Source organism: Coregonus clupeaformis, chromosome 7 (assembly GCF_020615455.1).
Source record: "Coregonus clupeaformis isolate EN_2021a chromosome 7, ASM2061545v1, whole genome shotgun sequence".
In the NCBI taxonomy this organism is placed as follows: domain Eukaryota; kingdom Metazoa; phylum Chordata; class Actinopteri; order Salmoniformes; family Salmonidae; genus Coregonus; species Coregonus clupeaformis.
In genome coordinates, this window is record NC_059198.1 from 45,642,275 (window position 1) to 45,714,363 (window position 72,089).

Sequence of the window (72,089 nt, forward strand, 5' to 3'; positions counted from 1 at the left end):
TAATTTAGCTCATTTGGTAGGCTCGTGTCACTGGGCAGCTCGCGGCTGTGCTTCCATTTGTAGTCTGTAATAGTTTGCAAGCCCTGCCACATCCAGTGTCGGAGCCATTGAGGTTGGACTGTGTTGTGGGGGTTTGGAAGGGATTTTGGGGATGGGGGAGGGTCTATTAGAAGTTAGTAGGGCTCTTTTTAATTTTCTCAGAAGTACTGAGTTAGGTAGGAGGATTTAGAGATGTTGTAAACCGTGATTGACCACACACTTCAGCACAGTAGGTGGCGGCATGCACCTTTAACGTTAGTTTGCGGACCGCAATTATATCACAGAAGAAGAAGCACAAGAAGAAGCAGATGCAGAAGAAGAAAAATAAAACGAAAAAGAAAAAGAAGAAGAAAGAGGAGGAGGAGGAGAAGGAGAGTGGCCGTGACCGGTCTAACGCTCCAGTACAGTAGGGGATAGTGTATGCGCCTCGCCAATACAAATGTGAAGAAGAAGAAGAAGCAGTTCAGTCCAGTCCAGGTTCGGGATGGTACTCATAAAGGAATAGTGAGTATATTATGCACGCAAATTCTATTTATAGCATTGCTTCCATCCCGACTCTTAATCATTACCACAATATATACAAATATGTGTTATTTAATGCATAGAATACATTACATTGCTAATGCAAGGAGGAATGTGAAGCAGTGATTTGGTTAGAGGTAACGTTAGCGGCTGGCTAGCTACTACCGTTAGTAGCTAACGTTAGCCACCCAGCTTCAGCTATAGCTAAGCAATGTCAATTTTTGTGTTCGATAATACTGGCTGTCTATTAGACTAACTAATGTAACTCGCAATTTTGGGACATAAATAGCTAGTTATATCACTACAATATAGCACTCCTTGAGCCGATGACAGGTTTCAGAAATGTTGAATGGTATGTGATAGCTAGCTAACGTTACTTAGTGTAGAGATATAGCAAACGTTAGCTAGCCACTGTCTCTAGCTAGCTAACGATAGCGGCTCTGCCGATTGCCAATTTCGAACCTCTCCTTGGTTGAGTTAGCTGGCTTGTTCGTAGCTAGCGGCATGCTAACGTGTGGGGTGTTTAATCTACCATAGCACGAGCTGATGTTACCATACTGCGGTCCATAGCCGAGTTTACTCAACATATCGTGGAGTTGAGTAAACTCTGCTAATGTTACCACAATAACTGCTTAGCCAATTGTATTGACATGTATGTCCCCTTTTTCTTTATCCTCCATCTTTTGGTAGCCAAGTGCTGTTGCCCTGTTCCGTTGAAGAGGTAAGAGCATGGTTTCAATATTTCGTTTAGCCATACACTGAACAAAAATATAAACGCAACTTGTGAAGTGTTGGGCCCATGTTTCATGAGCTGAAATAAAATATCCCAAAATGTTTCCATAGGCACAAAAAGTTTTTTCTCTCGCACATTTTGTGCACACATTTGTTTACATCCCTGTTAGTGAGCATTTCCACTTTGCCAAGATAATCCACCCACCTGACAGGTGTGGCATATCAATATAATATAATAATAATATGCCATTTAGCAGACGCTTTTATCCAAAGCGACTTACAGTCATGCGTGCATAAATTTTTTTTTTTTGTGTATGGGTGGTCCCGGGGATCGAACCCACTACCTTGGCGTTACAAGCGCCGTGCTCTACCAGCTGAGCTACAGAGGACCACATCAAGAAGCTGATTAAACAGTGTGATCATTACACAGGTGCACCTTGTGCTGGGGACAATAAAAATCCACTAAAATATGCAGTTTTGTCATACAACACAATGCCACAGATGTCTCAAGTTTTGATGGAGCATGCATTTGGCATGCTCTACCATAAGCCGCCTCCTATGTCATTTTAGAGAATTTGGCAGTGCATCCAACCGGCCTTACAACCACAGACCACGTGTAACCACGCCAGCCCAGGTCATTTTACATTTTAGTCATTTAGCAGACACTCTTATCCAGAGCGAGTTACAGTTAAGTGAGTGCATACATTTTCATATTGGCCCCTTGTGGGAATCGAACCCACAACCCTGGCGTTGCAAACGCCATGCTCTACCAACTGAGCTACACAGGACCTCCACATCCGGCTTCTTCACCTGCGGGATTGTCTGAGACCAGCCACCCGGATAGCTGATGAAACTGTGGGTTTGCACAACCAAAGAATGTATGCACAAACTGTCAGAAACTGTCTCAGTTTGCAAGCTCATTTGCATGCTCGTCGTCCTAGCCAGGGTCTTGACCTGACTGCAGTTTGGTTTTGTAACAGACTTCAGTGGGCAAATGCTCACATTCGATGGCCACTGGTACGCTGGAGAAGTGTGCTCTTCATGGATGAATCCTGGTTTCAACTGTACCGGGCAGATGGCATTGTGTGGACGAGTGGTTTACTAATGTCAACGTTGTGAACAGAGTGCCCCGTGGTGGTGGGGTTATGGTTACACAATTGCATTTTATTGATGGCAATTTGAATGCACAGATACCGTGAGGAGATCCTGAGGCCCATTGTCATGCCATTCATCCACCGCCATCACCTAATGTTTCAGCATGATAATGCACGGCCCAATGTCGCAAGGATCTATACACAATTCCTGGAAGCTGAAAATGTTCCAGTTCTTCAATGGCCTGCATACTCACCAGACATGTCACCCTTTGAGCATGTTTGGGATGCTCTGGATCGACGTGTACGACAGCGTGTTCCAGTTCCCGCCAATATCCAGTAACTTCGCACAGCCATTGAAGAGGAGTGGGACAACATTCCACAGGCCACAAACAGCCTGAAACTCTATGGGCTTTATTTTAACAAACCTAATGCAATGGTAAATCTAAGCGCTGGCGGTAGAGCTATAGGTTTGGGGGGGTGTGTCAGAAATATTTTTGCTATTTTCACCACCACAGTTATAGGCACAGTTGCTGGCAGTGGCGCGAAATGGCTGGGTTTTGATGACTAAACCAGTTTTGGGTGTGTTGAGGCTTGCCCCTCACTCGCCAATCAGAACGTGCTTCATTGCTAAATATGTGGTTGTTTCAAGTTGTATGTTTACGGTCTTTTATGTATTGCGTTGTCATCAACTCCAATTCGAATGTTAGTTTGTTGTAGCCTAGTTTGTTAAATAGCCTGCCCCATATTTGCAAAATATGTTGAACATGTTTGCAGTCCACATTGTTCTAATTGCATTGCTTTAATATGGACATACATTGTTAAGGCTATAGCATTTGCACTGATATAGGGGCTAGGCCTACTGTGAATTGCAGTCTGGACATGGACATGCCAAATGTAGTCAATAAGCAAGATTAAATTCACTAGGCTATTGATAAGGCCTAAAAATACTGTGTAATTCGAATCAAATTCGAATAAACTAAACGACAACGTGTTTTAAATAGGATATGTCTAAATAAATTTACAGGCACCGTAATTGCTCCCTGTGGGGGTATAATTCAGACAAGGCATCTTAGACTATGGAGGATTTTATGCACATCCAAACTTTTCACAGTAGCAGGATAAAGATCCAATATAAAGAGAAAGGGGAAATGTCCACTCACCGTTGTACTACTCGCAAATGTAATGTTTTATAAACATAATGGAACCATCTTACAGATCATATTTGCACTTTTCCACAAATAGCAGACGAAATTGCATCGCATTCAAGCCATGTAGCAGCCTACTTTATCAACAGAAACCCATGAATGGTGAATATTCGTAATACGTTTGATTGGTTTTTGTTTAATTTGATAAAAAAACAATCTGCTTTTTAAACGCAACAACAATATCAGAAGCATGATATCAGAAATCACTTATCTTATTCCATGGCATGTGTGCACACGTTGGCCTAAATGTCTTTATGCATTACATTCTCACGTCTATATACAAACTAGGCTCCTTTCAATTGTATCATTGCCTATGGGCGAGGCAGATTCTCAAAAAATCAGCTGTTGATATGGCCTTATAGGAGGTTTGAATAGTTCGGAGGAGCGCGCATGTCTTTGGTAATCGGACGAGGGGCCCTCTTTGAAAATGGGGATGGGATAGCCTACTCAAACAAGCGAAATGAAGTATGCATGTATGTGAATTTTCAATAATGAAAAAGCATGAGGGCAAAAAACTCATATTTTAAAGCACGCTCAGTAAAACTAATTTATTCATAGGCTAGTTGGCTAATGGCCAGGATAAAAAGACATCTATATGATGCTGCTAAACCAGCCTTGATTAAGGGGAGGTTAGGCTATGCTTGGTTCTTAATCAAATTAAACGAAATGGGGGGGGAAACCAATAGTTTGTTTCTAAATACGACATTCACAAGCATAAAATCCACTTTAATAATGGAACACTAGTCACTTTAATAATGTTTACATACTTCTTTACTCATCTCATATGTGTATATAATGTATTCTATTGTATTTAGTCAATGCCACTCCGACATTGCTCGTCCTAATATTTATATATTTCTTAATTCCATTCTTTTATTCTTGTGTATTGTTGTGAATTGTTAGATACTACTGCACTGTTGGAGCTAGGAACACAAGCATTTCGCTACACCCGCAATAACATCTGCTAAATATGTGTATGTGACCAATACATTTGATTTGATTCTGATCTCTCTTCAATGGGCACTCACTGTGCGTCATGGCTGGATAGGCTGAGCTTCTGCTCTCAAAATCCATGCCATCATCAACTGCATTAATGCTAAGACCGGCTTTCTGTGAGTCTTAAAACTTCCCATTAGCGCTGCATGAAATTGTCACTTGCTTGTGTTTAAGGACACACCTCAAATATTGCCACCCCTCGCATGACAGCGCAAGTGAGGTGATGTTAGACAGGTAAATGCCAGTGGTGCATTTAGGGCTGAAAAATGCTTGTGTGCCAGTTTTTACATGACGAAATTGCTAACTAATGTGCATTTGGCAGCCAAAAATAGAGCCCTAAGCGAAGGAGATGTGTCATGTGCGCTGCATGAGGCAAATGGTGGATATCAACAGATGCATATCTGGATTCCCAGTCATGTGAAATCCATAGATTAGGGCCTAATTAATTTATTTCAGTTAACTGATCTCCTTATATGAACTGTAACTCAGTAAAATCTTTGAAATTGTTGCATTTTATATTTTTGTTCAGTGTATTTCAGCATCTTCCATTGCTTTTTATAATGGAATTGTAAAGGCAACATCTACCACATCGAATACCAACTTCCATGCCGGGTCTTTTATTTCTTATGCTGTGAACTGATTAAGCTGGTGGGAGGCTGGCTACATTAGCTACACATACATACAGTGGGGAAAAAAAGTATTTAGTCAGTCACCAATTGTGCAAGTTCTCCCACTTAAAAAGATGAGAGAGGCCTGTAATTTTCATCATAGGTACACGTCAACTATGACAGACAAAATGAGGTAAAAAAATCCAGAAAATCACATTGTAGGATTTTTAATGAATTTATTTGCAAATTATGGTGGAAAATAAGTATTTGGTCAATAATAAAAGTTTCTCAATACTTTGTTATACCCTTTGTTGGCAATGACACAGGTCAAACGTTTTCTGTAAGTCTTCACAAGGTTTTCACACACTGTTGCTGGTATTTTGGCCCATTCCTCCATGCAGATCTCCTCTAGAGCAGTGATGTTTTAGGGCTGTCGCTGGGCAACACGGACTTTCAACTCCCTCCAAAGATTTTCTATGGGGTTGAGATCTGGAGACTGGCTAGGCCACTCCAGGACCTTGAAATGCTTCTTACGAAGCCACTCCTTCGTTGCCGGGTGGTGTGTTTGGGATCATTGTCATGCTGAAAGACCCAGCCACGTTTCATCTTCAATGCCCTTGCTGATGGAAGGAGGTTTTCACTCAAAATCTCACGATACATGGCCCCATTCATTCTTTCCTTTACACAGATCAGTTGTCCTGGTCCCTTTGCAGAAAAACAGCCCCAAAGCATGATGTTTCCACCCCCATGCGTCACAGTAGGTATGGTGTTCTTTGGATGCAACTCAGCATTCTTTGTCCTCCAAACACGACGAGTTGAGTTTTTACCAAAAAGTTCTATTTTGGTTTCATCTGACCATATTACATTCTCCCAATCCTCTTCTGGATCATCCAAATGCACTCTAGCAAACTTCAGACGGGCCTGGACATGTACTGGCTTAAGCAGGGGGACACGTCTGGCACTGCAGGATTTGAGTCCCTGGCGGCGTAGTGTGTTACTGATGGTAGGCTTTGTTACTTTGGTCCCAGCTCTCTGCAGGTCATTCACTAGGTCCCCCCGTGTGGTTCTGGGATTTTTGCTCACCGTTCTTGTGATCATTTTGACCCCACGGGGTGAGATCTTGCGTGGAGCCCCAGATCAAGGGAGATTATCAGTGGTCTTGTATGTCTTCCATTTCCTAATAATTGCTCCCACAGTTGATTTCTTCAAACCAAGCTGCTTACCTATTGCAGATTCAGTCTTCCCAGCCTGGTGCAGGTCTACAATTTTGTTTCTGGTGTCCTTTGACAGCTCTTTGGTCTTGGCTATAGTGGAGTTTGGAGTGTGACTGTTTGAGGTTGTGGACAGGTGTCTTTTATACTGATAACAAGTTCAAACAGGTGCCATTAATACAGGTAACGAGTGGAGGACAGAGGAGCCTCTTAAAGAAGAAGTTACAGGTCTGTGAGAGACAGAAATCTTGCTTGTTTGTAGGTGACCAAATACTTATTTTCCACCATAATTTGCAAATAAATTCATTAAAAATCCTACAATGTGATTTTCTGGGAAAAAAATTCTCAATTTGTCTGTCATAGTTGACGTGTACCTATGATGAAAATGACAGGCCTCTCTCATCTTTTTAAGTGGGAGAACTTGCACAATTGGTGGCTGACTAAATACTTTTTTTCCCCACTGTACATATGTTATATCTTCACTCATTTATAGTACCAGGTCGGCCAGCTGTTCTCTGTTGCTGAGGCTAGCAAGAATAACACTGGAGGAGGAGAGGGTATTGAAGTGCTTCGAAATGAACCATATGAAAAGGATGGAGAGAAAGGCCAGTACACGCACAAGATCTACCACATACACAGGTGAGTACATCTGGAAAAATACATCTGGTGGATCTGGCCTACACATTTGTCGTCCTTTTTTTATTTTACATGCTATGAGCCTACTTCACTATTAGCCTACATCAAAGTGTAAATAATGCTGCGAGATGCGTTCTGCTAGGGAGGTAAATACTACTCAACAGGTAGGGATTTAACACTTTTTTTTGGAAGTGTAGCAATCTGTATTAACATTTTCCTATTAGGTAAGCAAGAAAACATTAGGCTAACCTATGCATTTTTACAATCAGAGCAACAAAAATGGAGTGAAACAGTTCAGTTTTGGCATTGTACAACGATCATTTTGGATAATCTAAGCTAGCAGCGTCATTTACAAAATACATTTGTTTAGAAGTAGTTGACGTTATAGACTAGTGAATAGGGTTATTAGATACGTCTTGGAATTGGAAATGTAACATTTCAAGATGAATTAGGTTTCAATACACTTGTTGAATGGTTGTAAAGCGTACATGTGAACGTTTTCGAATAAATGTTTAAACTTGCCCACTCCCATCTCTAGCCAACATTTCACATATTGGAAGTGGAAAGTGCACATGATGAGAGTATAGTTAAGGGATATATCATTTTAAAGTGGTAACCACTTCAAACAAACTCTTAGACAGAGCCCCACCGACACTATTTATTGGAAATGACCAAGCTCTGGGATCATGGGGCACCTTCACCACTACGTGAATTCACTGTAATTTATTCAGCTTTTCTTCGCTATCGTGGTAGGCCAACACAACAAAGCACCACATGACTCTAAATGTACTTTGCCAATTCCATTTAAAATATATAGATCACAATTTCCACTGCATCATGCACATTATATACAGGTAACTGCCCAAATAAGGGAAACGCCAACATAGAGTCTTTATAGGGCATTTTGCCACCACCAGCCACCAAAGCAGATTCAATGCCCCTTGGCATAGATTCTACAAGTGTCTGGAACTCGATTGGAGGGATGCAACACCATTCCTCCAGGAGAAATTCCATCATTTTGTGTTTTGTTGGTGGTGGAAAACTGTCGCAGGCTAAGTGTTCAATTGGGTTAGGATCTGGTGACTGAGACACACACACACACACAGCCTTTAAACCCCCTATGCTCCTTTGAGACCCCTCTTTCAAAGTCACGGAGATCTCTTCTAGCCATGGTTGCCAAAATAATGGGCAACTGGGCATTTTTATACGTGACCCTAATCATGATGGGATGTTAATTGCTTAATTGACTCAGGAACCACACTGTGTGGAAGCACCTGCTTTCAATATACTTTTGTATCCCTCATTTACTCAAGTGTTTCCTTTATTTTGGCAGTTACCTTTATATCAATTGGCTTAACAATTCTATCCAACCACGTCAAGTGCCGGGCATTTGTTTACATTTTATTTAAAAAACGGTGGTCTCTACCAAGCGCCGGGTTAAAAAAGTGTAATTACACATTCACACATTTTGCCTGTCTGCTGATGGAATTTTACAGCACCTCTACCTCACACTGAATGATTGATCTCTGAATGTCAAAATGCAAATCTGTAATCAGAGAGAACTGATCAGTTCCCCCCTTTTGTAACATTTGCAGTGTATTGGACACAACCTATTATGAGTAGCTGTTTTTGTCAACTTGTAGACCTAGAAAACCACATCATAAAAGTGTGAGCTGGACTTTCCACACCTCAAACGGTGATAAACGCTGGTCCCCAATACATGCTTCGCAGTTCAAGTAAATGTTTATCCCAATACAGAACAAACAATCGTCACTGGAAAATGGCTTCAGTCAGATCAGAGGGTAGTTGAGTATGTAGAACTTTACTTTTACTATTAGCTACCATTCTATTTTTTTTGATTTCCTGATTGTTGATTCCTTCCACCTGTGTTGAAAGTATAAGAACCCTACTGGGAGGAAATGTTATGTTGAAACAATAACTCATAACTTTATGTTGTATGAATGAATCCATTCCATCCTCTCTCCCTTACAGCAAGGTACCCAGTTTCATCCAGATGTTTGCTCCAGAGGGAGCCCTGGTCTTCCACGAGAAAGCTTGGAATGCCTACCCCTATTGTCGCACCAGTGAGTGTTCAGGACTGTGTGTCTGTGAGGGGTTTGATTGAGTTTCCAGCTCAAGTTATCGCTTGAATAATATTTATAGCATCTAGTTTTCCGTGATTCTGTGGTCACCATTTTTTCTTGAAAAATTGCAGTCATCTGTAGGGTTGGGCAATGTCAACCTTTGTCCTGTCGTGATTATGTACCCATAAAACATTGTGACATAGGATGGTATCGTAATCCAAAGAATTTGTGAAAAACTATTAAAAACTGCTGTAAAAAAGTTGGGCTATAGCGTGAAATCGTATGCTACAACTGGACGAATCATGACTAAACATAATGTTTTTGAAAGCCTGGGCAGAGGCTAAGTGCAGGCAGATATGTTCTAATATTCCTTATGGTGGAGGAGCTTCAGCATGGAACATGTGTTGGAGTCCTGCACTGGTCAGTGTTTTGGAGCCGCACCTGTTCCATGCCTGCCGGCCATATCAATTCCGAGCTCCGCCCGATACCAGACATCAGGACAGATGTTTCTTCGCAACCTGACCCATAGAATTGTTCCGAGAGCTGATCTGTTACCCACCATATAACATACATTTGTTTAATTGTTTTTATGACTCCAGAGTAATAGGCATTATTATAATAATAATTATTAGGCTATTACTATTCTTCTTTCTTGCATTAATTAACTTCTCTGCCTGTCTATTCAACATTTGGATAAAAGGAAACCATGCCATGAATTTAAGAACGATATCTTTTCACAGTGTGATGCATCACTCAAATTGCTTTGAGAAAAATTGCCTTCTAATTAGCCGCCTTACCTAATGAAAGCCTATAACCGACATAACAAAACAAAATGCCTACCCTTACATTCAATATTGTTTAGATAATCAAATAGTTTAGGCTTAATTAAAACTTGAATAAACTATTCCCTGACTCAAATATAGTCTGCGAAAATAGGCTACATTTATTTAGTAGGCTACTCAAACTTTTAACAGCTGAACTGGTTTACACGTTATATGGTCTGCATATGGTCTATTGAACGAAAGCCTGAATTAATGTAATAATTTAACTTAATTATCGAAAGCAAACCTACCTGCTTGCACTTTGTGCAGGCGGTGTCCATCTACCGCGTTGTTGTGCTTCCAAACTGGGGATTTCACTCGCGCAGCACCTGTTTCCACAATGGTGTTGTAGCCTATATTCCCTTATCATAACCTTTCTTTTTATTTCTCTGATTAGGCCTATGTTAGGAATTTTCACATGAGCTAGTCTATCCAGGGAAAGTTAACTTGGCAGCGTGTCGTATTCTCACGTGGGGAGAGGGACCATTAGCTCTCCACGTGGACAAAATAGAAAGTTTTGGCACCACATAAATAAGGGACAGTTCCCAGCTCCATACACACTCAATGCGTGCGTGGCTGGTAGCCTAATGTCTGCCTTGCCGCTCACAGAAAGGAATTCGAAACACAACAAGCTCCTGGGTTTTTAAAAAGTGCATTAGAATAAGGCTGTAACGTAACATAGTGAAGGGTTCTGAATACTTTCCAAATGCACTTGTTTTTCAATCAATGAATAGGCTAAAATGCATTATTTCGCAATTGAATTTCTTTAATTTTGGGGGAGAATTGGCTGGTGCCAATTTTATTTATCGCCTTTGAAAATGTACCGGCTTACGGAAACCCTTGTAGCTATAGATGGTTGGCTACATAATTAAACAATCCATAGTAAGCTAGTGTTTTGAGGGTGGACTGACTGTATTATTTGGCCTTAAAATACTGGTTTCACGCGCAACTTTTTATCCAAGCTGGGAGAGAGCGCTAGTACGGCTCATGTCATGCAGGTTCAGGTAGGCTAGAAAGGACAGTTGTATATTTAAAAAAAAATATATTGGTTAGTATGCTGTTGTATCGCAAATGTAGTTTACAATCTGCAATGTTTGAATTTCCAACTTTAATTATTGATCAATTAATGACATTATTGCCAGCAGTCTAAATGGCAGCCTTGCGACACTGTATAGCTTTGTGAAATGTTAGGCTAAATAAACATGAGAAAGTGACGACCAAATAGGGTCTAGCAATAAACATTTGTCCACTTGCTAAAGCAAAACTATAGGCTACATGCCCTGGCACCACAAAAACCCTATCATCGATTCGATAGGCAGCCGCATAGACATGTTGCAATTTCAGCACCATGCCCGGAGATCGGTAGCCTATACTTTGTGAGTGGCTGTCTAGTTGACACATTCAATTTTTTGTATTTATGGGGGAGGGGAGAACTCCGACCTTGCGGGGGCTCCAGAGAAACTGGGTTCCGCCACTGCATTTTAGGACAAAATGTTAAGGGATTGGGGACTTGCAGAAAACTGCGGAATTTGGAAAGTGCATCACAGTTTTTTACTCTGTGGAAAACCAAACATTCTAAATATTATAGGAAATACATTATTGAGTCAGAAAAGCACCCCAAAATGTGTCAAATCCACAAGATGGTGAGGCACATAATGAAGGGGTAGATGTTTTTAACAACATGATGATACTTCAAGTAAGCTACATGTTAATGTTTATTTACAATTATCTTGTCCTGCATTTTCACATCTTGTCAGACATTGTCTGACAAAGTTGTATTATGTCTTGGACATGTTTCAGGACATCTGTTATGTAGATCCCGTTATATACCTCAATCCCAAATAAATGGGAGAGATGGGCACCATCCAATCTAACTTAATTTGTTAGAAGTACAGCAATATAGTCAGAATATGTGCACCAACTTTGGTGTATCTAGCTTTAAAAAATAACTTGTAATTGATTTATAGCTTGGACGTTTAAGTGTGGCTAATTATACTGTAGTGGTAAAGTTTTATGAGTAACTTCCTTAATGTTCTATTATCACGTACCTTCCTATTTCTTTTCTCTCTTTTTTCCCCCGTATCTACCTTGTTCATCTTGCTCTAAATCTGGGATCATGCAGTTGTGACCGTAAGTGTTATTCATTTATAATACCTTATTTCTGTTTACAGTGTGCATGTACACATTATGCAGACATTTTTACTTACTTTTCTTTTCGCAGAATGAATACATGAAGGATGACTTTTTCATTAAGATTGAGACCTGGCACAAACCAGACATGGGGACCACAGAAAATGTGAGAATTTCTCAACATATTTTTTTCAAGTAATTATTACCTTAATGCAGACTTAACACAGTATTGGGATTGGGCAATACCAAAACTAAAGATAATTCTGCCATTCAGAATTTTCTCTATATACAATGCCTTCACCAAGATATTCTACATGAATTTATGCAGAGATAATAAGACAAACTCTCTGGCATTGGCCATCTATAGCTGTGGCATTTATCAAGGTATATGTAATGTATTTCTGTCACTTTCGTTCTAATCTGTATTACACCAGTGGAATCGTATTAACAGTATAAATCCCCCTCACTTTCTCTTTGAAGCCCCATGGTCTTTCCCCAGAGGAATGGGAGGAGACTGAGGTTGTGCCAATTGACATTGCTGACCGATCACAAGTTGATGATGTGGTAAGTACCTATTAGAGACCCCCTCTTGAGAAAATTAAATATATATTTTGAAAATGTATTTTTAAATCCATAAAATGTCCTGTTGCTGATTTGTGACTTAAAACAAATTGAATCATTCCTTAATTGTTGAAAAATGACATAGTGAGGCTAGGACCACAGTCTTACCTCATCTTACCCCAAAAACGTCAAACCTATTGTTCTGTTTGTTTTTGTTGTCATGATTTTGTAAATTAACAATGTATAGCTGCAGGGATCTTCAACCTGGGATCTGCTGTCAAATTTATAAAATATTTATATTTAATATAAGTCGATCTTGTTATGAAAACCTGTCAACCCATCCACATTCAAAGCCCTTGTTCTTGTACCTGTAAATCAATCAACAGTAAAGATGAGACAAACTTAAAAGATTAGGTATCATTTAAAAATGTATGTAATTTCATTCAGGCTAAAGTGAGATGAAGAAAATCACCCAACATTCAAGAGGTGATTCCGAACTTAACAGTAAACTGTTGTTTTACATGCCTAGTTGATGGAAATGGAAACAGTGTGAGTTTGGGCAGCAAAATTAAACTGAAAAATGTCTAAATTGAACTCCAGCAGACCTGAAAAGGTGCAATATTCATGTGTCAGGGGCAATTTTTTCTTACCATTCGAGTGCATAGTGGCCAACTTGGCTGTAACCGTTGCTGTTTTTCAGTGTTATCACGACTAACCTAGAGGGCCGTCTGCTCCTCTGAAATTCCTGTCCTGGAGCTTTGTTTCAGACCTTGCTGTTGAAAGTCAAGATAGTTACACCAGCCCCCCCCACCCCCCAACCATGTACACTCAGGTCCAAAATTATTGGCACCCTTGATAAAGATGAGTAAAAAAGACTATCAAATAAATCATTATTATTTTGTACTAATACAGTTGCTCAGATAAAGAGATTTTGTTTAACAAGTAATATATATATTTTTTTAGTTAAGGGTCAAAATTATTGGCACCCCTGTTTTTAAATACCGTTAATTGCCTAACCTTGCAAGGATAACGGCACTGAGCCTTAAAAAAATAATAATGTAATTGGAGTGATCTTACACCATTCTTCCATACAAAATCTTTCCAGATCCTTGATATACTTCGTCTGTGCTTATGGATTGCCCTCTTCAATTCAAACCACAGGTTTTCAATGGGGTTCAGGGCCGGCCCCATAACTAATCAGTTGGACAGGCCTTTGATTTACGTAGGGGGGTACATTTTCTTCACTGGACCTCCTTTTTTAATGGGTTTTTAAAATGTGCTGTAAAAACGTATTACCTTTTTAATGTTGCATGAACACAACCAGTCATGATGTTTTCATCTGATTGTCAAACAAATCACTTCAAAAAGTAGGTTACCTTTGTTTTTGTTTTTTTATTAGGTTTCCCCATTAGCTGCTGCCAAGGCAGCAGCTACTCTTCCTTGGTTCCAAACACATTAAGGCAGTTACATTACATATAAAACAAAAAATAAAACAGTACATCATATAACATTATTACTCCACCAATTTTTAGGCCATACAATATAGTTCAATATTATTTATTTTATTTTTTGCTCATCTTTATCAAGGGTGCCAATACTTTTGGACCTGACTGTATATCCCCTGATCCAGGTCAGGAATTTAACCAAGGCTCAGGGCAAAAATGCCCTGTAAAATTCATGAAACATTTTCAATTACAATGACGATGGCAACAAAATGCCCCCGGAGTTGAAAATGGCAGCCATTGTGGTCAGGGAGAAATCCAAACCAGTCTAATTGGAATGAATGGCAGTAGAGGCATAGGTGATGCATTTCCTGATTTTAATTGTGGAGGAAAATAAAAGGAAGGCATGTGATGTATCAGAAATGGTGTAATAGAATTATAGTCAACCTAAAACATTGTCATATAATCATAAATACAGGTTTTAAACAAATGTTCTGTATAAATAGCCTCTAAAATATATGTAAACAGACCATACAGGTCAAAAAAAAAATTATTCTTGGAAAGCTGTGAGTTCTATTATATGATACAATAGACCAAATCAGAATGTTTGTAAACAAAGCCGTTCCGGGTTGCGAACGTAGGAAAGCTGAACTCAAGAACGCATAGGAAACCATACGGCATATTGAATTGTTTTAAGATGTTCATACCTAGGGCTATGGCGGTCATGAAATTCTGTCAGACAGTGATTGTCAAGCAAATAACTCACGGTAATTGACTTAGTTAACATAAACACATTTAGCATCTACTGGCTTCCACGCATAGCCTACAAGCCACTGATGCAGACCTTTTGGAACATCTATGTTTTAAAAAGTCTAATAAATCCATGTAATGTAGCCTACACCATCACAATAAATCCATTATATTAGACAGGTCTAAAGAAACATGATATGAAGAAAATGTAGTCTATTTCAGAAAAGTCTATACAATTGAACATAGCTGAATAAAATGGAAAGGATGTTTTTAAGCAATGAGGCTGACGCAACAGATCAGAACGTTTTGCTTAAACTGTTGAAAAACTATTAGGCTATTTCTTCAAATTATAAGCGCAGCAATGCGTGCACGGTAATAGGCTATAAGCGCGAATGTTCCAAAAAGCGGTCAATTAGTGTAAAAACACCATTCTCAAAAGTGACTGCAAATGCGATTTTGCATGTAATGCTTTTATTATGAAGGTGCATTTTTATGGTGAAAAGTATCTTCCCCAAACTTGAAACTCACGTGCTGCGTATGTATGCAACTTAGGCTGTACACCCGTTGTAAAGCGGATTAATGTGCTAAATTTTAAGAAGTTATTTGGCCACTTTAGTTGTGACGCAAACCTTATCAAAACATACAGTGCCTTCGGAAGGTATTCAGACCCCTTGACCTTTTCCATGTTTTGTTACGTTACAGCCTTTACTCAGTACTTTGTTGAAGCACCTTTGGCAGCGATTACAGCCTTGAGTCTTGGGTATGACGCTACAAGATTGGCACACCTGTATTTGGGGAGTTTTTTCCATTCTTCTCTGCAGATCCCGAGTGGCGCAGCGGTCTAAGGCACTGCATCTCAGTGCTTGAGGCGTCACTACAGACCCCCTGGATTCCAGGCTGTATCACAACCAGCCGTGATTGGGAGTCCCATAGGGTGGCGCACAATTGGCCCAGCGTCGTCCGGGTTTGGCCGGTGTAGGCCGTCATTGTAAATAAGAATTTGTTCTTAACTGACTTGCCTATTTAAATAAAGGTAAAATAAAAAAATTAAAATAAAGATCCTCTCAAGATCTGTCAGGTTGGATGGGGAGCGTCACTGCACAGCTATTTTCAGGTCTCTCCAGAGATGTTCGATCAGGTTCAATTCCTGGCTCTGGCTGAGCCACTCAAGGACATTCAGAGACTTGTCCCAAAGCCACTCCTGCGTTGTCTTGGCTGTGCTTAGGGTCGTTGTCCTGTTGGAAGGTGAACCTTCGCCCCAGTCTGAGGTCCTGAGCACTCTGGAGCAGGTTTTCATCAAGGATCTCTCTGTACTTTGCTCCGTTCATTTTTCCCTCGATCCTGACTAGTCTCCCAGTCGCTGAAAAACATTGCCACAGCATGATGTTGCCACCACCATGGTTCACCGTAGGGATGGTACCAGATTTCCTCCAGACGTGACACTTGGCATTCAGGCCAAAGAGTTAAATCTTGGTTTCACCAGACCAGGGAATCTTCTTTCTCATGGTCGGAGAGTCCTTAAGGTACCTTTTGGCAAACTCCAAGCGGTCTGTCGTGCCTTTTTACTGAGGAGTGGCTTCCATCTGGCCACTCTACCATAAAGGCCTGGAGTGCTGCAGAGATGGTTGTCCTTCTGGAAGGTTCTCCCATCTCCACAGAGGAACTCTAGAGCTCTGTCAGTGACCATCGGGTTCTTGGTCACCTCCCTGACCAAGGCCCGTCTCCCCCGATTGCTCAGTTTAGCCGGGCGGCCAGCTCTAGGAAGAGTCTTGGTGGTTCCAAACTTCTTCCATTTAAGAATGATGGAGGCCACTGTGTTCTTGGGAACCTTTAATGCTGCAGAACTTTTTTGGTACCCTTCCCCAGATCTGTGCCTCGACACAATCATGTTTTGGAGCTCTACGGACAATTCCTTCGACCTCATGGCTTGGTTTTTGCTCTGACATGCACTGTCAACTGTGGGACCTTATATAGACAGCTGTGTGCCTTTCCAAATCATGTCCAAGTAATTGAATTTACCACAGGTGGACTCCAATCAAGTTGTAGAAAGATCTCAAGGATGATCAATGGAAACCGGATGCACCTGAGCTCAATTTCGAGTCTCATAGCAAAGGGTCTGAATACTAACGTATTTCTGTTTTTTATTTTTAATACATTTGCAAACACCTGTTTTCGCTTGTTTATTTTGGGGTATTGTGTGTAGATTGATGAGAAACATTTTTAATTAAATCAATTTTACAATAAGGCTTTAACGTAACAAAATGTGGAAAAAGGGAAAGAGTGAATACTTTCCGAATGCACTCTTTAGGCCTATGGCAGGGTTCTTCAATTCCGGTCCTGGAGGGCCGAAACACTTCTGTTTTTTATTTCTACCTGGTAGTTAATTGCACTCACCTCATGTCCCAGGTCTGAATTAGCCCCTGATTAGAAGGAGAGGATGAAAAACAGAGGTGTTTCGGCCCTCCAGGACCGGAATTGAAGAACCCTGGCCTATGGGCTAGGCTACATGAGGTGTGTGACTATGATTTGATAAAGTTGCAAAAAATAGGCATGCACTTTTTCTTCCCTTACTGTACACAAGCTGGGAATCATTCACAAGTGATAATATATCATTCACAAGTGATAGGGTAATATTGTCACCCATCAGACTGTTCTTGATTTAATCTTGTCTTTACATATACTATATAATATGTGAAATTTGTTTTGATTTAGAATGGACCGTTATCATGCACCTGTCTCAACAGGGGCAGGGTGAAAAAATACTTGTCATCTATGCACTTAAATAGCGAATGGAGGACGCTTTTCCCGTGGTTCATTTTCATGCCAGTCAGGTAGGCTATACTCCTGTTGTAAAGAGAAGCAATGTGCGTAATATTAGGAAAGTTGAGAAATAAATATAGTAGGCCTAGCCTATAGAAAGGTGATGGCATTCTCACGCAATTGCATAGCCTATAAAAATGTTTTGCAACATGAGCTCATGGGCTCTCATTAAGTGTTTGATTAGATTTTCGAACAAATGTTCTATTGATTTCATAGTGATTAGAGGGACAATAGTGCTGAGTACCAGGCAGTTAGCAAGTTTGGTAGGCTACTAATGACTATCAGCAGCATCAGAGCTTGGAAAAGCCTAATTTCCATGACTAAATGGTCATGTGGAATTTGACTGCCATCATGACTCGTGAACGCCAGTGTGGCGGTAATACAGTCACCGTAACAGCCCTATTCATACCATGAATCATTTAGCTATTTGGTCTTAAATTTTAGGACGCTTTTAGGTGTCAAAAAATATGAACAAATTATTTGGGGAAAAATGAATTTGGCCCTATAGTCCATAGAAACTTTGAATAACACATTCATAAATGGCAAAAAATACAGTGAAAAAAATAATCATAAGGTTTTGAAGAGTCTGTCCTATATCTAGGATATATAAGAAAGCTCAGGAAATATTATATATTGTTTCGACACATATTTAACTCCTTATTGTTGTTTGCACTAAACTACCTCCATACTTCCATTTATTTGTATGGGTCACCTTCAGACGAGTTCCATGGGGCTTGTGGGGGCCATAGAGCAAAACGGAGAACACACGCTTCTGTCTATTTGAGCTGGTCAGTATGTGTAGGTAATCCTGTCTAACGCGGCTTTAAAAAAAATCTATTGCGTAGTAGAACTGCATAAGTGTTGCTCTCCACTTTCTGGAGGACCGAGTTTTGAAATCAGTGGAATTAGAGTATGATAGCTCAGGAGATGGAGAACACCTGTCTCCGGATTACATCTTCAAACTACAGTGGGGGAAAAAAAGTATTTAGTCAGCCACCAATTGTGCAAGCTCTCCCACTTAAAAAGATGAGAGAGGCCTGTAATTTTCATCATAGGTACACGTCAACTATGACAGACAAAATGAGATTTTTTTTTCCAGAAAATGACATTGTAGGATTTTTAATGAATTTATTTGCAAATTATGGTGGAAAATAAGTATTTGGTCAATAACAAAAGTTTCTCAATACTTTGTTATATACCCTTTCTTGGCAATGACACAGGTCAAATGTTTTCTGTAAGTCTTCACAAGGTTTTCACACACTGTTGCTGGTATTTTGGCCCATTCCTCCATGCAGATCTCCTCTAGAGTAGTGATGTTTTGGGGCTGTCGCTGGGCAACAGACTTTCAACTCCCTCCAAAGATTTTCTATGGGGTTGAGATCTGGAGACTGGCTAGGCCACTCCAGGACCTTGAAATGCTTCTTACGAAGCCACTCCTTCGTTGCCCAGGCGGTGTGTTTGGGATCATTGTCATGCTGAAAGACCCAGCCACGTTTCATCTTCAATGCCCTTGCTGATGGAAGGAGGTTTTCACTCAAAATCTCACGATACATGGCCCCATTCATTCTTTCCTTTACACGGATCAGTCGTCCTGGTCCCTTTGCAGAAAAACAGCCCCAAAGCATGATGTTTCCACCCCCATGCTTCACAGTAGGTATGGTGTTCTTTGGATGCAACTCAGCATTCTTTGTCCTCCAAACACGACGAGTTGAGTTTTTACCAAAAAGTTATATATATTTTTTTTTTGCAGATTCAGTCTTCCCAGCCTGGTGCAGGTCTACAATTTTGTTTCTGGTGTCCTTTGACAGCTCTTTGGTCTTGGCCATAGTGGAGTTTGGAGTGTGACTGTTTGAGGTTGTGGACAGGTGTCTTTTATACTGATAACAAGTTCAAACAGGTGCCATTAATACAGGTAATGAGTGGAGGACAGAGGAGCATCTTAAAGAAGAAGTTACAGGTCTGTGAGAGCCAGAAATCTTGCTTGTTTGTAGGTGACCAAATACTTATTTTCCACCATAATTTGCAAATACATTCATTAAAACTCCTACAATGTGATTTTCTGGATTTTTTTCCTTCAATTTGTCTGTCATAGTTGACGTGTACCTATGATGAAAATTACAGGCCTCTCTCATCTTTTTAAGTGGGAGAACTTGCACAATTGGTGGCTGACTAAATACTTTTTTTCCCCACTGTAAGTGCAACCATGGCATCCGTGACAGAGAGGGAGAAGCGTCCAGCCATGTATACGGGTAAGATAGTCTAGCTAGCTACATTTTCAGATATTACACATTTCTAATTTAGTCAAAGTCGTTTTCATTTCAAGTTAAAGTGTACTGTTAGCTAGCTAGCTAACATTACGCGTATGATCTGTGGAGTAATAATATTTGTATCTCAGAGCCATTTGCTTTGCTAGTTATAGCCTAATGTTAGCTAGCTAACATTGAACCTGCTTGGTTAGCTACCTGCAGATTCATGCAGGGTAGTAGCGTCATGAGTTGGGATTATGGTTCAGTGTTTAGCTAGCTAGCTAGCTACATATCTTAACAAAAGACTCCACTATGCAAGTATCCATTTCAATAGAATGTTCATGATGTCACTGCGACACGACAGCTGTTGATAGCCAGAGCGAATTTACCAGCTTTGTCTATCTACTCCGATTTAGAGCACTCTCGTCTGAGTGTGCCAGAGCGCAGAATAACCGACAAATTTACAAACGCTCAACACCCATTGAATATGGCCGGTGTCAGTAAACGTTGGCAAAAAAGTGTAATTAAATTGTTGCCAGCAGCACAGTTGCAGTCACCAACGCTCTGGATAACATAAAAACAGCCTAACCAGCTCTGCTAGGGCGAGTAAAATGGTCAGAGTTCTCTCATTTGTGTCTGGAAGTAGCTAGCCAACGTTAGCCAGTTAGCTTGGGTGCTTGACTGCTGCTGTTAGGACAGAACGCTCAGATCAACCCTTAAAGAGATGGGTGGGGCTAAAGCTTAAGAGGGTGTGAACGATGCTGAATGGGTGTAGACAAAGAGGAGCTCTCCGGTAGGTACCAAAACATTCAAAGTTTATAAACTTTCAAAGCAGAATTACTTTCCCATTGTTCCTCAACTGTAGTGTATGATATACCATTTTCTAGCTCTGAGTCTGTACTTTTATCCCAAAATAATAATAGTAAAATTTTTGCTACATAAGACCGAATCAAGACGGTCGGTCACAAATATCTTATCACAGCACTGGCAAACCATGGTTGACTAACTCCCTGACCAAAATTGTTGACTTTTTATAACATTTAAGAAGGTTCATGTCCATTCTAGTAGTCTTAATTCCTAATTCTATGAATACTGTAGTCTGTATGTAAAATGTATACATATTAAATACATTTTCTCTGTTCTCATATGTAGGACTATAAGCCAGAGGAAGACCCAGCCATCTTCCAGTCCGAGAAAACTGGAAGAGGACCCCTGGGACCAGGATGGAAGGCATGTCTGAAATCACACTTGTTCTGTTAAAATCTATGGTCCAATATGGTAAATTATATGTATCATAAAGGCAGCGTGACATTTTCAAAGGAAAATAAGCATATTTGTTTCCCCAATCTAGCTTTGAATAGAAAAGTGATTCACATGTTAAACCTGGGTATCCTTTGCCCCTCTCATTCCTCCCCATGTTTGTGTCTATTCACTCTCTCTTTTACTGTGTAGAAGGAGCTCCACAACAGTAACTGTCCCTATATGACTGCCTATAAGCTTGTAACGGTGCATTTCCGCTGGTGGGGGCTGCAGGGACGAGTGGAGAACTTTATTCACAAGGTAAGAGCTCAGAAGAGCTAAGATCATCATTACATTCACTAGACTTGTTGCTGCGCCGTCTTCACAGGTCCCCAGATTTTTAACTTTTCTATTGACATTACAACCTTTTCTTACCTTTGGATGTGGCTTGGCAACGCGAGATTCTTGCTGCACAGCTCAAATTTAGCATGCATTAAACAAACTATTCAACTTTGCCAACAACTGTTAATGTAGAACATTTTACACTGTTGAATAATGCAACTAAGCCATATTTCACTCGTCAATAATGCAACAATTCACAAGTAGGTGCAGACAACTAAAGGGTTTATTTTCTCATCCGTAAACTCAATTACAAAACAATAGCACATATCAGCTACTGCTAGCTAGCTAACAATATGTCGTGACAATACTTACTTTAATGTATGACTGTTATTTATCGAATCACCTAACTGTTTAATTGTCACTCGATTAAATTAATCATGTAACAATTAACTCATTAGGAATTTGGGGCACCGGAAGTTGTTTAACGAGTTACCATCTCCCAAATTAAACTCTTAGAAGATATGTTATATATCGATAACAGTCACTTAGCAAATAATTACCTCTTATCAGTCTCATTCTGAACGTTGCATAATCCTTGAACCTGCAAGAACCCTAACCTTATTGATGAATAAGCAATACACAAATTGGCTTAATTATTTATTTACTAACTAACTAAATAATAACACAATACAAACACACAGGTTATTGATTACTAACGTAATACAATGAAAACAGGTCCCTAGTCGACTGGACTAACAATTGCATGACTGCTTTGGTAGAAGGAGGGTCAGAGTGGAAGGGAGAGACAGAGATTCAAACTATCGTGGTTCCTTTGGAGACTATGCTCACAGTAATCATAATACTTATGCACCCTAATAACGCTAATTCAGATTAGAAATGCAACATATATTTACGTGTAGCTGTCCTCGATAGTTGAGTTGATGATGTAGGACTCTGGTTTGCCCACCAGAGATCCCAATGTCCTTGGTAGAGTTTCTGGTCGTAGTGCTGGTTAGATGGATACTTCAGATGTACCAGCGATTTTCTGAGAGGGATTGTCCTGAATGTTCTCTAGAGGACTATACATGCCAGCTGCAGACTGAAATGATAAGGTCTAGTGCATTGTCTTCTTCACTTCGTGTAGAGTTTCAGAGTTTCTCCATTTCAACCGTGTGGACTAACGTCTCACGTTTTCTGGTCTTTCTGGTCTTGTAGATATTCAACCATTTGCAACGTTTGGCTCACACTTCACGTCTGTTGGTCTTCCTTTGGTAATGGAGTTGTAGTTTTAAACCATTTTGTAACGTGTAGTTCATGCGTCTTGGTCTGTAGAGTTTCAACCATTTACAACGTTTAGCTCACGCTTCACGTCTGCTGGTCTAACGGTTGATTTGTTTTTCAAGGCTTTTTATGCACTCTGGGTAGAAGGGGCGTTCCATCATGTTTACACAATCTCTAATGTCACTCGGGGCGTGGCTAGTCACTGTGCATAGTTTATATGAAAAACTATTATCTAATTAGAAGACTAAAATGACATTCCTATCTTCACCAAAATACTATAATACTTAATCATATATTTTATACAACATTTAGATGTAAACTTGATAGAATATGTACACTTTCCGAGTTACAGTTATTACTTGATACCATCCTTAATGACATCACAAAATAATAAACAATATGACATGATTATTCTTCATTATCCACTTTTGGATGTTGGAGTCTTGGCGGGAAGATTTCCTTTGTCTCACAGGGAAATTATTTCTTCCCATACTAGAGACCAAAAAGAGTCATTTTCTGCAAACTATTTATGACCGGCTGAAGTCATAAAACTGGCCCCCAGGAAAGGGGGTGTTCAAACCTTTGCCTAGCAGGAATGTTTGATCCTCAACCCATGAGGGCAAGTCATGACAAACATATGCTTCATTAAGTAGGATTAGCCTAGTACAGTAACGTTATCATAGTTTTAGTTTTATTACACATTACTAGGTAGCAAGCTAAAGAAAATAATTTCTGCATCCTCCTCACATCATAGATTATTAGCTAACCACAGTCTCTTTTGAAGATGAGGGGGGTGAAATATACTTCTCCCATGGGCAAAGAAACTCAAAAGGGTTGATGATATTAATTACCACTAATTTTGATCCGAATGTGCAAATTGTCCAAACATCCGCAAGGTAGATGGATAATTTTAAACATGTTATTGGACCATAAACAGATATGGCTCATTAACCTTTACGGACCAAATAATGATGATCCACGCTTCTTTGAAAATATATGATATTGATAATAAATTATCAACCCTGCAAGCAATACAATACTATTTTATTTGGTGGGAGATTATAATACTGTTTTAAATAGCTCAGTGACCGTAAAGGAAATCACACTACAAACTATCACCCTCACGCGCTTAAGGAAATAATGAATGTCATGGATACATTAGAACTAGTGGATATATAGGGGCTTAAATATCCTGATCAAGTGAGATATACAGTTGAAGTCGGAAGTTTACATATGCCTTAGCCAAATACATTTAAACTCAGTTTTTCACAATTCCTGACATTTTAATACTAGTAAAAATTCTGTCTTAGGTCAGTTAGCATCACCACTTTATTTTAAGAATGTGAAATGTCAAAATAATAGTAGAGTGATTTTATTTCAGCTTTTATTTCTTTAATCACATTACCAGTGGGTCAGAAGTTTACATATTCAATTAGTATTTGCTAGCATTGCCTTTAAATTGTTTAACTTGGGTCAAACATTTCGGGTAGCCTTCCACAAGCTTCCAACAATAAAGTTGGGTGAATTGTGGCCCATTCCTCCTGACAGAGCTGGTGTAACTGAGTCAGATTTGTAGACCTTCTTGCTCTCACACGCTTTTTCAGTTCTGCCTACACATTTTCAATAGGATTGAGGTCAGGGCTTTGTGATGGCCACTCCAATACCTTGACATTGTTGGCTTTAAGCCATTTTGCCACAACTTTGGAAGTATGCTTGGGGTCATTGTCCATATGGAAGATGCATTTGCGACCAAGCTTTAACTTCCTGACTGATGTCTTGAGATGATGCTTCAATATATCCACATCATTTTCCTTCCTCATGATGCCATCTATTTTGTGAAGTGCACCAGTCCCTCCTGCAGCAAAGCACCCCCACAGCATGATGCTGCCACCCCCGTGCTTCACGGTCGGTATGGTGTTCTTTGACTTGCAAGACTCCACTTTTTCCTCCAAACATAACGATGGTCATTATGGCCAAACAGTTCTATTTTTGTTTCATCAGACCAGAGGACAGTTCTCCAAAAAGTACGATCTTTGTCCCCATGTGCAGTTGCAAAAATGTAGTCTGGCTTTTTTATGGCGGTTTTGGAGCAGTGGCTTCTTCCTTGCTGAGCGGCCTTTCAGGTTATGTCGATATAGGACTCGTTTTACTGTGGATATACAGTGGGGAGAACAAGTATTTGATACACTGCCGATTTTGCAGGTTTTCCTACTTACAAAGCATGTAGAGGTCTGTAATTTTTATCATAGGTACACTTCTACTGTGAGAAACGGAATCTAAAACAAAAATCCAGAAAATCACATTGTATGATTTTTAAGTAATTAATTTGCATATTATTGCATGACATAAGTATTTGATCACCTACCAACCAGTAAGAATTCCGGCTCTCACAGACCTGTTAGTTTTTCTTTAAGAAGCCCTCCTGTTCTCCACTCATTACCTGTATTAACTGCACCTGTTTGAACTCATTACCTGCATAAAAGACACCTGTCCACACACTCAATCAAACAGACTCCAACCTCTCCACAATGGCCAAGACCAGAGAGCTGTGTAAGGACATCAGGGATAAAATTGTAGACCTGCACAAGGCTGGGATGGGCTACAGGACAATAGGCAAGCAGCTTGGTGAGAAGGCAAAAACTGTTGGCGCAATTATTAGAATATGGAAGAAGTTCAAGATGACGGTCAATCACCCTCGGTCTGGGGCTCCATGCAAGATCTCACCTCGTGGGGCATCAATGATCATGAGGAAGGTGAGGGATCAGCCCAGAACTACACGGCAGGACCTGGTCAATGACCTGAAGAGAGCTGGGACCACAGTCTCAAAGAAAACCATTAGTAACACACTACGCCATCATGGATTAAAATCCTGCAGCGCACGCAAGGTCCCCCTGCTCAAGCCAGCGCATGTCCAGGCCTGTCTGAAGTTTGCCAATGACCATCTGGATGATCCAGAGGAGGAATGGGAGAAGTTCATGTGGTCTGATGAGACAAAAATATAGCTTTTTGGTCTAAACTCCACTCGCCGTGTTAGGAAGAAAAAGAAGGATGAGTACAACCCCAAGAACACATCCCAACCATGAAGCATAGAGGTGGAAACATAATTCTTTGGGGATGCTTTTCTGCAAAGGGGACAGGACAACTGCACCGTATTGAGGGGAGGATGGATGGGGCCATGTATCGTGAGATCTTGGCCAACAACCTCCTTCCCTCAGTAAGAGCATTGAAGATGGGTCGTGGCTGGGTCTTCCAGCATGACAACGACCCGAAACACACAGCCAGGGCAACTAAGGAGTGGCTCCGTAAGAAGCATCTCAAGGTACTGGAGTGGCCTAGCCAGTCTCCAGACCTGAACCCAATAGAACATCTTTGGAGGGAGCTGAAAGTCTGTCTTGCCCAGCGACAGCCCCCAAACCTGAAGGATCTGGAGAAGGTCTGTATGGAGGAGTGGGCCAAAATCCCTGCTGCAGTGTGTGCAAACCTGGTCAAGACCTACAGGAAACGTATTATCTCTGTAATTGCAAACAAAGGTTTCTGTACCAAATATTAAGTTCTGCTTTTCTGATGTATCAAATACTTATGTCATGCAATAAAATGCAAATTAATTACTTAAAAATCATACAATGTGATTTTCTGGATTTTTGTTTTAGATTCCGTCTCTCACAGTTGAAGTGTACCTATGATAAAAATTACAGACCTCTACATGCTTTGTAAGTAGGAAAACCTGCAAAATCGGCATTGTATCAAATACTTGTTCTCCTCCATACAGACCTTGGACACACTCCTCCATACAGACCTTCTCCAGATCCTTTAGGTTTCTGGGCTGTCGCTGGGCAATATGGACTTTCAGCTCCCTCCAAAGATTTTCTATTGGGTTCAGGTCTGGAGACTGGCTAGGCCACTCCAGGATCTTGAGATGCTTCTTACGGAGCCACTCCTTAGTTGCCCTGGCTGTGTGTTTCGGGTCGTTGTCATGCTGGAAGACCCAGCCACGACCCATCTTCAATGCTCTTACTGAGGGAAGGAGGTTGTTGGCCAAGATCTCGTGATACATGGCCCCATCCATCCTCCCCTCAATACGGTGCAGTCGTCCTGTCCCCTTTGCAGAAAAGCATCCCCAAAGAATGATGTTTCCACCTCCATGCTTCACGGTTGGGATGGTGTTCTTGGGGTTGTACTCATCCTTCTTCCTCCAAACACGACGAGTGGAGTTTAGACCAAAAAGCTCTATTTTTGTCTCATCAGATCACATGACCTTCTCCCATTCCTCCTCTGGATCATCCAGATGGTCATTGGCAAACTTCAGACGGGCCTGGACATGCGCTGTCTTGAGCCGGAGGACCTTGAGTGCGCTGCAGGATTTTAATCCATAACGGCGTAGTGTGTTACTAATGGTTTCATTTGAGACTGTGGTCCCAGCTCTCTTCAGGTCATTGACCAGGTCCTGCCGTGTAGTTCTGGGCTGATCCCTCACCTTCCTTATGATCATTGATGCCCCATGAGGTGAGATCTTGCATGGAGCCCCAGACCGAGGGTGATTGACCGTCATCTTGAACTTCTTCCATTTTCTAATAATTGCGCCAACAGTTGTTGCCTTCTCACCAAGCTGCTTGCCTATTGTCCGGTAGCCCATCCCAGCCTTGTGGAGGTCTACAATTTTATCCCTGATGTCCTTACACAGCTCTCTGGTCTTGGCCATTGTGGAGAGGTTGGAGTCTGTTTGATTGAGTGTGTGGACAGGTGTCTTTTATACAGGTAACAAGTTCAAACAGATGCAGTTAATACAGGTAAGGAGTGGAGAACAGGAGGGCTTCTTAAAGAAAAACTAACAGGTCTGTGAGAGCCGGAATTCTTACTGGTTGGTAGGTGATCAAATACTTACAGTGGGGGGAAAAAGTATTTAGTCAGCCTCCAATTGTGCAAGTTCTCCCACTTAAAAAGATGAGAGAGGCCTGTAATTTTCATCATAGGTACACATCAACTATGACAGACAAATTGAGGAAAAACAATCCAGAAAATCACATTGTAGGATTTTTTTATGAAATTATTTGCCAATTATGGTGGAAAATAAGTATTTGGTCACCTACAAACAAGCAAGATTTCTTGCTCTCACAGACCTGTAACTTCTTCTTTAAGAGGCTCCTCTGTCCTCCACTCGTTACCTGTATTAATGGCACCTGTTTGAACTTGTTATCAGTATAAAAGACACCTGTCCACAACCTCAAACAGTCACACTCCAAACTCCACTATGGCCAAGACCAAAGAGCTGTCAAAGGACACTAGAAACAAAATTGTAGACCTGCACCAGGCTGGGAAGACTGAATCTGCAATAGGTAAGCAGCCTGGTTTGAAGAAATCAACTGTGGGAGCAATTATTAGGAAATGGAAGACATACAAGACCACTGATAATCTCCCTCGATCTGGGGCTCCACGCAAGAACACCATACCTACTGTGAAGCATGGGGGTGGAAACATCATGCTTTGGGGCTGTTTTTCTGCAAAGGGACCAGGACGACTGATCCGTGTAAAGGAAAGAATGAATGGGGCCATGTATCGTGAGATTTTGAGTGAAAACCTCCTTCCATCAGCAAGGGCATTGAAGATGAAACGTGGCTGGGTCTTCAGCATGACAATGATCCCAAACACACCGCCCGGGCAACGAAGGAGTGGCTTCGTAAGAAGCATTTCAAGGTCCTGGAGTGGCCTAGCCAGTCTCCAGATCTCAACCCCATAGAAAATCTTTGGAGGGAGTTGAAAGTCCGTGTTGCCCAGCGACAGCCCAGAAACCTGAAGGATCTGCAGAAGGTCTGTATGGAGGAGTGTGTTCAAACCTGGTCAAGACCTACAGGAAACGTATGATCTCTGTAATTGCAAACAAAGGTTTCTGTACCAAATATTAAGTTCTGCTTTTCTGATGTATCAAATACTTATGTCATGCAATAAAATGAAAATGAATTACTTAAAAATCATACAATGTGATTTTCTGGATTTTTGTTTTAGATTCCGTCTCTCACAGTTGAAGTGTACCTATGATAAAAATGACAGACCTCTACATGCTTTGTAAGTAGGAAAACCTGCAAAATCGGCAGTGTATCAAATACTTGTTCTCCCCACTGTATGTATATATGTATGTATGTATGTATGTTTGTATTTATATATTTGCGGGGAAAAAAGCACATTTACCTTACTTGATGGAGGTAAGGTTTCCAGGTTTAGCCATCCCTGAATCCTGGTCTGGTAACTTATACGTCTGAAGGTTAAGAATGAGTTAAGGTATGGCGGAGGTTTATGGAAGAGGGCTTTATAGACAAAAAGAGTGCAATACATAGATCTATGAGACTTTAAAGAGAGCCAGCCTACTTTCTGATACAAAATGCAATGATGGGTACTGAACCTATCGACCGTAATAATGCGCTATGATAAACTGCGTCCAATGGCTTCAATACAGTGTCAGCTGCATTTATATATAGACGATATCGCCATAGCCAATAACCGGAATGAGTGTTGACTGAATGATTTGTTTTCTGCTATTTAACGAAGGACCTGACCTGTTCTTATAGGACAGTGATCACTGAGATAATTAGCAAAGACACCACTGGACAATTCTGTTAGAATTAGGTCAATCAGTGAGGCGTTTGCTGGATTTTTTTACATTAATCTGTGTGGGTTTTGCAATCAGTTGAGTCAGGTTAAAATCAAGACAAATATTCTTAATGGTCTGAGGCCGGGGTAAGCCAATCTAAGTTAAAATGACTAATTCAGGTAACAGAAAAGGTTTTAAATACTCAAAAGTACCAACACCATCCGCCAGTATATTTTGGCTTATGGACACATCTATAACCAAGAGCTTTACGGCAGTCGTCTGAACTCTCTGTCGTGGACGTCCTAATTTCTAAGAGGTCTTCTCACAAAACCATCTGTCACCAATATCATAAAGGTAACCCAGTACCAGGCTGTAAAAATGGCACAATGTGGGGTAAAAAGTGTCACGAATAACGTGACCAAACATGGGTCTGAAAAACAAAAAATGTCCCCCTGAGTTTTCTTATATATACACACAGGACAGACACTTCAAAATCGGATTCCTTCTGATTTATTTTTGGACTGTGTGTTTTGCAATGTACAAATGTGTTATTCAATGTGTTTCTATGTGCTATAGCAGTAAAGACCAAATTCAATGTTTCATCTAATATACCTCAAATATACATCCTAAAATTCTAAATCAAATGGCTAAATTATACATTTTATCACCATCTTAAAACAGTTCCATATGTTAGCTTAGTAGATATTGCGATCTAAGGGCTTAGCCATGCAATCTCCATAGACAAACATTGGCAGTAGAATGTCCCTACTGAAGAGCTCAGTGACTTTCAACGTGGCACCGTCATAGGATGCCACCTTTCCAACAAGTCAGTTCGTAAAATTTCTGCCCTGTTAGAGCTGCCCCAGTCAACTGTAAGTGCTGTTATTGTGAAATGTAAAACATCTAGGAGCAACAACGGCTCAGCTGCGAAGTGGTAGGCCACACAAGCTCACAGAATGGGACCGGCGAGTGCTGAAGCGCGTAAAAATCGTCTGTCTTCGGTTGCCAAACTCACTACCGAGTTCCAAACTGCCTCTGGAAGCAACGTCAGCACAAGAACTGTTCGAACTGAAATGGGTTTCCATGGCCGAGCAGCCAAACGTCGGCTGGAGTGTAAAGCTTGCCGCCATTGGACTCTGGAGCAGTGGAAATGCTTTCTCTGGGGTGATTAATCACGCTTCACCATCTGGCAGTCCAATGGACAAACTGGGTTTGGCTGATGCCAGGAGAACCCTACCTGCCACCCCTTCCTTCAGAGTACTCATCCCTATCAGGACCTGGACCAGTCAGGGTCTTAATCAGCAGACTATTCTGTAACCCAGCCAGTTGGAGCGGGCCAAAGGGGGTGAGTAGTGTAACTGTAAAGTTTGGAGGAGGAATAATGGTCTGGGCCATTTTTCATGGTTCGGGCAAGGCCCCTTAGTTCCAGTTAAGGGAACTTTTAATGTTACAGCATACAATGACATTCTAGACGATTTTGCGCATCCAACTTTGCGGCAACAGTTTGGGGAAGGCCCTTTCCTGTTTCAGCATTACAATGCCCCCGTGCACAAAGGGAGGTCCATACAGAAAAGGTTTGTTGAGATCGGTGTGGAAGAACTTGACTGGCCTGCACAGACCCCTTTACTCAACCCCATCGAACACCTCTGGGATGAATTGGAATGCCAACTGCGAGTGGAGGCTGTTATAGCAGTAAAGGGCGGACCAACTCCATATTAATGCCCATGATTTTGGAATGAGATGTTTGACGAGTAGGTGTCCACAAACTTTTGGTCATGTAGTACAGTGTTTCCCAACCCTGGTCATCGAGTATCCCCAACAGTACACAGTTTCGTTGAAGCCCTTGACAAACACACCTCATTCAACTCATTGAGGGCTTAATGATTAGTTGACAAGTTGAATCGGGTGTGCTTGTCCATAGTTACAATAAAAATGAGTACTGTTGGGGGTACTCGAGGACCAGGGTTGGGAAACACTGATGTAATGTATGTGTATACGCATGTACAGTGAGGGGAAAAAAGTATTTGATCCCCTGCTGATTTTGTACGTTTGCCCACTGACAAAGACATGATCAGTCTATAATTTTAATGGTAGGTTTATTTGAACAGTGAGAGACAAAATAACAACAAAATAATCCAGAAAGACGCATGTCAAAAATGTTTAAAATGTATTTGCATTTTAATGAGGGAAATAAGTATTTGACCCCTCTGCAAAACATGATTTAGTACCTGGTGGCAAAACCCTTGTTGGCAATCACAGAGGTCAGACGTTTCTTGTAGTTGGCCACCAGGTTTGCACACATCTCAGGAGGGATTTTGTTCCACTCCTCTTTGCAGATCTTCTCCAAGTCATTAAGGTTTTGAGGCTGATGTTTGGCAACTCTAACCTTCAGCTCCCTCCACAGAATTTCTATGGGATTAAGGTCTGGAGACTGGCTAGGCCACTCCAGGACCTGAATGTGCTTCTTCTTGAGCCACTCCTTTGTTGCCTTGGCTGTGTGTTTTGGGTCATTGTCAGGCTGGAATAACCAACCACGACCCATTTTCAGTGCCCTGGCTGAGGGAATGAGGTTCTCACCCAAGATTTGACGGTACATGGCCCCGTCCATCGTCCCTTTGATGCGGTGAAGTTGTCCTGTCCCCTTAGCAGAAAATCACCCCCAAAGCATAATGTTTCCACCTCCATGTTTGACGGTGGGGATGGTGTTCTTGGGGTCATAGGCAGCATTCCTCCTCCTCCAAACACGGCGAGTTGAGTTGATGCCAAAGAGCTCGATTTTGGTCTCAACTCACCAGAACACTTTCACCCAGTTCTCCTCTGAATCATTCAGATGTTCATTGGCAAACTTCAGACGGCCCTGTATATGTGCTTTCTTGAGCAGGGGGACCTTGCGGGAGCTGCAGGATTTCAGTCATTCACGGCGTAGTGTGTTACCAATTGTTTTCTTGGTGACTATGGTCCCAGCTGCCTTGAGATCATTGACAAGATCCTCCCGTGTAGTTCTGGGCTGATTTCTCACTGTTCTCATGATCATTGCAACTCCACGAGGTGAGATCTTGCATGGAGCCCCAGGCCGAGGGAGTTTGACAGTTATTTTGTGTTTCTTCCATTTGCGAATAATCGCACCAACTGTTGTCACCTTCTCACCAAGCTGCTTGGCGATGGCCCATTACAGCCTTGTGTAGGTCTATAATCTTGTCCCTGACATCCTTGGAGAGCGCTTTGGTCTTTGCCATGGTGGAGAGTTTGTAATCTGATTGATTGCTTCTGTGGACAGGTGTCTTTTATACAGGTAACAAGCTGAGATTAGGAGCACTCCCTTTAAGAGTGTGCTCCTAATCTCAGCTCGTTATCTGTATAAAAGACACCTGAGAGCCAGAAATCTTTCTGATTGAGATGGGGTCAAATACTTATTTCCCTCATTTAAAATGCAAATCAATTTATAACATTTTTGACATGCGTTTTTCTGGATTTTTTTGTTGTTATTCTGTGTCACTGTTCAAATAAACCTACCATTAAAATGATAGACTGATCATGTCTTTGTCAGTGGGCAAACGTACAAAATCAGCAGTGGATCAAATACTTTCTTCCCTTACTGTATTTATTGTTAAATGTATTGTTTAATTCTGATGATCCTGTGTATTGTAGTCTACCTGATAGCAGTAACCCAAACCTCCTTTCTGTGATTTTTATTTGACCATGTCACTGCCTAAATACCACAAATAAGTCACAGGTTTAAGAAAAGAGTCAATATCACTATGAGGTGCCTTTGGTGTCCTCATCAGACTCACTCAGTCATCATGAAAATGTAGCAGAATAATGAAAGTCTGAGGTCTTATTATAAGTGGCCAAACATTTGCACACATATCAGTAGAATGATAAGTCTCTAAAAAAGTGTTTCCTTCATTTTATTAAAAAAAAATTCATTGGATGTACGTGATTTTTGGCATGTCCCACACACTGCTCTGCTAACTACAGTGTGTGTAATAAGTGGTTAAATGATACTAAATCCAAATTTTTTTTTTACATGGTTTTACTGTCCACAATAAGTTATTTGATAAAACAAGTAATTTTGATCATGTATATTATATTTTCATAATCATATTGAACATTTTGCATGTGTCCCTGAAATTGCTGTCCACCCTGTCATTATGGGGTAACTGCCCCTTTAAGAAACCCACTGATGTTTTCAGTGACATCACTACGCGCATTTTGTCTTTCTTCAATGAAGGCTGAAGCAGTGTCTAGTTGCAGAGTAAGTATTTACACTTATGTTTCATAATTTTCATCATATTATGTGTGTAGTTGGATGTTGTCAAGCTTAACATGTCCACTCTGTCATAGGTTTTTCTATCAATTGATATTTCACTATCAGAACTTTGAAATATATTTGTAAAACAGTACACAGTCAGCTTGCTAACTGTAGTATGTTGCTAAGTGAAGGTCCACCATGTGCTCATTAAATGCTAACATTAGCCAAAAATGTCCACCCTGTCATTGTCCACCCTGTCAGCAAGCCTTCCATGACAGGGTGGACATGGTTCATGACAGGAAGGACATGTGCATAGTTTAGGCCACATACTGATAATGTTACACATATTACAACAGCTATTACACACATTTTATAACAGTACATGCTATACATAGTAAGAATGGACAATATGGATATTTTTTTTGCCGATATCGGTATCAGCAAACCTAGTTTACCGGGACTGCCAATTAAAGTGTGTAAGGGAACATTTTGAATCGTCTTTTTCAAGGAATGAGATCAAAAGGAGCTGAGATAGCAAGGAGATATCGGGAACGTCGTGATGCTGACCCAGACAGAAGAAGAAAGTACCTTGAGAAAGAAAGGGTCAAATGGAAAAAAGACAGAGAGACTGGAAAGAAGAAGGGTGTCAATGAGCTCAGTGAGAGAGAGAAGAGGGCAAAAAGAAAGAAATGGAGAGAGGCAAAAAGTCAAGCCAGAGCCAGAAACAGAGCCAGTGCTTTGCTACAGTCAGAGACACCACCCAACTCCCCTGCTGAAACTCCTGAAAATCAGCATGAGCCAGGGCCCTCCAGGTTAGATCATTGGAAGTTTAGCTGATGAGACTTATTAGAAAGTTTAGATTTATTTGAAGGACAATTATCAACTGTTTATGTCCCCATAAAATGACATATTGATAACTAACTTGCTAAAAAAAATCCTTACGAATATTTTGTGTTTCAGGCAACGGCGTCAAGGGGAAAGCATTCGAAGGAGTTCGAAGAGAAAACTGAAAAAACAGATCGAAATATTAGAGGCACAGCTCACAAAAGAGAAAAGTAAAACTGAGAAATATAAGAAGAGGTACTATCGGGCCAAGAAAGAAAGTGCGTCCAAATCACCACGTACAGTGAGGGAAAAAAGTATTTGATCCCCTGCTGATTTTGTACGTTTGCCCACTGACAAAGAAATGATCTGTCTTTAATTTTAATGGTAGGTTTATTTGAACAGTGAGAGACAGAATAACAACAAAAAAATCCAGAAAAACGCATGTCAAAAATGTTATAAATTGATTTGCATTTTAATGAGGGAAATAAGTATTTGACCCCTCTGCAAAACATGACTTAGTATTTGGTGGCAAAACCCTTGTTGGCAATCACAGAGGTCAGACATTTCTTGTAGATGGCCACCAGGTTTGCACACATCTCAGGAGGGCTTTTGTCCCACTCCTCTTTGCAGATCTTCTCCAAGACATTAAGGTTTTCGAGGCTGACGTTTGGCAACTCGAACCTTCAGCTCCCTCCACAGATTTTCTATGGGATTAAGGTCTGGAGACTGGCTAGGCCACTCCAGGACCTTAATGTGCTTCTTCTTGAGCCACTCCCTTGTTGCCTTGGCCATGTGTTTTGGGTCATTGTCATTCTGGAATACCCATTCATGACCCATTTTCAATGCCCTGGCTGAGGGAAGGAGGTTCTCACCCAAGATTTGACGGTACATGGCCCCGTCCATCGTCCCTTTGATGCAGTGAAGTTGTCCTGTCCCCTTAGCAGAAAAACACACCCAAACCATAATGTTTCCACCTCCATGTTTGACGGTGGGGATGGTGTTCTTGAGGTCATAGGCAGCATTCCTCCTCCTCCAAACACGGCGAGTTGAGTTGATGCCAAATAACTCGATTTTGGTCTCATCTGACCACAACACTTTCACCCAGTTCCCCTCTGAATCATTCAGATGTTCATTGGCAAACTTCAGATGGCCCTGTATATGTGCTTTCTTGAGCAGGGGGACCTTGCGAGCGCTGCAGAATTCCAGTCCTTCACGGCATAGTGTGTTACCAATTGTTTTCTTGGTGACTATGGTCCAGCTGCCTTGAGATCATTGACAAGATCCTCCCGTGTAGTTCTGGGCTGATTCCTCACCGTTCTCATGATCATTGCAACTCCACAAGGTGAGATCTTGGATGGAGCCCCAGGCTGAGGGAGATTGACAGGTCTTTTGTGTTTCTTCCATTTGCGAATAATCGCACCAACTGTTGTCACCTTCTCACCAAGCTGCTTGGCGATGGTCTTGTAGCCCATTCCAGCCTTGTCTAGGTCTACAATCTTGTCCCTGACATCCTTGGAGAGCTCTTTGGTCTTGGCCATGGTGGAGAGTTTGGAATCTGATTGATTGATTGCTTCTGTGGACAGGTGTCTTTTATACAGGTAACAAGCTGAGATTAGGAGCACTCCCTTTAAGAGTGTGCTCCTAATCTCAGCTCATTACCTGTATAAAAGACGCCTGGGAGCCAGAAATCTTTCTGATTGAGAGGGGGTCAAATAATTATTTCCCTCATTAAAATGCAAATGAATTCATAACATATTTGACATGCACTTTTCTGGATTTTTTTGTTGTTATTCTGTCTCTCACTGTTCAAATAAACCTACCATTAAAATTATAGACCGATCATTTCTTTGTCAGTGGGCAAATGTACAAAATCAGCAGGGGATCAAATACTTTTTTCCCTCACTGTACAAAAGTCAATGCTTTGTTGGCACATCAAAAAGTGAATTCACCCATCAAAAGAGCTCTTCTTTTCCATACATCCCTGATTGAAGATATTAGAAGAAAATATGAACATGCAAAAACAAACCGAGAGAAGCAGCTGATAGCAAAAGTGGTCAGTGGAAACATTCTTAAGAAGTATAAGCTCCAAAAGCATGCCCAGACTGCTTTTGGCTACTCTAAGAAGAGAGCAAAGTATCCTGTGGATCTGACCTACCGTGGGAGGAGATGCTTCAGTCGAAATGAGATTAGGAAGAACGTTACATCATTTTTTCTTCGAGATGATGTTAGTCGAATGACAACTGGCCGCAAACAAACAGTCACACGGCTGAAGAAAAAAATGCAAAAGAGGTTGCTTACTGATACAATGAAGAACTTGCATAGGAGGTTTCTCTCTGAGCACATTGGCCAAATGTCATACACCTCCTTTTGCCGTCTCAGACCCTTTTGGGTGGTAACCCCTTCTTCCTCTGACCGTGACACATGTCTCTGCAAAAAACATGAGAACTTGCAATTCATTGCCAATGCCTTGCAGAGCCAAGGGTTACTGTCCTCAAGAAATATTGAGGAAATGTCTGAAGCAACCATGTGTGACCCGAAAGCCAAGGTCTGTGCTTATGGTGAGTGCAGTGAATGCCTCCTAACTTGTCACCCGATGCTGAAAACCCCTGGGGAAGAGAACATTCGTTTATCTCAGTGGATGACAGAGAAGATCAAGAAGGATGAGAAGGTGTCAACAATAACAGTGAAAATGGAGATAACAACAACAACAACAGAGCATGAGCTTAACACAGATTTCCAGGAGAGGCTTCTCCATTTTAGGAGCCATGTCTTCAACATTAAATGGCAGTTTGATGCCTACAGGGAGCTCAGGAGGAGTCTGAAGCACAATGAGTCCCTCTTGCATATAGATTTTAGCGAAAATTACTCATGTAAGTACAGCGAAGAAATACAATCTGTGCATTTTGGAGGCTCACACAAGCAGGCCAGTCTGCACACTGGAGTGCTCTACACCACTGGTGAACAAGCGCCACACACCTTCTGCTCCATATCACCCTCCAGAAGACACGACCCTGTGGCCATCTGGGCCCACCTTGATCCAGTTCTGAAGGTAGTGAGAGAACGACACCCTCAAGTCAGCACACTTCATTTTTTCAGTGATGGGCCTGCAACGCAGTATCGACAAAAGGGAAATTTATTCTACCTCTCAACGGAACCCTACAAGTATGGCTTCAAAGAAATAACGTGGAATTTCTTTGAGGCTAATCATGGGAAGGGGGCTCCAGACGGTGTGGGTGGGGCCCTCAAGAGGTCAGCAGACCGGATTGTAGCCCATGGAGGAGACATTCCTGATGCCCAGAGCTTGTATAACAAGCTGAAAAGCCTGGACACATCTGTCGAGCTGTTCTTCATCCCAGAGAGGGATATTGAATCAAAGCCTGAGGTACCTGCAATAGCTGCCATAAAAGGCACTATGAGAATCCACCAAGCTATCAGTCTGACACCCGGCCAAATGAAATACAGAGACATTTCATGTCTGTGTAAAAGGGAGGAAGGTGTTTTGGACTGCCCCTGCGTTAACCTTCAAGAGGTCACTCTAGCTAATGTTCCTGTTTCATCTGACAAGTCCCCAGCATGTGGAAAGACACCAGATAATCCTAGGAGACCAGAAATGATTGAGGTAAAGCACATTGGAGAGTGGTGCGTCATTAATTATGACAATGAAGCATACCCAGGTATCATCATGGATGCAGAAGGGCACAGTGTGAAAGTTAAGTGTATGCAACGCCATGGCATAAACAAGTTCAAATGGCCAAGTCTTCGGGACGACATCTGTTGGTACCATGACTGGCAGGTACTTTGCCTAATACCAGAACCACAGGCTCTGAACAAGCGCTCTGTACAGATTGAAGTGACTGCATGGAAGTATGTGGAACAGCAACTGCAGAACTGAGCCATGTCTCTGCAGAAAGGGAGAGACTGTTTGGAGATGCGTCCAAGTGATCTTTCTGTAATATTCTGTTTTTTCAAATCAACTGTTCTCCACTTAAAAAACATTGTTCTTCTTGTTCTACAGTTGAATGTTTGACTTTCACAGTGCAGAATGATGTACAGAGTTTAACGCTAGAAGGCCACATTAATGTCTCATTTTGGGCATCTTTATTCAGTGGCTGCATGCAGGTAGAGTGGATCAAAAACAGTCTGTTCAACTTGTAATTTCCCCCTACATGGGAAAAGGCATTTTTTACATAATTTTCTTGAATTGTTCCTTGCATTTATGAGGCCATTCAATGACATTTCACAACGTGTCCACCCTGTCATGCCCAGGGTCCACCCTGTCATGTCACTGTCCACCCTGTTATTTTCATGTTCTATAAAAATAAACAAATTATTTTCACAAGTTAGCAAAATCTTTTGTGTGATTCCTTTATAAACAAATGAGGGCCAAATAGTATTGTTTGAAAGTTTGACCAGATATCATTTTTGTTAGATTTTATTTAGAAAAGAAAGTGCAACTCTCGCAGATTTTATAGAGAAACAAATAGTTTGCCATAATTTCATTATTATCCAAATACTTTTCCCATAAACTAAAATATATTGTTGAGAAAGTGACTAAATAGTTTTCTGAAAATGTACGTTTTATAATCACTATGTAATTACAATGTATTTATTCTGCTTTGAAATTGTCCATGACAGGGTGGACATATTTAGCTGTTTGCATGTAAATTGTCTGCTTGCAGTTAATTTATAAAAAGTGTGGGAGCTTGACCAATATGCATTTCTAACAGCATAACATATACTTAATACAATGAATATGAAGTTCAATGGAAAATCTCAGCTTTTGGGGGGGGAAATGGGGAAGTCTCAAAGGCACCTTATGGTGATATTGACCCAAAAAGTATCCACATTTACACCTCTCTGCGCTACTCTCTGCAGTAGTCGTGTTTGATTGATTTTCAACAGTGGGAGGAGGGTTGTAATTGTATACTGCTGTACAATACAAACATTTCCCAAATTTGTTAATTGGTTAAATTGTTCAAATTGACACAATTTATGTGATATAACTGAATTTCAACAGTATTTCACTCAACATTCCAAACGGCACATACATCGGTGCTGGTATAACATGGAGCAAGATGAATGTCTGAGAATTGGAACAAGAGCAAACGTCTGGCTGGGTTTGGGCATAACACCCCAATGATAATAAAGATACAGTATTAGAACTGTTGAGGTGAACACAGAGCCGTTTCACATTTGTAGTAACTGTCAAAAAGTAATGAAAAACACATGTTCACAATAGAAAGACATGTTAGGATTTTCAGAATAACTGCTCCAGTCTATTTACCCACCATTTAGTCAGGGAGCGAGATTTTTACTTGAATAATTCAGTTTTCCTTCAAGAACAACATATATTTAAATGTGTGATTCTATATTAGGTATAAGAACTGTTTCAATTTCACTAACTTTTTCTGAGCTGCTGTAAAATGCAGTTCCCTCCCACAGAGAGAATGCCCTCAAAGATCCCCTCTAAAAATATATTGTCCTGCATGATCTCTTTGTGGGACTGCATTCCCATTATTGGAAAATATATATATTTGTAACATGCACTACTAGATTTAGGATTGGTCAATAAGAAAATTCAAATGTGGGGCCTTACTTGTGTAAGCAAGGTCGAGAACCCCTGCTCTATGCTCTCTCGATTGCTTAAAAACACATCCTCTCATTGTCTCCTCCCTTTCATCTGCAGTGATTGGAAAGAACTTGATAGGTGAAGACAATAGGGTGAAGGCATTTAGGCTGGATTTTACCTAGTCACTTCTTTCATATCAGTGCAATGACAATTAGAAAAAGAGCTCCATAAGAATATATCCCTCTCGCTCTCTCACCACACTCTCATATCCCCTCTTCTGCTGTCCATCCCTCCCCCTCCTGGAGCAGCAAGAGAAGCGCCTCTTCACGAACTTCCATCGGCAGCTCTTCTGCTGGCTAGACCGTTGGGTGAACCTGACCATGGATGACATCCGCCGGATGGAGGAGGAGACATGGAGAGAGCTGGACCAGGTACGCATTCACAAACCCTGATATTCAATGAATATTGGGCAACTTTTTATGCCTGCTAAACGGTCCTCACTATTACCTGTACAGTCTCCACACAATACCCCATAATGACAAAGCAAAAACAGGTTTTTAGACATTTTTGCAAGTTTATAAAAAAAATAAAAAATGATATAACATTTACATACGTATTCAGACCCTTTACTCAGTACTTTTGTTGAATCACCTTTTGACAGTGATTACAGCCTTGAGTCTTCTTGGGTATGACGCTACAAGCTTGGCACACCTGTATTTAGGGAGTTTCTCCCATTCTTCTCTGCAGATCCTCTCAAGGTCTGTCAGGTTGGATGGGGAGCGTCGGTGCACAGCTATTTTCAGGGCTCTCCAGAGATGTTCGATCTGATTAAAGTCTGGGCTCTGGCTGGGCCACTCAAGGACATTCAGAGACTTGTGCCGAAGCCACTCCTGCGTTGTCTTGGCTGTGTGCTTAAGGTCGTTGTCCTGTTGGAAGGTGAACTTTCGCCCCAGTCTGAGGTCCTAAGCAGGTTTTCATCAAGGATCTCTCTGTACTTTGCTCCTTTCGTCTTTGCCTCAATCCCAGTCCCTGCCGCTGAAAAACATCCCCACAGCATTATGCTGCCACTATCATGCTTCACCGTAGGGATGGATGGGGCCAGGTTTCCTCCAGACGTGACGGTTGGCATTCAGTCCAAAGAGTTCAATCTTGGTTTCATCAGACAAGAGAATCTAGTTTCTCATGGTCTGAGAGTCTTTAGGTGCCTTTTGGCAAACTCCAAGCGGGCTGTCATGTGTCTTTTACTGAAGAGTGGCTTCCGTCTGGCCACTCTACCATAAAGGCCTGAGTGGTGGAGTGCTGCAGAGATGGTTGTCCTTCTGGAAGGTTCTCCCATTTCCACAGATGAACTCTAGAGCTCTGTCAGAGTGACCATCGGGTTCTTAGTCACCTCCCTGACCAAGGCCCTTCTCCCTCGATTGCTCAGTTTGGCCGGGTGGCCAGCTCTAGGAAGAGTCTTGGTGGTTCCAAACTTCTTCAATTTAAGGAAGATGGAGGCCACTGTGTTCTTGGGGACCTTCAATACTGCAGAAATTTTTTGGTACCCTTCCCCTGATCTGTGCGTCGACACAATCCTGTCTCGGAGCTCTAAGGACAATTCCTTCGACCTCATGGCTTGGTTTTTGCTCTGACATGCACTGTCAACGTTGGGACCTTATATAGACAGGTGTGTGCCTTTCCAAATAATGTCCAATCAATTGAATTTACCACAGGTGGACTCCAATGAAGTTGTAGAAAGATCTCAAGGATGATCAATGAAAACATGATGCACCTGAGCTCAATTTCGAGACTCATAGCAAAGGGTCTGAATACTTATGTAAATAAGGTATTTCTGGTTTTTATTTTTTATACATTTGCTAAAATTTCTAAAAACCTGTTTTTACTTTGTAATAATGGGGTGTTGTGTGTAGATTGCTTAAGATTTTTATTTATTTAATACTTTTTAGAATAAGGCTGTAACGTAACAAAATGTGGAAAAAGTCAATGGGTCTGAATACTTTCTGAAAGCACTGTATATGACTGCGCTTTCGACTTGTTTATTTAGAAGACATCACTTGCTGCTTATATTTAGTCAATACATAAACTCAGCAAAAAAAGAATGTCCCTTTTTCAGGACCCTGTCTTTCAAAGATAATTTGTAAAAATCCAAGTAACTTCACAGATCTTCATAAAGGGTTTAAACACTGTTTCCCATGCTTGTTCAATGAACCATAAACAATTAATGAACATGCACCTGTGGAACGGTCACTAAGACACTAACACCTTACAGACGGTAGGCAATTAAGGTCACAGCTATGAAAACTTAGGACACTAAAGAGGCCTATCTACTGACTCTGAAAAACACCAAAAGAAAGATGCCCAGGGTCCCTGCTCATCTGCGTGAACATGCCTTAGGCATGCTGCAAGGAGGCATGAGGACTGCAGATGTGGCCAGGACAATAAATTGCAATGTCCGTACTGTGAGACGCCTAAGACAGCGCTACAGGGAGACAGGACGGATAGCTGATCGTCCTCGCAGTGGTAGACCACGTGTAACAACACCTGCACAGGATCGGTACGTCCGAACATCACACCTGCGGGACAGGTACAGGATGGCAACAACAACTGCCCGAGTTACACGAGGAACGCACAATCCCTCCATCAGTGCTCAGACTGTCCGCAATAGGCTGAGAGAGGCTGGACTGAGGGCTTGTAGGCCTGTTGTAAGGCAGGTCCTCACCAGACATCACCGGCAACAACGTCGCCTATGGGCACAAACCCACCGTCACTGGACCAGACAGGACTGGCAAAAAGTGCTCTTCACTGACGAGTCGCGGTTTTGTCTCACCAGGGGTGATGGTCGGATTCGCGTTTATCGTCGAAGGAATGAACGTTACACCGAGGCCTGTACTCTGGAGCGGGATCGATTTGGAGGTGGAGGGTCCGTCATGGTCTGGAGCGGTGTCTCACAGCATCATAGGACTGAGCTTGTTGTCATTGCAGGCAATCTCAACGCTGTGCGTTACAGGGAAGACATCCTCCTCCCTCATGTGGTACCCTTCCTGCAGGCTCATCCTAACATGACCCTCCAGCATGACAATGCCACCAGCCATACTGCTTGTTCTGTGCGTGATTTCCTGCAAGACAGGAATGTCAGTGTTCTGCCATGGCCAGCGAAGTGCCCGGATCTCAATCCCATTGAGCACATCTGAGAGCTTTTGGATCGGAAGATGAGGGCTAGGGCCATTCCCCCCCAGAAACATCCAGGATGTTTGCAGGTGCCTTGGTGGAAGAGTGGGGTAACATCTCACAGCAAGAACTGGCAAATTTGGTGCAGTCGATGAGGAGGAGATGTACTGCAGTACTTAATGCAGCTGGTGGACACACCAGATACTGACTGTTACTTTTGATTTTGACCCCCCCCTTTGTTCAGGGACACATTTCAATTTCTGTTAGTCACTTGTCTGTGGAACTTGTTCAGTTTATGTCTCAATTGTTGTTATGTTCATACAAATATTTACACATGTTAAGTTTGCTGAAAATAAACGTAGTTGACATTGAGGACGTTTCTTTTTTTGCTGAGTTTATATTTTAAGAATATCATGGAATATAACTGAACATTTTAGTTTCACTTAGAATAAAAACCTTAGTGTAACATCCATTTTAGTAAGTAATATGCTACAGTCCGGTTACAGCTTCTGACGAAGTAGAAACAAATAAGTGTATTTTTTCGGGTGTCCATACAGGACAGAGGTTTAGCCATTCTTACACTATTGTTCTAAATTCAATCACCCTATAATTCATCCTCATCATTCATTCAATTCAAATTCAATTTTGAAGTCGTGCACAATTATCAGTTTCTATTTGGTTTATATCGCCCATTCATTGACAGCATTCATTCAGGTAGAGACGCATTAGCGCCTTGGGACCCAAAAGCATTATCAGCGCTCTAACTCCCCCTTGCGGTGTTCTGGAGCAATATTTTATTTTTTTACCTTGATTTAACTAGGCAAGTTAGTTAAGAACAAATTCTTATTTACATTGACGGCCTACCCCGGCCAAACCCGGACGACGCTGGGCCAATTGTGCGCAGCCCTATGGGACTCCCAATCACGTCCGGATTGTGATACAGCCTGGAATCTAATCAGGGTCTGTAGTGACGCCTCTAACACTGAGATGCAGTGCCTTAGACCGCTGCACCACTGCAATGAAGCACTGACGCAGGGTACCGTACTAACCCACAAATTACTTCTAAATCCTGCGACATAATCTCAAAACTTTTAATTGAGGAACCACTGTAGTTGGAAAAACAACATGAATTTCACGCGAACACGTTATCACGTAATTGTATGTGATGTTAATGTGATAACGTGAAGCAACGTGAAAACATGAAACTTCACATGAAAACGTGTTTTTGGAACACTTCACATGGGAAATAATTTGCAAACATGGGAAATCATTTGCAAACACTTCACATGAGATCATGTTGTCACGTGTAGTTTCATATTTGCATCCCCATGTGACGCATTAATTTCACATAAGATCATGTTTTCACATGTGCTCACATGTGCGTATGGAACATTTATTTTATATCAGCTCATGAAACATGGGGCCAACACTTTACATGTTGCGTTTATATGTTTATTCATTTATATCAGCTAAACATCACATTTACAAAGTACTGAAAAATAACTACCTGAAACCACAACTCCCATAATGTAACAACTGACCGTAGCACATGTGAGCTGCCAGCTGTTACAGCGACAGTGATGAGAGAAATGGAACTAACTCAATGAAGTAGGTTCTGTAGTCTACTTACTTGAAGTTAATTACTTCATTTGTCACTTGATGATCGTTATACAATCAACATTTTAAGTGGTTTACAGAGTAATTAAATCTGCAGTTCAAACAATAAAGCGGTCACTCGCCACTGTTTTGGCTAGAGAAATGTAACCACTCTCAAATTAGCTATGGATGCAAGGACTGACCATCCATGATATAAAAATTATAGTTTCAACCATGTTTTGAGGCTGTACCAGGGGTGGGCAAGCTCTCTGGCTCGATGGCCACATTGGGATTTCGAAATACAACGGAGGACCGCACAGATTTTTTGGGGTTGCAGGCCAGAAAAGGGGCAGTTATTTTGAAATATATATAGGCCCATTACCACTTCTACATACACTACCAGTCAAAAGTTTTGTACACACCTACTCATTCAATGGTTTTTCTTTAAATGAAATGCCAAGAGTGTGCAAAGCTGTCATCAAGGCAAAGATGACTATTTGAAGAATCTGAAATATAAAATATAATTTGATTTAACACTTTTTTGGTTACTACATGATTCCATATGTGTTATTTCATAGTTTTGATATCTGCACTATTATTCTACAATGTAGAAATAAAGAAAAACCCTTGAATGAGTAGGTGTGTCCAAACTTTTGACTGGTACTGTATGTGGTTTTCGAAGTTCAAGTTCGGGATGCACCTACAGTATTTGATACACTGCCGATTTTGCAGGTTTTCCTACTTACAAAGCATGTAGAGGTCTGTAATTTTTATCATGGGTACACTTCAACTGTGAGAGACGGAATCTAAAACAAAAATCCAGAAAATCACATTGTATGATTTTTAAGTAATTAATTTGCATTTAATTGCTTGACATAAGTATTTGATACATCAGAAAAGCAGAACTTAATATTTGGTACAGAAACCTTTGTTTGCAATTACAGAGATCATACGTTTCCTGTAGGTCTTGACCAGGTTTGCATACACTGCAGCAGGGATTTTGGCCCACTCCTCCATACAGACCTTCTCCAGATCCTTCAGGTTTCGGGGCTGTGGCTGGGCAATACGGACTTTCAGCTCCCTCCAAAGATTTTCTATTGGGTTCAGGTCTGGAGACTGGCTAGGCCACTCCAGGACATTGAGATGCTTCTTACGGAGCCACTCCTTAGTTGCCCTGGCTGTGTGTTTCGGGTCATTGTCATGCTGGAAGACCCAGCCACGACCCATCTTCAATGCTCTTACTGAGGGAAGGAGGTTGTTGGCCAAGATCTCGCAATACATCCATCCTCCTCTCAATACGGTGCAGTCGTCCTGTCCCCTTTGCAGAAAAGCATCCCCAAAGAATGATGTTTCCACCTCCATGCTTCACGGTTGGGATGGTGTTCTTGGGGTTGTACTCATCCTTCTTCTTCCTCCAAACACGGCGAGTGGAGTTTAGATCAAAAAGCTCTATTTTTGTCTCATCAGACCACTTGACCTTCTCCCATTCCTACTCTGGATCATCCAGATGGTTATTGGCACACTTCAGACGGGCCTGGACATGCGCTGGCTTGAGCAGGGGGACCTTGCGTGCGCTGCAGGATTTTAATCCATGACGGCGTAGTGTGTTACTAATGGTTTTCTTTGAGACTGTGGTCCCAGCTCTCTTCAGGTCATTGACCAGGTCCTGCCGTGTAGTTCTGGGCTGATCCCTCACCTTCCTCATGATCATTGATGCCCCACGAGGTGAGATCTTGCATGGAGCCCCAGACTGAGGGTGATTGACCGTCATCTTGAACTTCTTCCATTTTCTAATAATTGCGCCAACAGTTGTTGCCTTCTCACCAAGCTGCTTGCCTATTGTCCTGTAGCCCATCCCAGCCTTGTGCAGGTCTACAATTGTATCCCTGATGTCCTTACACAGCTCTCTGGTCTTGGCCATTGTGGTGAGGTTGGAGTCTGTTTGGTTGAGTGTGTGGACAGGTGTCTTTTATACAGGTAACGAGTTCAAACAGGTGCAGTTAATACAGGTAATGAGTGGAGAACAGGAGGGCTTCTTAAAGAAAAACTAACAGGTCTGTGAGAGCCGGAATTCTTACTAGTTGGTAGGTGATCAAATACTTATGTCATGCAATAAAATGCAAATTAATTACTTAAAATCATACAATGTGATTTTCTGGATTTTTGTTTTAGATTCCGTCTCTCACAGTTGAAGTGTACATATGGAAAAAAAATTACAGACCTCTACATGCTTTGTAAGTAGGAAAACCTGCAAAATCGGCAGTATGTGGAAATTCTGGGCCATACCGCTATCTAATACTTTTTCCCCACGTTTATGTCCTTTTTTAAACCATTCTAGCACAGATAGAAACTGTAACCAAGTTTCTGTTTATAAAGGCTAATACGAAAATATCTCGAAGGACTGGGAAATGTAAAAGGTAACCATTTTTATTTGCTTCACAGAGTGACTGAAATGCATTGGAAAGTTCAGGGAAGATAATTGGGTAATAATTGTGTGTGTAGAAAAGATCTGCATTGCTTTCTATTGTGGTTTTGTCACATTCCCTTCTATCGTATCCTGTACGTGTTCCTGAGAGTCTTAGCTTTCAGGAATAGTGTCATAATAGCTGATGCCACCAACCGTTCAAAAGCTAGCCAAATTTGTAGGAAGAAAACAGAAATCGCTCCAATTCTCCCAAACGCTTATAGTAGTTATTGGAGGTTACACACGTAACCGTGGTTCTATTACACACGTAACCGTGGACTACTTTTAATTGTCTGGTCCGCAGGCCTTAGTTTGCCCGTCTGCGCTACACAGTGTATGTTTACTATTATATCGTTTACAAACAATGGAACAAAGCAGACTTATATTTTGGGCTCTGATGGAGTGCAACCTATGTATTTAGAAACCCTGGGTTGTTGATGCATGTATTGGCCAATTAGATGCTTTGAAGCCACTTTCCGCCATATTGGCACTCCTCAGAAGGAGCCATAGGAATGAATTAAATACTGCAGTATTTCAATAACATGTTTCAATGACAAAATTACTTATATTTTAGTATTTATTTGTAACATTAGTACAAAAAAAAGTATATATACTTTAAAGAATGTTTTTATATTTGTATTTTCAGTAAAAGTATGCATTAAGGTTTCTGTAATAGAATATACTTGTCACGGGCCTCCCGAGTGGCGCAGGGGTCTAAGGCACTGCATCGCAGTGCTAGCTGTGCTACTAAAGATCCTGGTTTGAGTCCAGGCTCTGTCGCAGCCGGCCGCGCTAGCTAATTAGCATAGAGAATATACATTTCGTGACATTTTTTGACATGGTCTGTTTTGGGATTCAAACAGGATTCCCTAGAACATGTTTTTTAGCCAACCCAATTCATTTGAATGTCAATCATAGTGTAAGTTCACTTTTAAAGCCTCAGATAAGAAGATCCAACTTTCAGAATGAGTCATTGGCTAGCTAACTTCGTCCCCAGGCTATTGCGCACACAGCGCATATAAGCCTGGGATATCAACCATTAAAAGTTAGCCTTAGTAGGAGTGACCATAAAATTCTACATTTACATTTTAGTCATTTAGCAGACACTCTTATCCAGGACCAGTTAGGGTTAAGTGCCTTGCTCAAGGGCACATCGACAGATTTTTCACCTAGTCGGCTCAGGGATTAGAACCAGCGACCTTTCGGTTACTGTCACAACACTCTTAACCACTAAGCTACCTGCCACCCCATTCTATTGGCCTTAGTGGGAGTGACCTTACTGAGTAAAATATTTTAATCATCATTTAATTTTAGCGAATCACACGACTGTGAAGGATTTGACTCCAAATGGAGGCAGGACCCGGGCAGGAACTTGTGGTGTGCTAGCAAAAACATTCCCCCAGGCCTCAAAGGGAGAAAAAAACACTGATGTTGGGCGATTAGGCTTGGCTCGCAGTGGGCATTCCAATTCATCCCAAAGGTGTTCGATGGGGTTGCGATCAGGGCTCTGTGCAGGCCAGTCAATTTCTTCCACACTGATCTCAACAAACTATTTCTGTATGGACCTCGCTTTGTGTATGGGGGCATTGTCATGCTGAAACAGGAAAGGGCCTTCCCCAAACTGTTTCCACCAAGTTGGAAGCACAGAATCGTCTAGAATGTCATTGTATGCTGTAGCGTTAAGATTTCCCTTCACTGGAACTAAGGGGTCTAGCCCGAACCATGAAAAACAGCCCAAGGCCATTATTCCTCCTCCACCAAACTTTACAGTTGGCACTATGCAAGTAGTGTTCTTCTGGCATCTGCCAAACCCAGATTCGTCCGTCGGACTGCCAGGTGGGGAAGCGTGATTCATCACTCCAGAGAACGCGTTTCCGCTGCTCCAGAGTCCAATGGTGGCACGCTTTACACCACTCCAGCCAACACTTGGCATTGCGCATGGTGATTTTAGGCTTGTTTGCTTCTGCTCGGCAATGGAAACCCATTTTAATGGAAACAGTTCTGGTGCTGACGTTGCTTCCAGAGGCAGCTTGGAACTTGGTAGTGAGTGTTGCAAGCGAGGACAGACGATTTTTACGCGCTTCAGCACTCAGCGGTCCTGTTCTGTGAGCTTTTGTGGCCTACCACTTTGCGGCTGAGCCGTTGTTGTTCCTAGTTGCGGCTGAGCCTTTGTTGCTCCTAGACGTTTCCACTTCAGGATAACAGCACTTGCAGTTGACTGGGGCAGCTTTAGCAGGGCAGAAATTTTACAAACTGACTTGTTGGAAAGGTGGCATCCTAGGACGGTGCCACGTTGAATGTCACTGAGCTCTTCAGTGAGAACATTCTACTGCCAATGTTTGTCTATGGCGACTACACTACGATTTTATTCACTAGTCAGCAACTGGTGTGGCTGAAATAGCCGAATCCACTAATTTGAAGGGGTGTCCACATACTTTTGTATATATATATATATAGTTGTTATGACGAGTTTCTCTGGTATGTCGTACTTCAGGATGTAAGAGAATAGTTAAACACTTAAATGGAGAGTTGATTCATAGTTATTTAATAGTTACAGTACTGGATTCGTATGACAAGCGGTACGGGCGTAGCCTATTGTCATCCGAATGACTTAGATAGAAAACCTCTCAGTTTATATAATGCTTTCCGAGCTACTTCCATCCAACAGTTGCCAACCATTATTGAGTGTCACTCATCTCCTACAATAGGATCCCCCTAAATGGTATCGTGTGGCACCCTAGCCAGGCTATTCCATCACATACTCCTTCTAAGATTAGCACCAGTGGCCCCCAATCTATCTTGGCACGCCGACCTTCTGTCACCCCCCAATGACATAAATAACACATGGCGTGGCCTTACCCTCTCTCCCACATACAGCTCATGAGTTTAAAGATATTAACAAATACTGTATAATAATACATTATATCAATAGTGTAGCTAACTAGCAGTTTAGCTAGCCAGCTCACCCAGAAACACATTAACCAGCTCGCTAGTATGTTATCTTGTCAACCTTTTTAAATGAGTAGCAAGCAAGCTACAAGTTATGCCAAATAACAGACATAATGTCTTCTACAGTAGCACATGCGTTGCGACATGCAGAATGCAAATGGCGCCGCACTGAAAACAAACAAACTGATTTGCTCTAAACAGCTGATCAGGGATATCTCTGTTGTAACTATCTATACTGCGCTCAAATTTGTTGATACACAAGTTATAGCTTAGAATCTCCTCTTTTCAACCAGATATAAAGCTCAATGTTTGTTGGGGTCAATCCAAGTGATAATGAATTTAAAAGTTTCAAAAAATGGATGTACCAATCACAGTGCCCCATTTTTTTACTTGTTAGAATGGCTACAGTTAACTTAAAATGGGAAATGTTCCTAACTAGGCAAACTACTGAGCTGATTTAATTAAGCAGTTCTTAGACACGACACGAAACGGATTGCCTGGATAGAGCCCTTAGCCGTGGTACTATTGATCATATACCACAAACCCAGAGGTACCTTATTGCTTTTATAAACCGGTTACCAACATATTAAACCAATGAGTGACATTTTCATTAAAAAATATATATTTTGATAAGTAAAGTCATAGTAATTTAATCTTTCCACCAGAGGAAATAGTCTGACAAAAATCTGGTTGCTAATTATTTATTGTTGCTATGCAATCAAAGAATGGTTGCAATGAAGGTTGGCTAACATTCTTGTCGCTAGCTAGCTGTCGACAGCAAACAATCATGTAAAACTCTGCAGCTGAAATGACGACAAACTATCTGCATTTGTTTGTTTTACCTTTTTTACATAAGTACTCATCCTTTGCAATGAGACTCGAAATTGAGCTCAGGTGCATCCTGTTTCCATTGATCATCTTTGAGATGTTTCTACAACTTGATTAGAGTCCGCCTGTGGTGAATTCAATTGATTGGACATGATTTGGAAAGGCACACACCTGTGCCTTCAGAAAGTATTCAGACCCCTTGACTTTTTCCACATTTTGTTACGTTACAGCCTTATTCTAAAATGGATTAAAAAATTTAAAAAATCAGCAATCTACACACAATACCCTATAATGACAGTGAAAACAGGTTTTTAGAAATGTTTCACATTTATTAAAAATAAAAAACAGATACCTTATTTATTGTTTTGGAAAGGCACACACCTGTCTATATAAGATCCCACAGTTGACAGTGCATGTCAGAGCAAAAACCTAGCCATGAGGTTGAAGGATTTGTCCTTAGAGCCAGGATTGTGTCAAGGCACAGATCTGGGGAAGGGTAGGAAAACATTTCTGTACCATTGAAGGTCCCCAAGAACACAGTGGCCTCATCATGGAAATGTCAAAACACCAAGACTCTTCCTAGAGCTGGCCGCCTGGCCAAACTGAGCAATCGGGGAAGAAGGGCATTGGTCAGGGAGCTGTCACTCTGACAGAGCTCCAGAGTTCCTCTGTGGAGATGGGAGAACCTTCCAGAAGGATAACCATCTCTGCAGCACTCCTCCAATCAGGCCTTTATGGTAGAGTGGCCAGACACAAGCCACTCCTCAGTAAAAGGCACATAACAGCCCGCTTGGAGTTTGCCAAAGGGCACCTACAGTGAGGGGAAAAAAGTATTTGATCCCCTGCTGATTTTGTACGTTTGCCCACTGACAAAGAAATGATCAGTCTATAATTTTAATGGTAGGTTTATTTGAACAGTGAGAGACAGAATAACAACAAACAAATCCTGAAAAACGCATTTCAAAAATGTTATAAATTGATTTGCATTTTAATGAGGGAAATAATTATTTGACCCCCTAGTATTTGACCCCCTCTCAATCAGAAAGATTTCTGGCTCCCAGGTGTCTTTTATACAGGTAACAAGCTGAGATTAGGAGCACACTCTTAAAGGGAGTGCTCCTAATCTCAGCTTGTTACCTGTATAAAAGACACCTATCCACAGAAGCAATCAATCAATCAGATTCCAAACTCTCCACCAAAGAGCTCTCCAAGGATGTCAGGGACAAGATTGTAGACCTACACAAGGCTGGAATGGGCTACAAGACCATCGCCAAGCAGCTTGGTGAGAAGGTGACAACAGTTGGTGTGATTATTTGCAAATGGAAGAAACACAAAATAACTGTCAATCTCCCTCGGCCTGGGGCTCCATGCAAGATCTCACCTCGTGGAGTTGCAATGATCATGAGAACGGTGAGGAATCAGCCCAGAACTACACGGGAGGATCTTGTCAATGATCTCAAGGCAGCTGGGACCATAGTCACCAAGAAAACAATTGGTAACACACTATGCCGTGAAGGACTGAAATCCTGCAGCGCCCGCAAGGTCCCCCTGCTCAAGAAAGCACATATACAGGGCCGTCTGAAGTTTGCCAATGAACATCTGAATGATTCAGAGGAGAACTGGGTGAAAGTGTTGTGGTCAGATGAGACCAAAATCGAGCTCTTTGGCATCAACTCAACTCGCCGTGTTTGGAGGAGGAGGAATGCTGCCTATGACCCCAAGAACACCATCCCCACCGTCAAACATGGAGGTGGAAACATTATGCTTTGGGGGTGTTTTTCTGCTAATGCACAGGACAACTTCACCGCATCAAAGGGACGATGGACGGGGGGGCCATGTACCGTCAAATCTTGGGTGAGAACCTCCTTCCCTCAGCCAGGGGTCGTGGATGGGTATTCCAGCATGACAATGACCCAAAACACACGGCCAAGGCAACAAAGGAGTGGCTCAAGAAGAAGCACATTAAGGTCCTGGAGTGGCCTAGCCAGTCTCCAGACCTTAATCCCATAGAAAATCTGTGGTGGGAGCTGAAGGTTCGAGTTGCCAAACGTCAGCCTCAAAACCTTAATGACTTGGAGAAGATCTGCAAAGAGGAGTGGGACAAAATCCCTGCTGAGATGTGTACAAACCTGGTGGCCAACTACAAGAAACGTCTGACCTCTGTGATTGCCAACAAGGGTTTTGCCACCAAGTACTAAGTCATGTTTTGCAGAGGGGTCAAATACTTATTTCCCTCATTAAAATGCAAATCAATTTATAACATTTTTGACATGCGTTTTTCTGGATTTTTTTGTTGTTATTCTGTCTCTCACTGTTCAAATAAACCTACCATTAAAATTATAGACTGATCATGTCTTTGTCAGTAGGCAAACGTACAAAATCAGCAGGGGATCAAATACCTTTTTCCCTCACTGTATATGTCTACCACAGTGGCGGTCAGTGCCGTTTAAGATGAGGGAGGTCGATTTTTTTGACCATGGCCTTATTTCTATTACAGCATATTGGATGACTCTCATTCAAATTCCATTCACCCAGTTCAATGTAACAGTGATAGGTTTAGGCTACTACATGATACTCAAATGTTCCCTATACCCATCATGAGGTTGCTACAACCTAGCCTATGAATGATAGTTTACAATGTAGGTGCACACAGGTCGAGAGACAAATTTGAGGTGACAGACAGTGACATTCAATACGGCCTTGCACACTCTTGCCTGCGTCTAGCTGATATAGGGTGTAATTATTAGTCCAACAGTTGCAAACGAGAGTTTCTATTGGACAAATTCAGGTATGTTTATCCCCGTTTTGTTCCATTTTTAAGAAACGTTTTTCAACAAAATCGGCGGAAATGAATACACCCCTGATCACCTGTAAACCGAGTTCACACTCATAACGGCCACGTTGTATTCCTTCTCTTCCCTTCACTTGTGGACTTCAATGCACAACACATCAGCTGTATGTGACCAGGCGAAAAAACCTTTCCAAGGCTACCATACGTGCATGTTGACCCTAGCCCCTCGGCACATACTGTATAAGCTATTGCAGCAGTTGTCATATAAGAATATACACTAAATGTGTTTTGCTATGGCTTAAAATCATATACAGTGGGGGGAAAAAAGTATTTAGTCAGCCACCAATTGTGCAAGTTCTCCCACTTAAAAAGATGAGAGAGGCCTGTAATTTTCATCATAGGTACACGTCAACTATGACAGACAAATTGAGGAAAAAAATATCCAGAAAATCACATTGTAGGATTTTTTATGAATTTATTTGCAAATTATGGTGGAAAATAAGTATTTGGTCACCTACAAACAAGCATGATTTCTGGCTCTCACAGACCTGTAACTTCTTCTTCTTTAAGAGGCTCCTCTGTCCTCCACTCGTTACCTGTATTAATGGCACCTGTTTGAACGTGTTATCAGTATAAAAGACACCTGTCCACAACCTCAAACAGTCACACTCCAAACTCCACTATGGCCAAGACCAAAGAGCTGTCAAAGGACACCAGAAACAAAATTGTAGACCTGCACCAGGCTGGGAAGACTGAATCTGCAATAGGTAAGCAGCTTGGTTTGAAGAAATCAACTGTGGGAGCAATTAGTAGGAAATGGAAGACATACAAGACCACTGATAATCTCCCTCGATCTGGGGCTCCACGCAAGATCTCACCCCGTGGGGTCAAAATGATCACAAGAACGGTGAGCAAAAATCCCAGAACCACACGGGGGGACCTAGTGAATGACCTGCAGAGAGCTGGGACCAAAGTAACAAAGCCTACCATCAGTAACACACTACGCCGCCAGGGACTCAAATCCTGCCAGTACATGTCCAGGCCCATCTGAAGTTTGCTAGAGTGCATTTGGATGATCCAGAAGACGATTGGGAGAATGTCATATGGTCAGATGAAACCAAAATATAACTTTTTGGTAAAAACTCAACTCGTCGTGTTTGGAGGACAAAGAATGCTGAGTTGCATCCAAAGAACACCATACCTACTGTGAAGCATGGGGGTGGAAACATAATGCTTTGGGGCTGTTTTTCTGCAAAGGGACCAGGACGACTGATCCGTGTAAAGGAAAGAATGAATGGGGCCATGTATCGTGAGATTTTGAGTGAAAACCTCCTTCCATCAGCAAGGGCATTGAAGATGAAACGTGGCTGGGTCTTTCAGCATGACAATGATCCCAAACACACCGCCCGGGCAACGAAGGAGTGGCTTCGTAAGAAGCATTTCAAGGTCCTGGAGTGGGCTAGCCAGTCTCCAGATCTCAACCCCATAGAAAATCTTTGGAGGGAGTTGAAAGTCTGTGTTGCCCAGCGACAGCCCCAAAACATCACTGTTCTAGAGGAGATCTGCATGGAGGAATGGGCCAAAATACCAGCAACAGTGTGTGAAAACCTTGTGAAGACTTACAGAAAATGTTTGACCTGTGTCATTGCCAAGAAAGGGTATATATCAAAGTATTGAGAAACTTTTGTTATTGACCAAATACTTATTTTCCACCATAATTTGCAAATAAATTCATAAAAAATCCTACAATATGATTTTCTGGATTAATATTTCTCATTTTGTCTGTCATAGTTGACGTGTACCTATGATGAAAATTAAAGGCCTCTCATATTTTTAAGTGGGAGAACTTGCACAATTGGTGGCTGACTAAATACTTTTTTCCCCCACTGTATATATTTTTTAATATATGTTGCTCTCGTGGAATGTCTGGAAAATGTGTGATTTGGATGCATTTTTACATGTTGCAGGGATATAATGTATGGTTTTTCCTCTGTTTTTTTCAGATGCGGAATGAGGGATCTGTCAGAGGAATGAAAGCAGGAGAAGACTAGACAGAGGGAGGGAGAAGGAGATGGATGGACGAGAGGGATATGGGGCTATGTTCAATCAACCATTATTTTACCTTCATTCCCCCCATGGCCAATCACAGCGTGCCACATCACAGAGTCCTTCCACACAGGAAACTGTCATCCTTCATCCAGGAAGTGTCTATATGTGTACGTGAGTGTATGGTTTCTATGTGAGAATGTGTATGAGTGTGTATCTTTGTCATAGTTTTTGTCCTTGCTTTTCCGTTGGCTCTTAACCTCAATATTTGCTGCCAAATTCGTTGGTTTTTACTGAAAAATACTATGCGATATCAACATTTCTTTTTATATTAAGTATTATTACTTTTTTAATTCATTTTGCAACCATTAGCTCATTACTATGTCAGTGAATCCCATAAAACCACTCCCACTATTAAAGTCTGTGGTGCATTTCTCCCATTTACACATGTATCTCAATTTTGATGATAACCAATTAATCACTTATTTTAATCAATTTATGCTACTTCAACTCTCAGCGGTAGCTTCACCTTGAAGAGAACCTGTGAGATGGTCACCATTTTTAATGTAGACCTAGGAAAGTTCTCTTTGAGATGATTGAGTGGATGACTGTGTCTTTTTAACTTGAGTGTAACAAGTGGAACCCCTCCCGCCTCTGCCCAGGCCACGCTTCCAAAGAGTTGGGTTGGCCAGAGAACTTTTGGAGAGTAAAGTCTGATTTACAATAATAATAAAGACCAATATTAACTATCATGAAGCATGGGGGTACTGTAGATATGTTGGTAATCCCATATTTTTCAGAGTCTGTTTTTCACCATTCTTGGGTGTCAGCTTGACATTTTGGTTTCACTTCTGGTCTCCTTCAATTGAAGTTTGTTTTTCTTGCCAAAATATTGCCTGGCTCCTGGGATTAAGCAATTTATGCTTTGCAGCTAATGATACGGACATTGACAAGATTTTATGCCTTCTAGTTCTATTTCATCGATTGGATACAGCAAACTTATATTCAATCGTACTGATGTGTTGTTATTCTAGATAAAGAATGTGATACCACTGTATTTGTGTAGAACTGATAGCTAAGAAAAAAGTGTTTGAGGAATTAATACAGTATGTCAGGTGTCAACATAGGTCAAATGGGACAACGTTCATGTTTTACAGACACTGTACTTCTGTAGAGCATGACACTGATATCTAATCACAGCTAAGAAAGCTGCCTTAACTTGAACAAAGCGCTGTGTGTTAAATTACAATTGTTTCCATTAATAATACATTCAATGCATTTAAATGCCAAGCATGCCCCAGCAATCTGTGGAAAACTTTGCTGTGTTGGCCCTTTCATAGGCACAATAGGGGCAATGCCACACTTAGGGCTAGATTAAATTCAGACGACAGAAGATCCACGTTATAGTGCGATAATTATATAATATATAATTATAATTTATGATTGAGCCGACATATGCAACGTTTGCCGTGAATGCAGTCTCTGCAAACGTGGCCTTTAAATTTAAATTATGCCGTCTGAATTGAATCTAGGCCTCGATTAATCTACAAAATGGACTGACAAATGTAAAGCCTTTTAATAAAGGATTTAGACTGTGGATTTAACATATTATTGTATTGTAACTACATTGTGAAAAGGTAGGTCATCTCTTGGTACAGGTTTCCCTACCAAATTGTGAGAAATTGGTGTTTTTGGGTTCTTCATTTTATTTTTTATTTTTTTTGTTATTTAGCAGACGCTCTTATCCAGAGCGACTTACAGGAGCAATTAGGGTTAAGTGCCTTGCTCAAGGGCACATCGACAGATTTTTCACCTAGTCGGCTCGGGGATTAGAACCAGCGACCTTTCGGTTACTGGCACAACGCTCTTAATCACTAAGCTACCTGCCGCCCCATCTTGATTCGAAAAAAAAGTATACACTACAGATTACATGGGGGAGTGCGTCAACATTTTAAACATTGTTCAGGTTGTAACCCAGCTGAAGTGGTCTAAGGCAGGGTTTCACAAACTCTGTCCTGGGGCCTCCCTCCTGGGTGCACATTTTGGTTTTTGCCCAAGCACTACATAGCTGATTCAAATAACTAACTCATCATCAAGCTTTGGTTATTTGAATAAACTGTGTAGTACTAGGACAAAAACCAAAACATGCACCCACGGGGGGCCCCAGGACCGAGTTTGGAAAACCCTTGTTTAAGGGACCAGTCAACATTTTACAGAGATTGTTACCTGGAGGGAAATGGGGGAGGGTCATGCTTTTTCAATTTCAGTCAGAGGGAGGGCTTAGTATTTTTTTATTTAGTACAGGGAAGGGCCATTCAATTTGTAGTTGATTAAATGTCAGCATTTGTCAGCATTTTGGAATTTACTTATTGAATTAGACTGTGTAACTTTGGTGTACAACCTTGCTCTTTTTCTCCTTGCTGCCTGGCTGGGTGGGCATTTCGCTTTTACCTTTCCATTGGCTGTGTGCTTGGCGTATCCAGAATGTGGGTGTGTAGAGTATCTGGCGAATCAAATAGCGCTTGTAGTGACATATGGAGCGCAACAAGAACAGTGGTAGAAATGCAGCAATTCAAAACAACTGGGAACTCGGAAATCTCCGACTTCCGTGAATTCAAAACAAGTGGGAACTCGTGGAAAAGATTTGCGCCTACTGGGAAAATCACTTTGAACGGTCATCCAACTCGGAATTCAAAGTCGGAAACTGGCATCTTTCTTGAGCTCCGACTTTCCGACCTGAAGTTCACTAACATCATGATGCTGACCTGAAAGCACACAAAAACGGTGGTTTATCACAACAAGCATTGCATTAAACAATTACACAAGGACCACAGCTCCTGAAAAAAGTTCAATGGAATTTTGTAGTCGAAAGCAGATGGTTCCTCATTGTGGAAAAAAGTGAATGTATTAAATTGGGTGTTGGAGGAGTTGTTACCGAATGAGGAGGACAACAGTCCATGTGGATGGCTGGACTATCTGTAGGCTATGCCTACGAGTTGTTCTCCTCTGTTTTTGAGCGATATGTTTATCCTAGGCTGCATTTCATATCAATCAGATTAAAAAATATATATATTTCACTGTGTAAATTCATTGGGTAGGCTTATAAGCTATTTACTGCAGTATTATTCCTCTTTAGCTCTTGGAGATAGAATAGGCCTACGATAGCTTGTTGTAAACTTTTCGAGCATTGTATTTACTACTACAGCCTGCTCTATACTCTAGACTGGAGTATAAAATACGGAAACCTAAATAAATGGGGCGTAGCCTATTCATTATGCCAATTCTGTTTCAAAATGTTTCTTAAACGGAAGCAAATAAAACTGGAGGTGACCTAACTGAATTTGTCTTCTTCGATGAGGATTAACGGCGGTTGACATCCAAAAAATGTTGCATTACCGCCACCAACTAGACTGGAGTATAACTCCCTTATACTTTACTTGAAAAAAGGAAAATAAATAAACAAATAGCCTACCATCTAACCCTATCTAGTCCTACCTCAGGCCAGCAGCCTGAAAGGATGGGACACCACCACTCAACACACCCTGTAACAATTCTGACGTCAAATCTCGTACACCCAAATACTTCTCTGCAGCTGCCACCACAACCTCTATTTTGTGCAACTTAATTTTTTCCATCCCTGCAGTACAGTTGATAACCATTACTATGAACGTTAAAAAGCCAATCTTACTGAATCATGTCTCTCGTTGGCCTATCCCTCTGTACTGATACAGAACTACTACTCACATGAATCCTCTCAGGATCCCTCCCCCTTGACCCATCTTCCTCAACGTTCTTCACTGCCTCAGCATATGACACCCTCTGTTCTACTCTAACCCTGGTAACCTCAACCTGCCTCTCTTGCACAGGACATTTCTGATCCCCAGCCCCATGGGCACCCCTAGAATTAACACATTTAATTCTGAATGCTACACATTCCTTTGTCTCATGCCCTTCTGCACACTTCTCACACCTAGGAACCTCCCTTCTACACACTGCTGCCACATGCCCATAAGATTGACACCTGTAACAACGTAATGTTTTCGGCACATAAGTTCGTACAGGATAACTGAAATATCCTAACATCACTTTGTCGGGCAGACTCAACATCAAAACTCAAAAGAACAGACAACGACTCTTCTGTTTCAACACTCACGCCAGACTGTCTGTGTCGCACCAAATGACGAGCATCACAAACTCTGGGAATCTTTCCCTTCAGTTGGTCCACTTTCACATTTACCGCTACCCCAGTAATCACTCCTTTCAATTCCAACCTTTTCTTGAGAGCAAAACAAGTCACATCTCTTGTCCCAATTCACCTGAATTTGTCCAATAGAAACTCTTGTTTTGCTCTGTTTGCTTCAGTTTGGTTATACACGGTAAACGGTTACTGTAATGAGTAGGCCTATGCCCGCGTGAGAAAGAGATAAAAATACACCATATGAGTAGCCTGCTAATGTAGGTCTACTTTTCTGGACCTTGTAAACTGTCGAGAATAGACCCATAAATGATCCAAATCATTGCATAATCAGGCCTAGGCTGTATGGTACTCACTGTAAATAACTCCATTCTTGTGTAGGCTATTTCATCTTATTCCTCGTTACTTTTTTATTATTATTTGTAAACTGCATCGTTGGGAAGGGCTCATAAGCAAGTCTACACCAGTTGTATTCGGTGCATGTGACAAATACAATTTGATTTGATTTTATGCAGTTATTTCGGCATGAAGTATTCAAAACAGGACGCTTAGCGTTCTTGCTCTCTACTGTAATCGGAGGGCTAATATCAATACTATGCATTCCAGTCTCTCTTGGCTAAAAGTAAAGGAGAGACTGACTGCATCACTTTTAGTTTAAATTCCAAATTGTTTGCATAGTCAACTTACACACAGCACTGACGCACACACTCGGCTATGTGTGACGTTTAAAATGTACTGTACAGTGGGGGGAAAAAGTATTTAGTCAGCCACCAATTGTGCATGTTCTCCCACTTAAAAAGATGAGAGAGGCCTGTAATTTTCATCATAGGTACACGTCAACTATGACAGACAAATTGAGAAAAAAAATCCAGAAAATCACATTGTAGGATTTTTAATGAATTTATTTGCAAATTATGGTGGAAAATAAGTATTTGGTCACCTACAAACAAGCAAGATTTCTGGCTCTCACAGACCTGTAACAACTTCTTTAAGAGGCTCCTCTGTCCTCCACTCATTACCTGTAATAATGGCACCTGTTTGACCTTGTTATCAGTATAAAAGACACCTGTCCACAACCTCAAACAGTCACACTCCAAACTCCACTATGGCCAAGACCAAAGAGCTGTCAAAGGACACCAGAAACAAAATTGTAGACCTGCACCAGGCTGGGAAGACTGAATCTGCAATAGGTAAGCAGCTTGGTTTGAAGAAATCAACTGTGGAAGCAATTAGTAGGAAATGGAAGACATACAAGACCACTGATAATCTCCCTCGATCTGGGGCTCCACGCAAGATCTCACCCCGTGGGGTCAAAATGATCACAAGAACGGTGAGAAAAAATCCCAGAACCACACGGGGGGACCTAGTGAATGACCTGCAGAGAGCTGGGACCAAAGTAACAAAGCCTACCATCAGTAACACACTACGCCGCCAGGGACTCAAATCCTGCAGTGCCAGATGTGTCCCCCTGCTTAAGCCAGTACATGTCCAGGCCCGTCTGAAGTTTTCTAGAGTGCATTTGGATGATCCAGAAGAGGATTGGGAGAATGTCATATGGTCAGATGAAACCAAAATAGAACTTTTTGGTAAAAACTCAACTCGTCATGTTTGGAGGACAAAGAATGCTGAGTTGCATCCAAAGAACACCATACCTACTGTGAAGCATGGGGGTGGAAACATCATGCTTTGGGGCTGTTTTTCTGCAAAGGGACCAGGGACGACTGATCCGTGTAAAGGAAAGAATGAATGGGGCCATGTATCGTGAGATTTTGAGTGAAAACCTCCTTCCATCAGCAAGGGCATTGAAGATGAAACGTGGCTGGGTCTTTCAGCATGACAATGATCCCAAACACACCGCCCGGGCAACGAAGGAGTGGCTTCGTAAGAAGCATTTCAAGGTCCTGGAGTGGCCTAGCCAGTCTCCAGATCTCAACCCCATAGAAAATCTTTGGAGGGGAGTTGAAAGTCCGTGTTGCCCAGCGACAGCCCCAAAACATCACTGCTCTAGAGGAGATCTGCATGGAGGAATGGGCCAAAATACCAGCAACAGTGTGTGAAAACCTTGTGAAGACTTACAGAAAACGTTTGACCTGTGTCATTGCCAACAAAGGGTATATAACAAAGTATTGAGAAACTTTTGTTACTGACCAAATACTTATTTTCCACCATAATTTGCAAATAAATTCATTAAAAATCCTACAATGTGATTTTCTGGATTTTCTTTTCTCATTTTGTCTGTCATAGTTGACATGTACCTATGATGAAAATTACAGGCCTCTCTCATCTTTTTAAGTGGGAGAACTTGCACAATTGGTGGCTGACTAAATACTTTTTTCCCCCACTGTATGTAGTTGGAGGAGATTGTCGGGTGAGGTCGTCAAGTAAGCTTGGCTTTATACATAGTTTGGGCTTTGTCGAGTAAGGCTTAAACTATGTATTTAGATTGTAGTTAGGTATTGTAGGTAGTTATCGTGGGTTGTTGTATGTAATTATTGTAGGTTAGTATTGTATTCAGCTGAGCCCGGTGAAGCACGAAGCTAGCTAGCTAACCCACTACCTAGACTAGCTGGCGGGTAGCTACTGGCAACTATTAGCAACGGTATAGTTGTTTCACGCCTGAGAGTGCCTTTAATTACGCCAGCTGGCTGCCTACAATAATTACATACAATAATTGCCTACCATTCAGCTGTTTTCTAACCTCATTGTCTGAACCGTTAACGTTAGGTAGTAAGTGGCTACTGTGCTTGAAATTTAGCTAGCTTGTTGCTACCTGGATAGCAACTAGTACACAATAGCTGGAACGACCTAGCGAACAGACGCGAACTGGCTGAGTCAATTCAGTGGCTAGCTTTGCACTTGGCTAGCTAACAGTAGCTGCTAGGGGTAAGTCATAACCTACATTTGTGTTTTGTTATTACATATTGGTAGCCAGAGTCATTCAAGGAATTCGGGACATGGGTGACTAGTTAACGTTAGCTTGGCTCTCTCTGTGTGTTCGTGCCGTGAAAGGAGGGGTTTCTTCTTTGTCTGAAAGCAATGGCTAGCTAGTATGCTAACTATTCTAGCTAACTAACTGGCTGAATAAGTTGACGACGGACTCGCTCAAGCTGTCGGGACTAACCCACAACGTTAGACACGGACAAGAACGATCTGCTTGGCGTGTTGACACACAGGTGGTTTGTTGTGGCCGAGTATTGGTGCTAAACGTGTTGTTGGAGTCCGGCATGCTAGCTGGCTGTGGCGTCTTATGACTAGGTGCCCTGGACGATTTTCACGGAAGAATACTGTACCTAGTTAGCTAGCTGAATAAACTAAGTTAGTCTATTCCTAGAAAACATTGAACCGCTGTAGTTTACAACAATTATAGTTTCTGAGGTGGAAGTTGGGAGAGTTATATTTGGGTGTTGTGGTGAGGGAGGCCCCGCTCTCTCCTTTCCCAGATGTTTAGTTCATTTCATTCCGATCTCCTTTGCATTATTGTAGCCATTTTCTGCAGCCTGTCAACTATGCCTCTGTCTATCCCTGTTCTCTCCTCTCTGCACAGGCTATACAAACGCCTTACACCGCGTGGCTGCTGCCTCTCTAACCTGGTGGTCCCTGCACGCACCACCCACGTGGAGTTCCAGGTCTCAGGCAGCCTCTGAAACTGCCGTTCTGCTGCCAACAAGGCAGAGTTCATCTCAGCCTATGCTACCCTCCAGTCCCTCGACTTCTTGGCGCTGACGGAAACATGGATTACCACTGAAAACACTGCTACTCCTACTGCTCTCTCCTCGTCTGACCATGTGTTCTCGCATACCCCGAGAGCATCTGGTCAGCGGGGTGGTGGCACAGGAATCCTCATCTCTCCCAAGTGGACATTCTCTATTTTCCCCCTGACCCATCTGTCTATCTCCTCATTTGAATTCCATGCTGTCACAGTCACTAGCCCATTTAAGCTTAATATCCTTGTCATCTATCGCCCTCCAGGTTCCCTCGGAGAGTTCATCAATGAGCTTGACGCCTTGATAAGTTCCTTTCCTGAGGATGGCTCACCCCTCACAGTTCTGGGGGACTTCAACCTCCCTACGTCTACCTTTGACTCATTTCTCTCTGCCTCCTTCTTTCCACTCCTCTCCTCTTTTGACCTCACCCTCTCACCGTCCCCCCCTACTCACAAGACAGGCAGTACGCTTGACCTCATCTTTACTAGATGCTGTTCTTCTACTAATCTCACTGCAACCCCTCCATGTCTCCGACCACTACTTTGTATTTCTCTCTCTCTCGCTCTCCTCCAACACTACTCACTCTGCCCCTACTCAGATGGTAATGCGCCGTCGCAACCTTCGCTCTCTCTCCCGCTACTCTCTCCTCTTCTATCCTATCTCTTCCCTCTGCTCAATCCTTCTCCCTCCAATCTCCTGATTCTGCCTCCTCAACCCTCCTCTCTTCCCTTTCTGCATCCTTTGACTCTCTATGTCCCCTATCCTCCCGGCCGGCTCGGTCCTCCCCTCCAGCTCCGTGGCTTGATGACTCATTGCGAGCTCACAGAACAGGGCTCCGGGCAGCCGAGCGGAAATGGAGGAAAACTAGACTCCCTGCGGACCTGGCATCTTTTCACTCCCTCCTCTCTACATTTTCTTCATCTGCTGCTAAGGCCACCTTCTACCACTCTAAATTCCAAGCATCTGCCTCTAACCCTAGGAAGCTCTTTGTCACCTTTTCCTCCCTGCTGAATCCTCCTCCCTCTCTGTGGATGACTTCGTCAAACATTTTGAAAAGAAGGTTGACGACATCCGATCCTCGTTTGTTAAGTCAAATGACACTGCTGGTCTTGCTCACACTGCCCTACCCTATGCTTTGACTTCTTTCTCCCCTCTCTCTCCAGATAAAATCTTGAGACTTGTGACTGCCGGCCGCCCAACAACCTGCCCGCTTGACCCTATCCCCTCCTCTCTTCTCCAGACCATCTCCGGTGACCTTCTCCCTTACCTCACCTCGCTGATCAACTCATCCTTGACCGCTGGCTATGTCCCTTCCATCTTCAAGAGAGCGACAGTTGCACCCCTTCTCAAAAAACCAACACTCGATCCCTCTAATGTCAACAACTACAAACCAGTATCCCTTCTTTCTTTTCTCTCCAAAACTATTGAGCGTGCCGTCTTTAGCCAACTCTCTTGCTATCTCTCTCAGAATGACCTTCTTGATCCAAACCAGTCAGGTTTCAAGACTGGTCATTCAACTGAGACTGCTCTTCTCTGTGTCACGGAGGCTCTCCGCACTGCTAAAGCTAGCTAACTCTCCTCTGCTCTTGTCCTTCTAGACCTGTCTGCTGCCTTTGATACTGTGAACCATCAGATCCTCCTCTCCACCCTCTCCGAGCTGGGCATCTCCGGCACGGCTCACTCTTGGATTGCGTCCTTCCTGACCGGTCGCTCCTACCAAGTGGCGTGGCGAGAAGCTGTCTCCGCACCACGTGCTCTCACCACTGGTGTCCCCCAGGGCTCAGTTCTAGGCCCTCTCCTATTCTCGCTATACACCAAGTCACTTGGCTCTGTTATATCCTCACATGGCCTCTCCTATCATTGCTACGCAGACGACACACAACTAATCTTCTCCTTTCCCCCTTCTGATAACCAGGTGGCGAATCGCATCTCTGCATGTCTGGCAGACATATCAGTATGGATGACGGATCACCACCTCAAGCTGAACCTTGGCAAAACGGAGCTGCTCTTCCTCCCGGGGAAGGACTGCCCGTTCCATGATCTCGCCATCACGGTTGACAACTCTGTTGTGTCCTCCTCCCAGAGTGCGAAGAGCCTTGGCGTGACCCTGGACAACACCCTGTCGTTCTCCGCTAACATCAAGGCGGTGACCCGATCCTGTAGGTTCATGCTCTACAACATTCGGAGAGTACGACCCTGCCTTACACAGGAAGCGGCACAGGTCCTAATTCAGGCACTCGTCATCTACCGTCTGGATTACTGCAACTCGCTGTTGGCTGGGCTCCCTGCCTGTGCCATTAAACCCCTACAACTCATCCAGAATGCCGCAGCCCGTCTGGTGTTCAACCTTCCCAAGTTCTTTCACGTCACCCCGCTCCTCCGCACACTCCACTGGCTTCCAGTTGAAGCTCGCATCTGCTACAAGACCATGGTGCTTGCCTACGGAGCTGTGAGGGGAACGGCACCTCCGTACCTTCAGGCTCTGATCAGTCCCTACACCCAAACGAGAGCATTGCGTTCATTCACCTCTGGCCTGCTGGCTCCCCTACCTCTGCGGAAGCACAGTTCCCGCTCAGCCCAGTCAAAACTGTTCGCTGCTCTGGCACCCCAATGGTGGAACAAGCTCCCTCACGACGCCAGGACAGCGGAGTCACTCACCACCTTCCGGAGACATTTGAAACCCCACCTCTTTAAGGAATACCTGGGATAGGATAAAGTAATCCTTCTACCCCCCCCAAAAAAAAAAAAACTTGTAAAGTGGTTATCCCACTGGCTATAAGGTGAATGCACCAATTTGTAAGTCACTCTGGATAAGAGCGTCTGCTAAATGACATAAATGTAAATGTAAATGTAGTTCTGTCCATAAGCTGTTGTCTATTAATGTTCTGTATTATGTCAGGTTTCATGATGTGTGGACCCCAGGAAGAGTAGCAGTGGTAATTGCAAGAGCTAATGGGGATCCTAATATAATACAACAACAAAAAATACAAAAATTCAAATTAGCCTTCTCCCTTGCAGTTTACAGCCCTGGCCAATAATTGTGTACTCACTTGATAACAATAATACATTCCTCATTGCACTGTGTTGTAGGCTAGGTAGAATAATGTTATTGTGTAAAGACGTAGGTCTAGTCAACAGTGAAGCTTTGCGTGCCCAACTGCTGCAGAGCTCAGCCTGGATGAAAGCACATCTGCCATTTCATGATTTGTAACGTTTAGTTTTTTTATGCACTTTGACAGGTAAATATTTATAGCCCTAATATTTAGTTAATGAGTGGCCTAATATCTAGCTTCTTGGGCTACACAATTCTAGCCTTTCTCTTCCAGCTATTCCTGTGCCCAATAGGCTAGCGTAGGCTACGGAAGCAAGCCTCCCGCTATTCCTCTTCTCGTGAAATCCCAGGAAAAGCTGTAAAGCTGTATTTTTTAGTGTTTTTTTATACTAGGCCTAATAGGCTTTTCATGGAGAGAAGCAGGCTTGTTCTTGCTAATTGCTGAAAGTAAAATAGGCCTAGGTCACTGAACTGTCTGGGAAAGTTGCAGAGAGAGATGCATCACTGCCCAGTGATGATAACATTGTTGCACTGAGGTAGCCTATTAAATGGTTGCACAGGACAGACAGTGATGAGCACAGTGAAAATGAAGATCCAAACGAATTGACATTCATTCGAAAAATGGAAATCACTTGCAAACCACTTGAGCAACAATGCAAGCAATGGACATGATGTAAAAGATGCACAGGCTAAACAGCATTTGTTGTTGACTTTCTACATTTACAGTGCATTCGGAAAGTATTCAGACCCCTTGACTTTTTCCACCATTTTGTTACGTTACAGACATTCTAAAATGGATTAAAAAAACGTTTTCCTTCATCAATCTACACACAATACCCCATAATGACAAAGCAAAAACAGGTTTTAAAAATCTTAGCAAATGTATAATTTTTTAAAAACTTAAATATCACATTACCTAAGTATTCAGACCCTTTACTCAGTACTTTGTTGAAGCACCTTTGGCAGCGATTACAGCCTCGAGTCTTCTTGGGTATGACGCTACAAGCTTGGCACACCTGTATTTGGGGAGTTTCTCCCATTCTTCTCTGCAGATCCTCTCAAGATCTGTCATGTTGGATGGGGAGCATCGCTGCACAGCTACTTTCAGCTGGGCCACTCAAGGACATTCAGAGACTTGTCCCGAAGCCACTCCTGCGTTGTCTTGGCTGTCATTGTCCTGTTGGAAGGTGAACCTTCACCCAAGTCTGAGGTCCTGAGCGCTCTGGAGCAGGTTTTCATCAAGGGTCTCTCTGTACTTCGCTCCATTCATCTATCCCTCGATCCTGACTAGTCTCCCTGCCGCTACGAAAAACATCTGCACAGCATGATGCTGCCACCACCATGCTTCACCGTAGGGATGGTGCCAGGTTTCCTCCAGACGTGACGCTTGGAATTCAGGCAAAATAGTTCAATCTTGGTTTCATCAGACCAGAGAATCTTGTTTCTCATGGTCTGAGTGTGGCTGAAATAGTAGAATCCACAAATTTGAAGGGGTGTCCACATACTTTTGTATATACAGTCCATTCGGAAAGTATTCAGACCTCTTGACTTTTCCACATTTTATTACGTTACAGCCTTATTCTAAAATTGATTTAATTGTTTTTTTCCCTCATCAATCTACACACTGTGATGTACATTTTTATGTTCATGCTTTTCTAATAACCAATTTCTGTGTTCATGCAAGTGACGGATTGAACGAATCCTCACTATGAGTATCTGCAATTTGGCAGTACGCCCAGAACATTGCTTTGAGAAAGGGATAACTCTGTTTCAAGGTCTCCGCTTAGAGAGAAGAAGCCTTGTGAGGTGTCGGTCACATGAAGGAAGCAAAACGTTAATGATTAATTCATTATGAATAATGAATAAGGTAAATCATGCAAATATAACTTGTCTGTATATAAGAGAACTAACGGGACTGCCCCGTTTAGAGCTCCTGATTGCCATGCTTGGTGCATTGAGTTGGTTGGAACCTCTCCAGCGCGCTGATAATAAACAATGATTCATTTAAGATTGACTTCGAGTGTGTCTGTGTAAGAATTTCCATGACAACACAATACCCCATAATGACAAAGCAAAAATAGGTTTTTAGAAAACAAATTGTTCAGTATACATGTACAGTTGTGGTCAAAAGTTTTGAGAATGACACAAGTATTGGTCTTCACAAAGTTTGCTGCTTCAGTGGTTTTAGATATTTTTGTCAGATGTTGCTATGGTATACTGAAGTATAATTACAAGCATTCCGTAAGTGTCAAAGGCTTTTATTGACAATTACATTAAGTTTATGCAAAGAGTCAATATTTCCTGACTGATGGCAGCCCATTCTTGCATAATCAATGCTTGGAGTTTGTCAGAATTTGTGGGTTTTTGTTTGTCCAACCGCCTCTTCAGGATTGACCACAAGTTCTCAATGGGACTAAGGTCTGGGGAGTTTCCTGGCCATGGACCCAAAATGTCTATGTTTAGTTCCCCGATCCACTAAGTTATCACTTTTGCCTTATGGCAAGGTGCTCCATCATGCTGGAACAGGCATTGTTCGTCACCAAACTGTTCTTGGATGGTTGGAAGAAGTTGCTCTCGGAGGATGTGTTGGTACCATTCTTTATTCATGGCTGTGTTCTTATGCAAAATTGTGGGTGAGACCACTCCCTTGGCTGAGAAGCAACCCCACACATGAATGGTCTCAGGATGCTTTACTGTTGGCATGACACAGGACTGATGGTAGCGCTCACCTTGTTTTCTCCGGACAAGCTTTTTTCCGGATGCCCCAAACAATTAGAAAGGGGATTCATCAGAGAAAATGACTTTACCCCAGTCCTCAGCAGTCCAATCCCTGTACCTTTTTGCAGAATATCAGTCTGTCCCTGATGTTTTTCCTGGAGAGAAGTGGCTTCCTCGCTGCCCTTCTTGACACCAGGCCATCCTCCAAAAGTCTTCGCCTCACTGTGCGTGCAGATGCACTCACACCTGCCTGCTGCCATTCCTGAGCAAGCTCTGCACTGGTGGTGCCCCGATCCCGCAGCTGAATCAACTTTAGGAGACGGTCCTGGCGCTTGCTGGACTTTCTTGGGCGCCCTGAAGCCATCTTCACAACAATTGAACCTCTCTCCTTGATGTTCTTGATGATCCGATAAATGGTTGATTTAGGCGCAATCTTACTAGCAGCAATATCCTTGCCTGTGAAGCCTTTTTTGTGCAAAGCAATGATGACGGCACGCGTTTCCTTCCATGGTTAACAGAGGAAGAACAATGATTTCAAGCACCACCCTCCTTTTAAAGCTTCCAGTATGTTATTCTAACTCAATCAGCATGACCAAGTGATCTCCAGCCTTGTCCTCGTCAACACTCTCACCTTAACGAGAGAATCACTGACATGATGTCAGCTGGTCCTTTTGTGGCAGGGCTGAAATGCACTGGAAATGTTTTTTGGAGATTAAGTCAATTTTCATGGCAAAGAGGGACTTTGCAATTAATTGCAATTCATCTGATCACTCTTCATAACATTCTGGAGTATATGCAAATTGCCATCATAAAAACTGAGGCAGCAGACTTTGTGAAAATGTAATATTTGTGTCATTCTCAACTTTTGACCACGACTGTAGGTAGGGGTAAAGTGACTAGGCAACAGGACAGATAATACAATGAGCAGTAGCAGCAGCATATGTGGTGCGTGTTAAAGTGTGTGTGGCGTCAGTTTGCATGTGTGTATGTGTGGGTTGGCCAGTCAAATCAAATCGAATCAAATTTTATTTGCCACATGCGCCGAATACAACAGGTGTAGACATTACCGTGAAATGCTTACTTACAGCCCTTAACCAACAATGCATTTATTTCTTAATAAAAAAGTAAAATAAAACAACAACAAAAAAGTGTTGAGAAAAAAAGACCAGAAGTAAAATAAAATAACAGTAGGGGGGCTATCTACAGGGGGGTACCGGTGCAGATTCAATGTGCAGGGGCACCGGCTAGTTGAGGTAGTTCAGGTAATATGTACATATGGGTAGAGTTAAAGTGACTATGCATAAATAATTAACAGAGTAGCAGCAGCATAAAAAGATGGGGTGGGGGTGCAAATAGTCCGGGTAGCCATGATTAGCTGTTCAGGAGTCTTATGGCTTGGGGGTAGAAGCTGTTGAGAAGCCTTTTGGACCTAGACTTGGCGCTCCCGTACCGCTTGCCGTGCGGTAGCAGAGAGAACTGTCTATGACTAGGGTGGCTGGAGTCTTTGACAATTTTGAAGGCCTTCCTCTGACACCGTCTGGTATAGAGGTCCTGGATGGCAGGAAGCTTTGCCCCAGTGATGTACTGGGCCGTACGCACTACCCTCTATAGTGCCTTGCGGTCGGACGCCAGGCGGTGATGCAACCAGTCAGGATGCTCTCGATGGTGCAGCTGTATAACTTTTTGAGGATCTGAGGACCCATGCCAAATCTTTTCAGTCTCCTGAGGGGGAATAGGCTTTGTCGTGCCCTCTTCACAACTGTCTTGGTGTGTTTGGACCATGATAGTTCATTGGTGATGTGGACACCAAGGAACTTGAAGCTCTCAACCTGTTCCACTACAGCCCCGTCGATGAGAATGGGGGCGTTCTCAGTCCTCTTTTTTTCCCCCTGTAGTCCACAATTATCTCCTTTGTCTTGGTCACGTTGAGGGAGAGGTTGTTATCCTGGCACCACACGGCCAGGTCTCTGACCTCCTCCCTATAGGTTGTCTCATCGTTGTCGGTGATCAGGACTACCACTGTTGTGTCGTCGGCAAACTTAATAATGGTGTTGGAGTCGTGCCTGGCCATGCAGTCATGGATGAACAGGGAGTACAGGAGGGGACTGAGCACGCCCCCGTGTTGAGGATCAGTGTGGCAGATGTGTTGTTACCTACCCTTACCACCTGGGGGCGGCCCGTCAGGAAGTCCAGTATCCAGTTGCAGAGGGAGTTGTTTAGTCCCAGGATCCTTAGCTTAGTGATGAGCTTTGAGGGCACTATGGTGTTGAACGCTGAGCTGTAGTCAATGAATAGCATTCTCACGTACAGTGGAGAGAACAAGTATTTGATACACTGCCAATTTTGCAGGTTTTCCTACTTACAAAGCATGTAGAGGTCTGTAATTTGTATCATGGGTACACTTCAACTGTGAGAGACGGAATCTAAAACAAAAATCCAGAAAATCACATTGTATGATTTTTAAGTAATTAATTTGCATTTTATTGCATGACATAAGTATTTGATCACCAACCAACCAGTAAGAATTCCGGCTCTCACAGACCTGATGGTTTTTCTTTAAGAAGCCCTCCTGTTCTCCACTCATTACCTG

At 42.1% G+C, this 72,089-nt stretch overlaps 1 protein-coding gene across 2 annotated transcripts; it reads left to right on the top strand.

The window, feature by feature from the left end:
* The first annotated feature begins 374 nt into the window (after nucleotides 1–374).
* On the top strand, nucleotides 375–57,427 carry LOC121569801 (phosphatidylinositol transfer protein beta isoform). 2 transcript variants are annotated; one of them, XM_041881006.2, is made up of 11 exons: nucleotides 387–543; nucleotides 1,252–1,282; nucleotides 6,901–7,046; nucleotides 9,036–9,127; nucleotides 12,071–12,078; nucleotides 12,170–12,244; nucleotides 12,559–12,642; nucleotides 21,050–21,127; nucleotides 21,350–21,457; nucleotides 40,297–40,419; nucleotides 55,788–57,427. In XM_041881006.2, the coding sequence occupies exons 1-11, from the start codon at nucleotides 524–526 to the stop codon at nucleotides 55,833–55,835; spliced, it is 813 nt and encodes a 270-aa protein (XP_041736940.1). In that variant the 5' UTR covers nucleotides 387–523; the 3' UTR covers nucleotides 55,836–57,427. The 2 variants fall into 2 exon arrangements, with proteins under 2 accessions (XP_041736941.1, XP_041736940.1); XM_041881007.1 differs by lacking the exon at nucleotides 40,297–40,419 and having other exon boundaries at nucleotides 375–543.
* Nucleotides 57,428–72,089: the final 14,662 nt, after the last annotated feature.

What these genes read in the sequence shown, in the direction of transcription:
- LOC121569801 (XM_041881006.2), top strand. Translation starts at nt 524, where the DNA reads ATGGTACTCATAAAGGAATA. An exon ending in GATCACAAGTTGATGATGTG is followed by an intron (nt 12,643 to 21,049) that starts GTAAGTACCTAT and finishes TCTCATATGTAG; the next exon opens with GACTATAAGCCAGAGGAAGA. An exon ending in TGGAGAACTTTATTCACAAG is followed by an intron (nt 21,458 to 40,296) that starts GTAAGAGCTCAG and finishes CTCCTGGAGCAG; the next exon opens with CAAGAGAAGCGCCTCTTCAC.